Genomic DNA, 72,089 nt, shown 5'->3' on the forward strand with positions numbered 1-72,089 from the left:
CTCGGTCTGTGCAGGCTAGGGGGATGGTGGGTGAGATGCAAGAAAGAAGGCGAGAGAAGACAACTAACATGGAACGTTATGGTAGGTACATAACTTCTCAATGTTAAGTTGTCAATCTCGCCTTCATTTTTGCTGGATGGGACCGCGTCCCTAGCACCTTCATCCTGGGTGGCTTATTGGAACAGACTCTTAAGAATGGTGGAACCAAATGTTGCTCTGTCCCTGGAGGCATGTCCAATTTGTAATGCGAAACAAAGGTATGAGGAGACGCCCATGTGGCTGCCGCACAGATAGTGTCTATTGGTAGTCTAGCTTGAAAAGCTGTAGATGTAGCTAGTGCTCTAGTTGAATGGGCTTTTGGCTTAGAAGATAATTCCCTGCCTCTGAGTTGATAAATAGATGTAATCAGAGAAGACAGCCATCTAGATAGGGTTACCTTGGAAACAGGAAGGCCTTTCTTATTTTCTGCATACGATTAAAACAGTTGATCAGATTTCCTTATTTGTTTAGTTCTATCCAGATAGTACCGGAGCTGGCGGTGAACATCTAGATAATGTAGCTTTTGCTCCTCTCTATTAGTATAGTTTGGGAAAAAAACTGGGAGATCAATTGATTGATTCAAATTTGTCTGTGATGTCACCTTGGGTAAGAATGGACGGATTAGTCCTTAGAGAAACTCTGTCTTTGTGGAAGATTAAGTAGGGAGGACGAATACAGAGGGCATGAAGCTCTGATACTCTCCTAGCAGAAGTAATGGCGACTAGGAAAAGTGTCTTCCATGAAAGAAATTTCAATGAACAGGAGACCGCAGGTTCAAAGGGGGGGAGAATTAAGGATGTTAAAACTAAATTAAGATCCCACTGAGGTGGAGGATCTTTGATCGGAGGCCTAAGTAAATATACACCTTTAAAGAAGGCTTTGCAAAGCTTATTGGACATGATATAAGCCTGTATGAAAAATCGATATGGCTGCCAACTGAACCTTTACTGTAGAGGCAGAAGACCCTGAATGAAAAATTTTGGCTAGGAAGTCTAAGACCGAATGAATTGGGGAAGTAAAAGGATCTATATTCCTTGCCTTTGCCCAGAAGGAGAAACGTTTCCATTTACTAGTGTAAATCTTTCTGGTGGAAGATTTAAGGGAAGCTACTATGATATCCCGGACGGGATTAGAAATCATAGGAAGCCTGGCTAAGGACGGAAGTGGAGCAACCAAGCAGTGAGGTTGAGAGAATGTAGGGATTGGTGCAGCTGCCCCGACTGATGGGTCAACAGATCTGGGGCTGGGTCCAGATGCCAAGGCTGCACCAAAAGATAATGATGTAGGAACGGAAACCATATCTGTCGAGGCCAATAAGGGGCAATGAGAATCAACTTGGCTCTCAAGGCGATTGCTTTCTGAATTACTTGTGGAATTAGAGGAAAAGGTGGAAAGGCATAGAGAAGTCCCCGAGGCCAATCTTGGACTAGAGCGTCTCTGAGGGGATGGCCTGGAAGGGGGAAGAGGGTGAAGAAGTCAGGGCATTTGCTGTTTTGGGATGTAGCAAAAAGATCGCACCAAGGAAGACCCCACTTCTGAAAAATCTCTTCCGCTACCGATTGTTTGAGAGACCACTCGTGTGGCATGAGTATGGCTCTGCTCAACCTGTCCGCTATGAAGTTGGACTTCCCGGGGATATGCGTTGCTATCAGAAACCGCTGAGAGGAGATTGCCCATTGCCAAAGCCTGAGTGCCTCTCGACACAGGGGATAGGACTTGGTTCCGCCTTGCTTGTTGATGTACCACACTACGGACATATTGTCCGTTTGAATTGCAATAGTTCCTAGGGGAAGAGAGTCGTGGAGGGCTTGCAATGTTAAAAGCACTGCTCTCATCTCTAGGTCATTTATGTGCAGGTGGCGCTCGAAAGGTTGCCAAGTGCCATGGACCATCCTGCCCTGAAAATGCCCCCCCCCCCACCCGATCAGGGAGGCGTCCAATGTAACCGTGGCGACTGGGGGAGGAGGAACAAAAGGTCTGCCCTGATGGACTTGAGAGGACAATATCCACCAGGACAGATGACTTTTGCAAGTTTGAGTTATCATGATCTTGTGGTGCATGGGGAGTTGCTGAAAAGACCACTGGGCAAACAGCATCTACTGTAGAAGACGCATGTGAAAACGTGCAAGGGGAAGAAATGTTATGGAGGCCGCCATAAGATCCAGTAATTTCAGGACATACCTGGCCTGAATTTTGTCGCTCTGAAGAAGAACCTGGACATGGTTTTGAATATCTAAGACTCTTTGGTCTGTTAACTTTGCTGAAAGTTGTACGGTGTTCAAGTTGGCGCCTATAAAGGTAATAGACTGACAAGGCGACAAGGCAGACTTTTTGAAATTTATAGAGATTCCTAGCCCTCTGCAAATGTGAATGGTGTAAGCTGTGGCTTGGAGAAGTTGATGCCTGGTGGTGGCAGTGAGGAGCCAGTCGTCTAGATATGGAAACACCTGGAATCCTTGCCGTCTCAGGTGAGCCGTAACCACTGCCATACATTTGGTGAACACTCTGGGGGCTGTAGTGAGACCAAAGGGCAGGGCTCTGAATTGGTAGTGACTGGCCCCCAGCCGAAAGCGGAGAAACCTTCTGGAGCACCTGTGAATTTTGATGTGATAGTACGCATCCTGAAGGTCCACAGAGCACATCCAATTGTCCTTGCCCAGAAAGGCAAGAATGGACTGTAGCGTGACCATCCAGAATCTTGTTCTCTTTACAAACTTGTTCAGTTTGCTGAGATCTAATATTGGTCTCCAGTCCCCTGTCTTTTTTGGTACTAAAAAGAACCTTGAGTAGATTCCGGATCCTAGTTGGTCTGCTGGGACTGGCTGGATGGTTCTTTTTGCTAGCAGTTTTGATATTTCTGATACTGCTAGTTCCCTTAGACCGGGTGGAACATCTGGAAGGGTTCCCTTTTGTTGAATTGGGGTTTGGATAAAGGGAATTTTGTAACCCTTGGATATGATCGACTGTACCCATTTGTCTTGAGTAAGGGAAAGCCAGGCTATTGGGTACAGCGACAATCTTCCCCAGACTGCCTCCGAAGGTAGACAATCGGGCAACATCTCAGGGATGTTGGAAGGGTTTGTCAGAGAGAGGCTCCCTGCTACCCTGGTTTTGCGGACCCCCTCTGCCCCTAGGGCGGCATCTGTTGTTGTTACCCCCTCTGCCTCTGGGGGTAAACTGACCTCTTGCATCAGATGTGACTCCTTGAGATTTGTGGAACCACATTTTCCTACCCTTCTGACCCTTAGGGTATGGTCTTGAAGGGGTGGAGAAACGGACTCCTACGGCAGAAAGAGTCTTGCCATCTTGCTCGCATCTGGTCAAGGTGTCTTTCAATTGAGGTCCGAACAAAGCCGAACCATCAAAAGGGGAATTTGTGAAGGATGCCTTGAAAGGGTCCGCAAAATTACACAGCTGCATCCAGGCGTGATGCCTTAAGGCCACTCCTGTGCCTGCGGCCCTACTCGCTCCATCGGCTGCATATAAAATCAGACGCATGGAGGAGTTAACAATCGAGTTCAGGGTTCCAAGCTGTGAGTTTATTTTATCCTGGGACCCAGCAGCTGATGGATCCTGTAAGACTTCTCCCAACTCTTTGAGAATATCTCTCTGAAGGCGGGTGAAGTGACACAGGTAATTCAGCGACCGCATGGCAAAGGTCGCTGAAGAAAACATCCACTTACCGTACCTATCCATGGTCCTAGAATCCTTATTAGGAGGATGGACAGGTACTGAAGGATCAGCTAGTTCCTTCTTGGTGGCTGCAGCCACCACCATGGCATCCGCCGGTACACCTTTTGTCAGGAATTGCTTGTCGACTGGTGCTGTAATGAATTTAGATGGCCTCCGAGGTGTGGGTTCCACCGAATCCGGGGCCGACCATGCCTTCTGAGCCACTACTTCCATAAGGGGGTTGAAAGGCGGAGACACCCAGGAGGTGGAGGGTCGAGAACCGAACGCCTCCAGGTACACCGACTCATCCTCGGAAGGATTAAGGGAAGACCAGTTCCCCCTCTGCTTCAGGATTTCCAGGATGTCTGAGAAGGAAACATCCTCAGAGGAGGACTTTGGGGATCCCTCCGACTCATCCAAGTCGGTGTCAGATGTAATAGACTCAGGGGAGTCCACATGCTTCCTCTTACATGTCCTCTTTTGCGGAGGCTCCGCTGACAGGTCAGGAGAAGCCTCGGAAGAGGAAGAAATTCCCAGTAGGGAAACCTGAGGCATTGGATCTCTGGGTCCGGGAGCAAGAGAGTGAGAAGAGACATCAGCAGGCACTGTAGTGGGAGGAGCTGATGGAGCTGACCGTTGACTAAGCCCTGGGGCTAGTACGCTCCTCATAACCTCGAAGGCTCCCCTATCAGAAAGGCCAGAGGGCCCCCGCTCCGAAGAGGTAGGAACCCCAGGTCGCACTGACAGGGAAGGCTCCGAGGCCGATGTCGGGGCCGAGTTCACCAGCGCCGATGCTCCGAGAGGGAGAATGGGGTCGGACAATGGTCCGATGCCACTAGCCCCCTCAGAGCCGACGAGAGAGATCAGACGCCCGGATCCCTCCAATGAAGGTATCAAAGAGGAGATCGGAGCGGAAGACGAAGGAGCTGAAGGGGGAGGTATCGGCTCCGACGCCACAATGGTCATGGCTCCGAGGAGCTCTGGCTCCGAACTCTGAGGGAGAGTCGAAGGAGGAAAAATAGGTGTGGTTGAAATAGCCACCGTCTGATGAGATGGGCTAGAGATCATCTGGCATGTACCAAGTCCTATGCACGAGGGTTTGCACGGTCCAAACCATGTAACCAGCACCAAATTGACCAAATAGACCAGCAAAGCAGCACAGAGTTCAATAAATTTATTAAATACTTGTGTCTATAACAGACTAGTTTCGGCAAACAGCCTTCTTCAGTGTAACACAATGTAGTCAAGTTCCATTTTAATCATCTTTTAAATACTTATCCAGAGCCAATCACAATCATTTGCTCATGAATATTGATAAATTTGAAACATCTTCATTTTTTCATACAACAATACAAAGGGTACTGTATATACTGATAAAGTCATTCCTAAATGTCAGGCTAAACACTCCGAAGAGGTGCATACACAGAATTAAGAAGTTGTTATAATATTATGGTATATCCATCCTCATGCTCATATTAGTAGAGAACTGTGTTTAGATAGCCATTATCCCTGGCTACTAAGCCAATCTTCATGAAAAGCACCAAGTGTGTAATACATCAAGTGCTCAAATTAAATAGACTGACAAAATAGGGAAAAAAATAAAGCATATATATAGGAAATCGTAATAAATATGCATATATGAATATATATGGGTGTACAAAATAACTGAAATAAAAAATGAAAATTAAAGAATAAAAAATACAAATAAAAATAAATAAATAAATAAAAATCAGCAACATCCACAATATAAGGCTTATACCAAAGATTGAGCCCAAAATATGTGTCGTTAACCTCCAAGACTGATAATGTAATAGTAAATGCAACTATATAATAATATCTTATCTAAGATAATAGTGAAATCAGTCCTGAAAATTAGCGTGAGCATCCCAAAAAATGTGTACATAAGATAGGACCACTTATTTACATAATATGGCCTATCCATCCAGTCATGTACTCATATTGTATCAGTCTATATATGTATGGCCATAATCCTTGTCTTTTCAACAATTATTCATTTGAGGCACCAAAAATGTTGGATATCGAGTACTTGAGGTAAGAGGCCTAAACAACCTATATCAGAACAATGGGGAAATCAAAGGCGTATATATACAGAGAATGAAGTAAGTATACACCTATAATTGAATATGAGTATGCCATTATACATACTAAATGATCCATGCTGAGAATCTTCAATTAGGTATTGAAAAATAGAAATCAAAAGACACATTCTTGACCACCAGGATCTAAACAAGTATGTTAATAAGTGGAACTGATTGAGATACTGAATAAATGACTGTGTGAAGCTTGTATGACTACATTGGTTCAAATTGGTCATTATATTACACATGCACATAGTCCATATACTATGTATAATTAGAGTAGGGCCAATGATCAGTACCAGCCAAGATGCTAAGTGATCCTAATCCCTAGATGATGGGTAACCTAAAGAAATGTAGTCCACTTGTTGGAGTCAGATATATCAACATGAATGTTGTCAAATAGCCAACTTCTCCTATAACCAACTTCTCCTATAAATGGTCATTCAATCCAGGATGAAATAAACCCCTAATGTAGTAATCCAGTATTTCTCTTTTTGGTCCAGTAACCCATGCCAGCCCTGTTTGTTGGTTCTATCTCCAGAAATGCGGTCAATAACCATAAAGGTAAACCTAGCTTGAGGATGTTTTAATGTGTGTTGATATAAAGCACTAGTCTCCTACGGTTTTCATATCGCTACGGTGTTCATTCATCCTGAATCTCAGAGCCCTCGAGGTTTGTCCAACATAAAATCCCCCACAGTAACACGAGGCCAGGTACACCACCCAATCGCTACTGCAATTACCAAAACCTTAATGTCAAAAATTCTACTGGTATTGCGACTGGTAAACTCCTTGGATTTAAGCATATACTGGCAGGATCCACAATGGCCACAAGGGAATGAACCAATAAGTTCATCACCATGAAGTGTCAGTTGTTTATGGGTCATCCCCCCACTTGCCATATGTTTGAAATGTGAAAAGTAAGACCCCAAGGTTTTACCTCGTTTATATGAGAAAAGACAACGAGGTCCCAGGATACCGTAGCTTTTCATTAGCCAGTAGAATATTCCAATGTTTGTTAATAATGTTTCTGATCATATTAACGTTTCTACCATATGTGGTGATGAATCTGACACCTGTACTGCGAGATGATTGATTTTTGTTCTTATTGTGATATTGTAATAGGTCATCCCTTTCAAGACCATTTGCTCTACTCTGTGCAGACAGAATATCAAATCTGTCATATCCCCTTTCGGTAAATCTTCGACCGAGATCCCTACTGGCCACTTGGTATTCCTCAATATTTGAACTGAGCCGTTTGATACGTATGAACTGGGATATAGGAATACTCCTGATGGTGTGACGGGGATGTAAACTTGATGCGTGTAACAGGGTATTATATTGCGGGTATTTACGGAAAACCCTGGTAGACAAAGTATTGTCTGAGTTCCTATATACAGTGACATCCAAAAAGCTAATGCTGTTTCTATCATATGACACAGAAAATTCAAGTCCCCAGACATTGTCATTAAGATACTCAACAAATTCCCTTAGGTAACACACATCAGCCCGCCACACCAACCAGCAGTCGTCCAGGTAACGTCTCCAAATGTCCATTTCCACCTGAAAGATATTATGTGATGTATCATAAATCATATATTCTTCAACATAGGCCATGAATAGGTCAGTATATAGGGGCAAAGGATGCCCCCATAGCTGTTCCTTGTAGCTGCCAGTAACATTGGCCTTGGAAATACAGAACATTCTTGTTTAACACATGTTCAGACATACATATCAAAAGAGTGTTAAAGCCCGGTGAATATAGGTTAGCCCTTTCCAACCAATATTGTATAGATTGAAGACCACCAATGTGGTATGCTTGTATATAATGATTTCACATCCAAAGTACATAAATACCATTCGGTTCCAATTGAGTTTCCCTGATAATTTGTAGAAACTGAGTGGTGTCCTGCAACCTAGATCTTATGTGTTCCAATAGGGGTTTAAGATATTTGGTAAGAAAGGCCGACAGTGGTTCGGTCAAAGAACCTATTCCTGAGACTATTGGTCTGCCTGGTGGTTTAACTAAAGATTTATGAATTTTGGGTAAAAGATACAGTATCTGTTTGCATGGTTCAGAAACCATAAGTGAATCCAAACATTTCTTATTAATAATACCCTCCTCATAGGCTAGCCGCAAGAAGGAATCAATCTCATCCTTAAATACTGGTGTAGGGTCTATAGACATGTTCATATAGCACTTAGCATCTGACAATTGGGTTAGCCCTTCTTGGACATAATCCGCAGTATTCCAGACCACAACCGCACCTCCCTTATCAGCAGGGACAATAACTATGTCTTTATTGTCACACAAAGTATTCAGAGCTATCCTGTCTTCAGGAGTTAGATTACTAGCCAACATGATATGTCCCATATTCTCAAAATGAATATCCCTCAGAATACTGTCCATAAAGATGGAAACGTGTTTATTCATAGGAGGTTGGAATGAGGACTTACCAAAACGGAAGTCCCCAGATGGTTCTGACTGGTTATCCTCAAAGAACAGTCTAAGATTTAATCTCCTACAAAAAGCCTGTAAATCCTGAACTATGTGATATTCCTGGCTGAAAAATGAGGGAATGTAGTTCAAACCCTTGTTTAGTAATGCAACCTGTTCATCTGTCAATATGGTTTTGGATAAATTTAACACATTCTGAGTGGACCCTGATGTATCCCCTATTTCAAGAAATTGTCCAGAAGACCCTGAAGGGAGACCGGTTTGAACTACATTCCCTCATTTTTCAGCCAGGAATATCACATAGTTCAGGATTTACAGGCCTTTTGTAGGAGATTAAATCTTAGACTGTTCTTTGAGGATAACCAGTCAGAACCATCTGGGGACTTCCGTTTTGGTAAGTCCTCATTCCAACCTCCTATGAATAAACACGTTTCCATCTTTATGGACAGTATTCTGAGGGATATTCATTTTGAGAATATGGGACATATCATGTTGGCTAGTAATCTAACTCCTGAAGACAGGATAGCTCTGAATACTTTGTGTGACAATAAAGACATAGTTATTGTCCCTGCTGATAAGGGAGGTGCGGTTGTGGTCTGGAATACTGCGGATTATGTCCAAGAAGGGCTAACCCAATTGTCAGATGCTAAGTGCTATATGAACATGTCTATAGACCCTACACCAGTATTTAAGGATGAGATTGATTCCTTCTTGCGGCTAGCCTATGAGGAGGGTATTATTAATAAGAAATGTTTGGATTCACTTATGGTTTCTGAACCATGCAAACAGATACTGTATCTTTTACCCAAAATTCATAAATCTTTAGTTAAACCACCAGGCAGACCAATAGTCTCAGGAATAGGTTCTTTGACCGAACCACTGTCGGCCTTTCTTACCAAATATCTTAAACCCCTATTGGAACACATAAGATCTAGGTTGCAGGACACCACTCAGTTTCTACAAATTATCAGGGAAACTCAATTGGAACCCGAATGGTATTTATGTACTTTGGATGTGAAATCATTATATACAAGCATACCACATTGGGCGGGTCTTCAATCTATACAATATTGGTTGGAAAGGGCTAACCTATATTCACCGGGCTTTAACACTCTTTTGATATGTATGTCTGAACATGTGTTAAACAAGAATGTTCTGTATTTCCAAGGCCAATGTTACTGGCAGCTACAAGGAACAGCTATGGGGGCATCCTTTGCCCCTATATACGCTGACCTATTCATGGCCTATGTTGAAGAATATATGATTTATGATACATCACATAATATCTTTCAGGTGGAAATGGACATTTGGAGACGTTACCTGACGACTGCTGGTTGGTGTGGGCTGATGTGTGTTACCTAAGGGAATTTGTTGAGTATCTTAATGACAATGTCTGGGGACTTGAATTTTCTGTGTCATATGATAGAAACAGCATTAGCTTTTGGATGTCACTGTATATAGGAACTCAGACAATACTTTGTCTACCAGGGTTTTCCGTAAATACCCGCAATATAATACCCTGTTACACGATCAAGTTTACATCCCCACACACCATCAGGAGTATTCCTATATCCCAGTTCATACGTATCAAACGGCTCAGTTCAAATATTGAGGAATACCAAGTGGCCAGTAGGGATCTCGGTCAAGATTTACCGAAGGATATGACAGATTTGATATTCTGTCTGCACAGAGTAGAGCAAATGGTCTTGAAAGGGATGACCTATTACAATATCACAATAAGAACAAAAATCAATCATCTCGCAGTACAGGTGTCAGATTCATCACCACATATGGTAGAAACGTTAATATGATCAGAAACATTATTAACAAACATTGGAATATTCTACTGGCTAATGAAAAGCTACGAAGTATCCTGGGACCTCGTTGTCTTTTCTCATATAAACGAGGTAAAACCTTGGGGTCTTACTTTTCACATTTCAAACATATGGCAAGTGGGGACGACCCATAAACAACTGACACTTCATGGTGATGAACTTATTGGTTCATTCCCTTGTGGCCATTGTGGATCCTGCCAGTATATGCTTAAATCCAAGGAGTTTACCAGTCGCAATACCAGTAGAATTTTTGACATTAAGGTTTTTGGTAATTGCAGTAGCGATTGGGTGGTGTACCTGGCCTCGTGTTACTGTGGGGGATTTTATGTTGGACAAACCTCGAGGGCTCTGAGATTCAGGATGAATGAACACCGTAGCGATATGAAAAACCGTAAGGAGACTAGTGCTTTATATCAACACACATTAAAACATCCTCAAGCTAGGTTTACCTTTATGGTTATTGACCGCATTTCTGGAGATAGAACCAACAAACAGGGCTGGCATGGGTTACTGGACCAAAAAGAGAAATACTGGATTACTACATTGGGGGGTTTATTTCATCCTGGATTGAATGACCATTTATAGGAGAAGTTGGTTATAGGAGAAGTTGGCTATTTGACAACATTCATGTTGATATATCTGACTCCAACAAGTGGACTACATTTCTTTAGGTTACCCATCATCTAGGGATTAGGATCACTTAGCATCTTGGCTGGTACTGATCATTGGCCCTACTCTAATTATACATAGTATATGGACTATGTGCATGTGTAATATAATGACCAATTTGAACCAATGTAGTCATACAAGCTTCACACAGTCATTTATTCAGTATCTCAATCAGTTCCACTTATTAACATACTTGTTTAGATCCTGGTGGTCAAGAATGTGTCTTTTGATTTCTATTTTTCAATACCTAATTGAAGATTCTCAGCATGGATCATTTAGTATGTATAATGGCATACTCATATTCAATTATAGGTGTATACTTACTTCATTCTCTGTATATATAGCCTTTGATTTCCCATTGTTCTGATATAGGTTGTTTAGGCCTCTTACCTCAAGTACCGATATCCAACATTTTTGGTGCCTCAAATGAATAATTGTTGAAAAGACAAGGATTATGGCCATACATATATAGACTGATACAATATGAGTACATGACTGGATGGATAGGCCATATTATGTAAATAAGTGGTCCTATCTTATGTACACATTTTTTGGGATGCTCACGCTAATTTTCAGGACTGATTTCACTATTATCTTAGATAAGATATTATTATATAGTTGCATTTACTATTACATTATCAGTCTTGGAGGTTAACGACACATATTTTGGGCTCAATCTTTGGTATAAGCCTTATATTGTGGATGTTGCTGATTTTTATTTATTTATTTTTTATTTGTATTTTTTATTCTTTAATTTTCATTTTTTATTTCAGTTATTTTGTACACCCATATATATTCATATATGCATATTTATTACGATTTCCTATATATATGCTTTATTTTTTCCCCTATTTTGTCAGTCTATTTAATTTGAGCACTTGATGTATTACACACTTGGTGCTTTTGATGAAGATTGGCTTAGTAGCCAGGGATAATGGCTATCTAAACACAGTTCTCTACTAATATGAGCATGAGGATGGATATACCATAATATTATAACAACTTCTTAATTCTGTGTATGCACCTCTTCGGGGTGTTTAGCCTGACATTTAGGAATGACTTTATCAGTATATACAGTACCCTTTGTATTGTTGTATGAAAAAATGAAGATGTTTCAAATTTATCAATATTCATGAGCAAATGATTGTGATTGGCTCTGGATAAGTATTTAAAAGATGATTAAAATGGAACTTGACTACATTGTGTTACACTGAAGAAGGCTGTTTGCCGAAACTAGTCTGTTATAGACACAAGTATTTAATAAATTTATTGAACTCTGTGCTGCTTTGCTGGTCTAGAGATCATCTGGGCCAATGCCTGAGACTTTAACAGTCTACTTACCACTCTCTCAAGGTCGTGATCTGAAAGCCTGGACGACCGAGAAGATCGGCTCCGATGGCTCTGCTCCGAAAGCAGGGGAGACCTCGGAGCCGAATGGATGGACTCCAAAGAAGGGGATCTTGACCTTTTCTTAGAAGTAGCCAACGGAGCCGAAGACACGTCGGCTCCAGCCAGAGCCGACAGCGCAAGCATGGGCTCAGAGGTATCAGCACCGAGTGGTGCCGAGACCGGAACTTGTGACTCAAAGGGATCGGCTCCAGCCGGAGCCGATCTAGGCACAGACAAGGAGCCAGCAGCCGAAGGCTTAGTACTTGGAGCCGACAGTTTTGCAGGTTTCGAGGGCCTCCCCGACGCAGACTTAGTCGGGGAGCCCTCGGGCTTTAACAAGCCCCTAAGTATCAGTTTATTCCTGCGCTCCTGCAGGACTCTTGGACTGAATGCATGACATACTGAACAAGAGTCCTGCAGGTGCAGGGGTCCCAGGCAGTAAACACAAGAAGTGTGACCGTCTGTCAGAGACATTTTCTGACAGCACGAGTCACACTTCTTAAAGCCTGGGACCTTAGCTTCTTTAGGTTCCTTCGACATAACAGTGTCGAGGGTTACACAAAAGTAACAGAAAACACACGCACACACACACTCTCAAAAAATTTTAAATTAACAATAAAATGTTAATAGGGATACTGACACACCCAAACACTCCACAGGATCCCTAAGAAAAAACAAGAAAGGGGCAGGCTTAAGGCCGAACCTAAAAGTGGAGGGGGAGGGATATAAGGGATGAAAAAGGGAAGGTATAAAAAAGTAATAAAGTTAAGGGTAGTTACTTAGCTATTGAAAGAAATAACTAGGCAGAAAAAATTTACTCAAAAAGGGTGACTGAACACTCTATATTTAAGACTTACCAGGAGCCGGTAAAAAAACGCACCTCGCAAGCAAAAGCGGCAAACGAGATCTGGGGAGTTATTGCCTAGCATCATGGGATATAGGGTTGCCTCGAGCCGGTAAAATATGCTCTCGAGCTTTAGTAAGTGGCCGAGTCGGAGCCGAGGATCGGCTCCGAACCCATCCAGCAAGAATGAAGGCGAGATTGACAACTTAACATCATGCATTTAAATAAGATTTTTTGTGGTAGTATTCAGATTCTTTTTGATGATAAATAAAATCAATTTTATGATTTCTGTAAATATACTGTTTAGTTTGATTATTGGTGCCATTATTCTTAATTTGCATGTAAGAAGTGATTTCATAGTTTACTACTCCTGATTGTAATGATAATATGAATAGCAAAACTGATCTGCAATTGGGCTTAAAGGAGTAGCCAATTGCCATGTTGATGTTATGGAAATAATTTGGATTTTTTTGCATTGTCTCTAAATTTGACTACACTGAGTGCTGGATCATGATATATGTGCACAAACACACACACACTTATCAATACATCAACACCAAGACTGCAAACTCAGAGAAAAAGGAGAAAGTGTGAAAAATGCAACACACACCTTCTCACTCTTCTCCAAGGCTAATTACCTTGACAGGAATCCAGTGATCTTTTAGTCACAAGGTTATGAACAGCAATCAGCTGGCCTGTGACAGACATAGGGCTGCCCTTTCTACTGCCTTGTCACAAGAGCTACAGCTAAAAATAACCTACACCATTAGTCCAGTTACACAGCAAATAATTAAACAAATAAAAATAAACTTTTAGAAATAGTTTTAAGTGGGTGGTGTGTGAGCAATATTGTTTCAAATGAAAGGCTAGAGATGGTGATGGTGATTATGATCATCATCAGTTGTTGCTTGCTGATGCTGTTATTTATTATTGTCATTCTTAAGCATTCTAAGCATGTTTAGAAATTTTACATAATTTTGTGGAAACCCACTGACTGTAACAGGGTATGAAAATTAACTGGGCAAATGGTTTCAACAATTCAGACTACATGTAGAAGGCAGTTGGAAGCCTTTAAAGGAAGAAAAGGATGATATGAGATTAAAACATAAAATGGAGTTTAGAAAAATCTCATTCTCTTTTTGACCTTCAGACTTCTCACAACTCTCAAGCCCATCCCCATTAATTCATTTTTCACACATCCTGGCATCTGAAGACACTGGATATGAAAGGTGAGATTTTGGAGTGTGATGAGTTAGTAGATTTTACCAGGTTTCATGTTTCAAATGAGCTTCGTTCAGAGTTACATAGGTTCCTTGATCTCATCTGCAGCACCTCCCAAAGGTGAAGGGGAGTGTATAGTGTACTTAGCCATGCAAGATAGTTCGATAGTTTACTTATGTTTTAACATGATTTTGGACAAAATATAAACTAATAAAGATATTTTTTCATAGATTCATAGATTATTACTAGACTAACAACCTGGGGGGGGGGGACTTTTCTAAGCCTAGCCATGTGTTCCCGCAAGAATAATAACATTCTGTATCCAAATAGGACATTGTGAGCCAGGGATTTATAAGCTACCTCTGTTCATACGGGACATGGGTCCCAGGCCTGATGTAAATTTCCTATTCCTCATCCATTGGTCTAGGTTATGCTTAAAACTGGGTAATAGACAAACTCAGCTTTACATGGATGGGAAGCCTGTTCCATAGGAGGGGCAGTCTGTGGAACACATATCTCTCTCCACCATGGTCTAAGTTACTGACAAAATTCATGTCCTTAGACTTTGCATTTCTCGTACTGTTTGACTTACGAATATGCTGGAGGTTCGGGTTTGTGGATGCCTTGCAAGTCAGACATAGCAAACCTCAGCAATCTATAGCAGACTGAATAAAGGGAAAGGGTTTTAAGGCACTCTGTGTGATGAAAGTATTTTATGCCTTGTATTCTTTTTGCAAGGAACCTTTGAGGTCACTCTAGTTGCTGCATATGCCTGGTACATACTGAAGGCAGTACTGTACTCTATGATTGGTCTGATAAGGGCAGAGTACAGTGGAATAATAACCTGTTTAGACCTGGAGGCCATGACCTTACTTATAAGTTGCACAACATAAAAAGATTTCCTCACCATCGTGGTCACGTGGTAGTCGAAGGTCTGCAGGGGAGTCCAAAATAACCCCCAGTTTGCAATCATCTGCAAGCTTAGTCCACCATATACCTTAATTATTTTTTATACACAATAGTAGCATATGTACTCAATACCTAAACAGAAATAATCTTAATTTCAGGATGCCAGTAGATAAAAGGGGCTGGGGTTGAGATGGGGTTCTAGGTGAGGGAGATCGGCTGGGAGACCAACCAAAATGGGTCCCATAATTTCTAAGACCAGCCCTGTATATATGATTCTGTTCAGTACAATGAACTAAAGTGGAGCACCTGGCTGGAGAATGAAATGCAAAGGTTGAAAAATATGGCACTGTTAGAATGGCCAGATGAAAACAAAAAAAGTTCCCAATTCCCATCCAAATATATTAAACCAGTTATGAAACAAAATAAAGAGATTACATTAACCACCCATGAACATAGTTAAGCGCAAAGGAAGCTAAAAACAAAGTTTTAGCCTGATGCATATCATCAGATTGAAATGGAGAAAAACTCTCAGATCTGTAACATATTTCAAAGAAACAGTGCTACCACATAGAATTGCAGGCAGGCCAAGGGAAAAAATATCTACAGATTCATTTAATTTCAGAGACAGTCAGTATCTCATTTGTGTTCACCATGACTTGAAGTATCCTGATATCATAAAACTAGGTGATACATCATCAAATTCAATATAATGCTTTTCAACATGATTTTCACTTTATGGGATTCAAGATATTCTCATTTCTGACAACAGTTCACAATTACAAAGTCAAGAATTTCATTTATTTTTTTCACAAGACTGTGAATACAAACATATCACAAGTCCAAGATATCTATAATAAACTGGTCCAGGATACAGACTGTCAAAAATACTATGAAAAAGTGCTGCAATCTTGAACCAAGATTGTCACACTGCTTTGCTTGAATACAGGAGTAAATCCACCGCAACCTTTTTGGTTATCACATTCTCAATTGTTAAGGAGAAAAATAAAAATAAACATTAGAACTACATGAGTCTTGCTTCAACCAGAATATGCACCAAATGTTATATACAATTGGACAAGAGCTCAGCTAAAGCAGACATCTTACCATGACAAATTAACCAGAGTACTGCCTGCACTTCAGTCAGAAGTTGCCAAAATTAAAAGCTTATATGACAGACATTCAGAACAAGAAGTTATCTTTAAACAAGCCAATAACCCAAGAGCCTAAATACTAATCTGACTAAAGATGGTCAGCTGCTGAGATGCAAGAGACATCTAAATAGAACAGGACTGTTTTCAGCTCAGTGATGAGAGCAGCCAATGTGTTTACATGGCAGGAAAGTCAGCGCTAGAAACTGACACAGGAACCTATAAGAGAGAGAGAATACCCGATTTATAGAACTGTTCTGAGTATGACTCAGGTTAGTAACACTTCTGATCATTCTGACATTCCCACCTGTGGAATTGAGTTACCTGGTAGGCCTCAAAGTTTTGAGATTTGGAAGACCTATCACCATGTATAGACAATAGAAAGACTGTGTCTCATTATGATAGCAAAGACTGATAGCAATAGCTGTTATTCATAATTGTGTGTGTATATTCATTGTTCAAATGTTATTCACCGCCACATAATCAACTGAACAAGTTAAGATGTAAAATGTACATCACATGACAACCATAATATAGTCAATAGTATCTATATTTTGTACAAGTTCTTTTACAGCTTAAGGGAAGAATTTAATGTATAAAATACATTCCCACTTAAGGAGTCAGCAGTCATAAGGCTAACTTGGTGTCACATGCTTCATGCTGTCGCAGTTTCTGCTATAATAATAAATAGAATGTATACATCCAGCAATGGCTCTTGCATGCCTCGGTAATGCCATCTAGTAGATTTGTAGCAATCCAGAACTAAACTGACACTGCAATCCACCAATGAGCTGTTTAGGTGACACAGTGATAACATCTGCACTCAGACTTAGGGGAGAGAGAGAGATCATCACATGAGGCTTTAAGTTAAAGTTAAAACTTTTCTGATCTCCAATATGCTGACAGAATTAGTCACAAGGAAAGGAAGTGGTCTACAATCATTAATCAGAATGCAAATGAATGAAACTAATAGACTTCAAATGTGAAGTTGAATGACCAGGATAAAACAAAGTAGCTTTCATAAAATACCAGTTAAATTCCTGTGCCCATTGAACAGTAATAATATTAAAATAAATTTCTTTAGAAGCACTAGCTGCAGAAACTCATTTAAGATACCAAAACTCCTATTTTAGATTGGGAAAAATTACATTCCTACAAGAAAAAGTTATAATTATTCTGCCAAACAAAAGACCTACATACATTATCTATAGCAGACACATTCTGCAGGATATATTTAATTGTCCTGGTCCCCTTCAATGAACACACACAACACCAAATGACGTTTGACAACCATTATTAAAATTCCATAACATAGCTTTGATAACCAATATTTATTAATTACCACTGAACATAGTATAGCCGATTTTAATCACAGCATAAACATCTATGTAATGTTAATCTGGACAGTGTAACCCCACTCATCCTGACCCAGTAAGCAGCGTCCATACCTCAACTCACTTACTTTACTTAGGAAGCAGCATCCAGCTACTCAGTTCATATACCATTTATTAAATTACCCATCCAGCCAAATAAGTCAGGGCAGTGTGACCTTACTCATCTTGACCCAGTAAGCAGCACCATACCTCAACTCATTTACTTTATTTATGAAGCAGTGTCCAACAATTCATTTCATATCCCATTTATTGTATTACACCTCCAAGATAAGCAGTGTCCTTACCTCCGCTTGCTTATATTTACCACTTATTGGATTAGACATCCAAACTAATAATCAGCGTTCTTACCTCCACTTGCTTATTTATAACCCAGAGGGGGGACAGAAGAGGGCAAGCCTGTCCCTCTTCTCCACCCACCAGCCTGACCAGGCTGTTCTCCCTCTCTCCTACCAACTTCCAACCTAACCTTATTAAAGGCATCAAACCAAACATCAGTCGGTGTATGACATCCTCTCAAACCAAACTGGATTCATGTCATCATCTCCCAAAGCCCTCTCATAAATAGCCCAAGTAGTTTAAACAGCTGAAATTAAACCATGATCCCACTACAATGCTAAAGTGACAAGCCCTTACCTCATAACCTAGTATAACCTCTGTATATTGATTAAACTCTCACTTGCCAACGCTAGTAGGTTCACAATAATTCCCATGTCATTACTTGCGAAATGCACCACCAAAACACTAAATCCATGCCCGACGAACTCCACCAGCACAATGTATCACCAACTCTAAGAAGGTGAATTTCACTCAAAACAAAACAAGGTCATTGACATGCCATCATGCTTAACTGCAGCCCCTTTTCCTGCGCAATGGATATACTAATGACCAAATGTGATTACTTTTCTAATGGATCCATTGCCTAGTAATCCTTCCATGATACCCACTATCCATAAGGCAAGGAAGCATTTGGCTAGCAAAACCACCCTACTAATGATATCAATACATCCCCAAGAGAAAAAACATATATAAACGAATGACCTTCCATATGCCAATGCCGACCCTTGCAACCAACTTTCTTTGACAGTAGGAATTGCCTGCCAATCTTCACACTAACAAATCTACCCTTCTAGCATATGAGCCACCAACCAAAATTTTGTAAATTAATCTGTCACCCACAAAATTACAAAAATTGCTGCTAACTCCTCCTTGACCAACTGAAATGTCTCACCTTGTCCACAGCCTAAACCACATAACTCAACAATCCATCTCCCAATCTCCTACTCCCCTGGTGGCTGTAACACAATTTGACCAAGCTAGCAACACCACTACCATCTACTTCTTATCAAAGTTGCCTCAAAGTCCAGCAACAAGCATCTAATCCTGCTAGCCCAACCTGACAACCAGTAACCATACTACTGTCATATCACCCAAATGAAATGGACCTTATTACCCCCAACTCCTCTGCAGAAACCATGATGAGTGCTAAATTGAAATTAACTCCAAAGTCCCACATCCCTTCTGCAGTCATCCTACTCTTCTAAAAAACTAGCCACAAACTAATCCCCAAAAGTATGCCCCCCCCTCCACAAAACTCCTGCCACATTTGCAAACCAATGTAATTCCCCATGAACAATGCAATGCATCCCCAAAAGCTCAACATCCCATATCCACTGCTTGTCCTTGGGTCCACTGCTTGAACTTGAATATCCCCTGCCAAACTTTTCTTTAAATGTGTTACGTGCACATCCAGACAGAAATCAAAACCTTGGCCTACATCTGCTAAGAATCCCAAAATAAATCCTTGCTTAGGCCTGCTAACTTCAGCCTAGCCAACAGTACACCCAGTTCCTCACTTATCCCTAAACAACCACCTATCTGGAATGCTCCTTCAAACTCTGCATACTCCTAAAAAGTCATACATATAAGTGCACCACCTCTACTGGCCCACCTTTCCTACTCCAACCCTTCCCAATCTCTACGTTCTATGAGAGATGAAGATCCATACAAAATGCTCCCTTCCCCCATTGATGCAATCAGGAAACGGCACAATGAGATGATGAAATATCATACATTAAAGGGAAAATGCATCCCCCAATCTAACAACAAAATTAGCCTACTCAGATCAATCTGCTGTAAACTCAATTAACCAGCTTGCCTTCCTGTCTGTCACCTGTACAGTTGAATCCATACTCACACGGTTCAAACAAGTGCAAAAACCCTACATGCCACTCACAAACATACGCAAGTCTCACCCCCTTACTTACCAAGATTGGCAAAGCCAGGGCAGTATCCTTCTGCAAACAAACCACCATGGAAATAAGCAAAACTTAACATGTAAGGAAGCTTAACACCCAGTTGTCTGTGGCGTTTAGTCACAAAGCCACTAAAGCCTTCCAAGCCTTACTTTGCCATTTGTGATCTGTGATTAAAATATTGCCCCATCCCCATCAATTAATTCAAATTATTAACATATTACCCCCTTCCAAAACTTTCTTCCAACCAAAGCAATAAATGAAAGGGGGCCTGCCTAACAAATCACTCAGCCAGATCCTAAAGTCCAACCCAATCTCAATTGTTATGATTCCAACCCCCACCCACAGACCACTCCAAACTCCCCCTAATTAAACTTAAACACCTGCTTCAAACATGCCCCTGATATTTCATCCTTACCTGTCCCACACACTACTAAAAACTGCACAAAGCCCCAAAATCACATAAAATGCCAAACTACTTGTGACCTCATTACCCCAGCAACCAAAACACTCCTTGCAGTAACATCCATCAACTGACAAGACCACTTCCTTCGGACCACCAGCTTGTACCAACTCTGCATTTCCATCATCTGTGACCTGCTCAATGCTCCAGCAGCTGCATATCCACCACAACAGCATCCCTCAGGTCATCAGTCTGCAAGAGAAATAAATGAAATAAATATTGGCTTTGTATGCATAAAATATTGCTGTTCAGCAGTTGTATTCAGATCTCCACCACAGCAGACTACAGTGAATTTTGGGGATGATGTTGTTAATTAACTACACATATTTACAACTGTTAAATACATAAGCCCCATTTGACTTTAGTGGTTCTTTAAACCAGGCTACATACATAAAGTTCTTTTCACATTATATTGGCATCAATAGGTAATAAAAACAGTTTGTAATAGTAACCACTAAAAATTCCAGCCTCGGCTGTTGTTCTGTTAACCACTCTGAAACCAGTTAAGCACATCTGCCCCAACCCTCTGCTCTTGTGTTACCATGCAGTTTCTGAAGGACATGAAGTTCAGGACTAAAGTGGCTGTCCTCAGTGAATTCACTTGTCGTCGGTTAGCCACGAGAACACAGAAAGTCACAAACTTAATGAGGAACCGATTGTGTGCATGCTGCATCCGAGAATGTGCCACGTGAAGGCATTCTAATGCAAAATATCAGCAAGACCTTCTGAGCAGTAATTCTCAAATCTCCCAAGTTCATCACTCAAGAATTATAGACACAATTCACCCCCCCCCCAAACCATCATTTAGCTTCTGCAAATAATGAGCTGAAATCCATCCCAGCCACCACCTGTGAGTGGGAATAAACACTTACTGTAAAATTGCAGTAAATTACATGCCAGTCCTCCCTCTCAATTTCATCAAGAAAATGTATACTGCCAGATAACTGCCATTTTATAAAAGCAAATAAATTCTTAAGGCAACCAACATAATAACATGTACCTCCTAAAAGGATTTGTAGTTAAATCATAGAGGATTATGGCTTGTCAATAATGAGGAACATTAACAATGTCACCTCTCGTGATTTGAGTGAATCATAACAAGGTTGACAAGTAACAGCATACACAAAACTGACAGCCGGAAATAAGAAATTAACCCCGTCATACAATAAACCTTAAGGACATTTAACCAATTCTAGAGGAAACTACCTGGTCACAACTGCAATCTGTCATATAAGGCATCTTATACCGCTATACAATAACTCTTAAGGACATTTAACTAATTCTAGAGGAAACTACCTGTTCAAAATGTACTGTGCCATATAAACAATCTTATTACAGTACCCCCATGTTTAATTAAACATCTTCCCGTACTGTATCTCACACAGTATCAATATAAACCAACCATAATGCTCACTGAATTCCCATATACTGCAACCACAACGTCAAAGCTAACCACAAGCATGTTCCCGCTAATCCTACAAAGATCATACATGTAGTGCAGCCATAAAACAGACCTGAAAGTCTCTCCAGTTCGTGAACATGGTATACCCCATTGTATTTGCCTAGCTACTTAACATTGTCTAGCCAGTTAAGGTTTTTTTTTTTTATGTATATCTGCCTCCCACAATCAAAAGTTGTCTCTACAACACGTTAAACCGCCATTAGAAAGGGATCATCTTAAGGCATAGTGAGTCATGGAGAAGTACTTTAAATCCTAGCGTACCAACTCTGCTGTCCGAAACCCCAATGTTAAGAGGAACAGACCATATAAAGTAACTGACATTCTATCAAAATGTACCCTTTCTTTGTTTTGTTTTGTGAGGAGAAAAGTGCTGTTCTGATGTGAAGCCTGGCAGTGCTAATGACTAACAGTCAATCCTTCCACTGGCAGCAGCTGCGTATGCGCAGCAACGAATGCCTATTCCCAAGCCCACAAATGACACCCATACTGCTATACGATAAAATTTGTTCATTCCTAAAAAGTCCCCTTGAACAGAACCACTAACCGGTGACCCCAACAACCAGCCCATGACCATACTTAACTGCACTCCCACCCAAACTGCTTGATCTGCACCATAATTCCCAACTGCTCCACGTTTATGTTTTTTTTTTTTTTGTATATCGGATGACCCCAAAACAGATCCCTATTCTTTCTACATCGGATGGCTGAATGGATCACTCTATTCTGCTCTTATCAGAAAAATTCCTTTTCAAGAACAAGAATGAAAGCAAAGTAAACCTTATTGTCCCAACAAATATGCAGTACCGCTCCAACACATATACACGGTGAGCAGGTGTGAGTCATAGGTTCATAGGTTCATAGGTTAGTACTAAGCTAACTGCCCTTGCGAGCCATTTTAAGCTTAGCCAATTATCCCTTGTGAAACTCAAACCCTGCACCTTGTGTTTGTAAAGCAAACACCTTAACCATTAGGCCACCCTCCCAACCCTTCATTGCTGCCTGAAAACATTTTAATCACTCACCACTCATCAACACAGAAGCAGAAACTGTGCGGCCACCTACCATCACCACTAATGAACTGAGGAGAAAGCACCATAAAATGACCACCACTTTATATACTAACTGCAGGAGCTGTTACCACTGCTTACTACCACCAATGACTGCACAGTGATGGAAGCCCTCTCAACTCCTCATCTAATCCTGAATGAAACTGTCTAAAACATCCAGGGAGGGAAACGATGCCATTAAAACTTAAATAATGACCCCAACCTTACACAATAACTGCGGGAGCTGTTACTATGAGTCTCTACCGCCAATGGTCAAACCGTGAAGGGAGCCAGTTCCACCCCAGTGCTAATGTAGTACTAAATAAACTTAAACAGCAACCAGCCAACCAAGAACAATCATCACATGCAGCAAGCCAGAGCCTGCACCTCCTACCAATCTAACCTACACACAGCCTGAAACACCCTAACCCACCATTTACCAGGTAGAAAGAGAAAAAAAATATATATATATATATATATATATATATATATATATATATATATATATATATATATGCATGTATGTATGTATTATACAATCATTACCTACTTCCTCTGTATCTACTGCATTAACCAAAGGCCTGCCTGTCCATCAAAGTACCTACTGGTCGTCATGGACGTAAATCTGTCATGTAGCAAGTTCACACCAAAATGTGATCCCTTACCCAGCTACACTTGCCTAAACCCTTTAAGCCCTCCCTCTTTATCTCATTTCCTCCCAGTCATCTCACCTTACAATTTATCCCTTTCATCCCCCCATCTCCCTAACTCCCACTAGTTTATTTATCTGACCCCCTTCTGAAGATGTCCCTGGACAAATTGGTTTGTTACCAAACCTCATTTATCAGTCACTTTATATCAAAAAAGAAGTAAGATCTACTTTAGCCATTATAGGCTTAATGAATGAAGCAGTCAAGTAATCCACTTATAGCATGACTACAGCATGTTTGTTAGGCACAGTTCGTAAATGAGAACCTAGAAATAAGGCAGCGTTAAAAGAGTGTTTTCAAAGAAGGATAATCATTGTAAGTGTGGGCCAGACAAAAAATGAAGACAAATGCCTGTTGGGAAATAGTCATGGTGATGATGTAGCTTAACAAAAGCTCCAAATGCAAACAAGTATGGAAATGTTCACTGAATGTATAAGCCATGGCCTAAATCACCTTTATATGATTCACAGAATTAGTGACAATTCACTGAAGAGGACTGAGCCGTACAGGTTCACATTTTATCCTCACAGAAATCTAAATAGGCAAATACAGGGAATTACAGCAAGTACTACTGTTATTGTACTGAGCAAATTCATAGCGACTAGGAGTGTGCTTGGGCATGAACGTGAGGAGAACAGACTAGTATGTAGCGTCCTTCCTATGTCCAACTGTAGGAATGTATTTTGTAGGTTATTTACAAACAAAACATACTAAAATACATCTAAAGTACTTCTGAATACATTATTCGATTTCCTTAATTTTATAATACGTTTACCTCAGTTATACAGTATGAATCATATTTACAAAGATCCATCAGCCTTAAGATGGCAGCAGGATAGAATTTCTTATCTGAGGACCCCAGGGCAATTCATACCTCACAGGAGCACATTACTAACATTATCCAGGTAACTTCTTCAGGCATTCAAAGAAATAAAACAAGTGCTTAACGTAAACAACAAATGAAAGAGGTTCAACAAACATTACAACAGCAATGGGCTGACCCAGCAGAACAATAATCAGTGATCACTAGAAATGCTAATCACATTAATGAGTTATGCACTGCACTTAGAAACTAAGCAGATTGATATCAAACATAGGGCATATAAAAACATTCAAGAATCCGGAGCTTGCAAGAACGAATAGAGAAGATAGAGCTTCTGGTACTTATTAAAAATAGATTAGTATCCTTCTAGTTTCAGAAAAGACTCCTGTCATTGAAAGATCTTAGGGGATTATTTCAAAACATCAAAAGTCTATTTTTCCCTAAGGTGCTCCATCTTCTGATGCCCAGGATATAATGATAGAGAATGAACCTTTAAAAAAGCCAAGGAACTTGCCAAAAATTAAAATATTGCAGGTCATCTGATAATGATCATCCTGACAAAGATATATCTTCATATGGTCTAGTACCTCCCTAGACTATATGAAGAGTGACATTATAGATCTTTGTGTGTCTCAGTCTGGTTTGAGCCTAGCATTAAGCAGCATATTACCCTAACCAAGAATGATGCCACAATATGAAAATAAAAATGAGTGACTTTCACAATTGGCTGATTTTCTGGTGTCATTCTAAGGGGATCCGATATCTGTCAGCATTGGAAGACATGGTCAGCAAACTATGTTGCTTTGACAAGGATGGTCTGCACCTGTCTCCTCCATGCTTTCAAATACTGGCTAAAACTATCCTTCCCCAGACAGCCTTTTTTAGGCAATGTCAAAGTGACAAACCTACCGACATAGCAAAAATCAACTCAACTGAACCTCAGGGTGTTACTGCTCAATGCCACAAGCCTAAACTAAAAGCTAAACTCCTTCCAAGCCCTCTTCACCCTAAAGAATAGACATCTGTGCAGTTACCAAGGCATGGTTTAAAGCTGCAGAGAGTAGCCCAGCAATGCAAGGTTTCAGTGTCTTTCACACTTTTAGACCAGTAGCTGCATAGACACGGACTAAAGTTAGAGCTGCCTCAATATACATCAGTAACAAGTATACCTCTAGGTTCTTTAACCAGGATGATGAGCTGGAGTTTTTCCATGTGCAGGACACCATAGATTAAATTCCATACCATATCTTAGTAAGCTATAGCTCGCTCTTCATGTCCCATGGAACTCATAATGCCTACTTAAACCTATTGGAGACACTCATCATACAACCTAACACCATACTTATGGGGGACTTTAATTAGCCTTCTGTTGACTGGGAATCCTACACTGCCTCAAATCTGATGTCACAAAGATTCCTGGACTTCATAAATACAAACACCCTTAACCAGTTAGTGCATATGCCCACTAGGGGTTCCAGTAACATACTTAACCTTGTACTCACAAACATGGGAAGAATGCTGCACCACCCCCAATGTCAAATCCTCCCTGATAAGGTCTGACCATAATGCTGTCTACTTCAAATTCAAAATCAACTTGGTAACTCCAGTAAACCCAGTAACAGTTAGGAAATAGGCAAACCACCTTTTATTAAGAAACAGTTTTTCTTAATTCAATGCCCCTCCAAATTCAGAAATTGCAGCAGGCCATGCAGGGAAACTTTGTACAACCATGTCAATTGCTGCACAGAGGCTGCTATACCTACCAGAAGCAAGCTTAAAACTATTTCCAAAAACAAACCACCTTGGTGGCATCCCAGATTAAACAGGTTATACAACAAAAGGTAAAAAATTCATGGCTAAAATCAAAAGTGTTACTCCCACTAAAATAAGAACTTTTTCATCAAAATAAGCAAGCTAGGAGGGCTAACTAAGTCCAATAAATCCAACTTTAAGGTCAAGAAAGTCTTCCATACAAAAGACAACCACAATGTCTTTTTCAGCTATGTCAGAAACCTCAAAGAAAGCACACAGCAGTGTGCTGAACTGGTGGTTAATTGTGCTACATTCACTGAGCCGGGTGATATAGCAAATCTGCTGGCTGACAAATTATTTTCTAATTTTACCCCCACTCACCCCTACCCACCTCCCAATAAATGCATTCAAATATAACCCCTCCAGCTATAAATAGAGAGAATGTCCTGGCTATGCTTGCTAAAGCCAAGAACAGAGCCTCAATGGTGCTCGGTATTCCAGGTGTCTCCCAAATAGTCTAAAACATGACCTGTCAGGGCCACTGGAATTACTATTTAACTAAAGTCTTAAAACAGACTTTATGCCATGAGAATGGAGAGCTGCAACAGTCATCCCTCTTCATAAGGGTGGATTATCAACAGATCCAAGAAACTACAGACTCAGTAGTCTAACTAGTCTTATTTGCAAAGCCAAGGAAAGAATTATCATGGAAATGGTCAACAAAAACATAGGAGAACTTCAGGCACTGGATCCAACACAGTTTGGCTTTGCCAAAGGAAAGTCATGTCTACTGAACTTGTTGGACTTCTTTGAGAAGGTCACCAAGGCAATGGATCAGAGTAAAACAGTGCATACTGCCTACCTTGACCTGGCTAACATATTTGATACAATACTACACCCTGGCAGTGTTAAACTTACAGAATTAAATATGAACCCCTATATAATATGCTGGATAGCCTGCGGGTCTATATTGGAACATTGCAGTTTCAGAACTTCGAATATTCTAATATCGACCCCTATTTAGCGAAAGCTGAAAACATCAAACATACAGAACAGCGAATGTTTTCCTAGGGAAAAAAAATCGCTGTTCCAAAACACATACATACAATACAAGCACACCAAACAAACAGCAATCCACACACATACACCTAACATCTTACACCTAACCCTACACTAAACTATACACACACCACTAACTATCCACTTACCTTAACCCAAACTCTAACCCTAAGGTCCGTCACTATAGCACACCCACCTCACCCGCACCCTAACCCTAACTCACCTACTCCACCCTAACCCTCACGTCCACACAATCGCACACTTACCTGACCCGCGCCCTAACCCTAACTCACCTACCCCGCCCTAACCCTCACGTCCACACAATCGCACACATACCTAACCTGTGCCCTAACCCTAACTCACCTAACCCTCATGTCCACACATGTCCGCACAATCGCACACAAACCTAACCCACACCCTAACCCTAACTAACCTAACCCGCACTCAATTGCTCACTTACCTGAACCCGACCTGTAACTTTCCACCACAGAGCTGAAAATACCGAAGCAACAGAAATGGACAACCAAATTCTTCCCCTAGGAAAAAAATTGGTTTTCTGTTGCTATGATATTTTCAGCTTTCGCTGAATAGGGATCAATATACTGCGGTGGTGGTGGTGCTGCGGTAGCATTGTCGCCTCACATTAAGACATTGTTCTATTCGATTCTCAGCTAGAGCATCTTCTGTGTGGAGACATGCGTGAATGGGCGTACCTTCGTTGAAGGTTGTGCGTCAGAGCTGGCAACTCGGCACGTAAAAATCTACTGCCAATCATTAGCGGACCAGAGTTCCACTGTGGCGACCCCTAACCGGGAAAAGCCGAAAGACACAACATTAGAACATTCAAAGTTTTGAAACTTCGATGTTCTAATATACATCCTAGCCAGCTGGCTCACAGATAGGACCCAGGAAGTAAGGATTGGTGAGACCAGCTCCTCAAAGAGGCCAGTCACAAGTTGAGCCCCCAAGGCTCTGTACTGGGCCCACTCCTTTTTGGCATCTTCTTCTCAGAAATCAAGGCTAATGTCAAGGGCCTCTGGCTTACCAAGTCTGCAGATCATTGCAAACTGGGAGCAGTCACTGAATTCCCAAAATACTAACATCTTACAAGAGGGTTTAACGCAGACATATTACTGGTGCCAAAGGCACGGCTTAAAACTCAGTGCAAATAAATGCATTATAGTACCTTTTGGGAAGCTGGCCACCAAAGGAAACTATGTTATCAATAAAACAACCCTAAGAGTTGACCCACTAGTCATGGATCTGGGAACACATGTAAACAATAACCTGGCCTTTAACCAACATGTATCCAAGGTAGTAAGGAAATCCTTCTATGCTGCTGAACTTAAGTAAGTGCATGGCATCTTGGTCCAGGGAAGACACTGTATCACTATACTCGGCCCTCAAACCCTTCATTGAGTATAATGTCCCCTTCGGTATGTACCTTATCAGACAAATGCAGGAACTGGAACATACACAAAGGTTCCTTACAAAAATAATACAGGGCATAAACACAATGTCCTGTGTGGATCGACTCAAAGCCTTATCTCTATACTCAGTCTCCTACACACTACTGGGAGGTGATCTATGCCTGGCATACAAGGCATCCTTGGATCCCACTCTGATGAACCTTTTGTACATCCACTAAACAAACAGCATCTGAACTACTAGATCTAAAGACATAAATTTTTCTTGCAGCATAAATAGGACATGTTGGAGAGACTGATTCCCTTTCTCTGGAACAGACTCCTCATACATGTGAAACAAAGTTTCCTGACCCATCTAAGGTATAACCAACAATCACCCCAATATTAACATCTAAAATATATAACCTGTGAGACACATTTGGGTTGCCCAGCTAGGCTTATAAAGGCCCCAGTGATCATTAGCCTAGTATACAGCTATGAACCTATGAATACAGTGTGGCTCTTTTCACTAAACATAAAGCACTGGTGCCATACCTTAGATGGGTCAGGAAACTTGGAGCATATTTTAGCAATTATGCATGATTGGGTGTGGGTATCACAGGATTTACCCATGACTGGTGTGATTTGATCATGGGGACAAAGCCTAAGTGATGAAACAAAGCCAGCTGTGGGTAAATGCTGTAATACCCACATTCATAAGTGGGTATATTGCTATTACATAATGACATTATTTAAGAAAGAATTTGCTATTGTGTGATGGCACTTGTGTTCTTCTGCCTTCCTTCATTGCGTACTGATGTACTGCATGTCTTGTATATAATTCTCATTCTAGCTACTCATCCATTGTGATTCACACAGTAAAGGGAGCTAGTTAATGGGTCTCAATTTTAATGATGCTGGAGGATGCATGCTTATTGGAAACACTACAAGTGCAGCTCTATATTTGACAAGTGTCTTCTCAAACATTCTCATCTGCATGTCCACCTATTTATAGATTTTGGCATTTTGTTTCCTTTATTGTTGTCACTTGGTGCCCTGGCTCATGACGTCATTGTACCCGTGCTTGAATAGTGGCATGCAGACTGATATATTACCCCTTACCATTTGTTTTCTTCACACAATGTAGTGGCATTAGGTAGTGCATTTATACTGGGGCATTGTTAGAATTTGATCACCCTGACCATTTTCATTTTCATAAGTGTACATGTGTTTCTGGTTACTTCAGGAAGGGGAATAAAGCTGGTTTGTGATCAAGTTACTGTTATTTTGTTTTTCTACAAAACACAGTTTTAAATATTTTACTAACTGGTGACCTTATCCCAGATCCACTTTTACCTTATCAAGTTTCTCCACTTTGATAAGAATTGTACCCAGAACAAAATTAGTTAGGGCATTGACTTAATATAGATTAAGTATAGATTTACCCATTAAGCACAGGTAGACATAAAAACTGTGGTCAATTGATTCAGTAATGCATTAAAAAAGTGTTTGTGACTCTTTATATTGGTAAGCTAGAATATCAAAGGTGCTGGTAACAAACACAACTCTAAAATGACCTTAGTGTGAATGGCATTAAACTTACCCGTTTACAGGAAAATAAATTAAAATCTCATGCCGTAATCTAGTTCACCAAATGGAGGAAAGGGGATATTGTGCTAACTTATGTAACAGGGGATTTGCTATAATGATACCCAAATCCCTGAAATGGGAAATTCAAGTGTACAAGTGTACTAGGCAAGATACACGGGGAGATGGATTCTCCTGAAGGTAGTCACCAACTGGCACTTTTATTTTAGCAAATTTCTCTGGGCCGAATATTGATGAGGTTACATTCTGGATGGACTTTCACTAGCACTCAAGTCCTTCAAAGGTCTAGGACAATCCATTTGAATTGCTAAAGATTTCAGTGCAGTTGTTGAACCAATCCAGGACAGGAAGCTAGTGTTATATGGCATTATCACCACAGAAGGATAAATTTGAAACAGGGGCTAAAGACCTCTGTTAGCTTATTACACACAGCAGGAATTGTTTTTTTTTAATATACAAACATGGAACTATTACAGAAACAGGCTGTTTTAAAGAGCATCAATATAAAGAGGGACATTGTCAGGATAAAATTAAGCCACATAATCTGGTACACTTAAAACACAAATGATCAAAATTTAGTCATATTCAGGATAAATAGGAAGATACTGTACAGATTTTCACAGGATGTCTAGATTTTTGCCTCATATTTTTGATCTGTTTCTCATAAAATGGTCATTTTCTGGCAAATAATTGAAGGTTGAAGTCAGAAAATAATGACAGACATTTGAGTTTCAGGCTTAATTCCCTTCAGAAAATTCATCCTAAGGCAAAACCTGTTATTCTATCAACTTTCTAAGTTTGAAAGAGCAATATTTAAAAATTGTCCCTATTTCTGGGCATTTGTCCCCCCATTATTTGTCTGTGCCCAGATTTTTTTCTCTAAGAGGTTGAAAAGTGTGGGAAGATACAGTCTCTTTTACTGGACCAGAGGCATCAAGTCGTTTAAATTATTAGCTAAATGCTGTCAGGAGAGAACCTAGGATCTAGCAATCATAGGGTTGAGGGACTATAGGATACAAATAGTTACAGGTCTGTTAACTATCAACAAAATTATGAGAGCAGAATATCAGGATATTCTGCCATCTTCCAAGCAACACACTGAAGATAGCCATCAGTTTTAACATCCTTTTTTGCATTTCTCTTAAAGATGAAATTTCCATCTCCAAACCCATATATTTAAATGAATTTCTCTTGGCTATAGATAACTTGGCCACAGATAAAGCATTTGGATTAAACAAACTGACACAGTATTTCTATAATATAATTTAAGGAGGACTTAATGGAGCTGCTCTTAAATCTCCATACTTACTTGGAATCCATAGAATTCCTCTATTATATATCTAATTTAGTTAAATTATGCTTCAAAAACATAGGACACCTCTCTGTATAGACCCATTTCCTTGTACCATTTTGAGATCAAAATATTTGCTAAAATATTGGCCAACAGATTAGAAAGTGTAGTTGTTAATCTTATACATAACAATAACCAATAGTTTAAAATTTTAGAGCAGGGGTCACATATTCAGTTGGGTTTTTGTTAAGCAGACAAAGAAGGAAACAACTTATGAAATGGTCTTCTGCAGCCCTCTAGTTCAATTAATACAAAAAAGTGTTTTACTCCTCCTGAAGACTGCAATTACTTTTGTAGATTACTCAACTGATTTGCTATTTCCCTTAGCTTAATCAACAAATGTAAGATCTTCTATTGTTCCACAGCATGTCTTACTAAAAATGAAGTCATTTGATTTGCCTTCCCTCTGAATAGAGGCACCAAAGATGTGCTCTCTCTCTCTCATCCTTTTTGCCCTTGCAGTATTCTCACTAGATATACTATTGCAGGCTAAGTATGGATATCTGGGCATTTCTGTTGCAAAATCTCAAACAGTCTTGACAACCTGGTTCACAGATTATAGGATTGTTTGCTTATCCAGTCCCGTGAAAGACTTGGAGTATAATTTAGGAACTCTTGTTCCATTTTCTATTAGATCATTCCTTCACTTTAATTACAAAAGACTAATTTATTTCCCCTTAATCCAGCAGCATATTTAGAACTCAAAATCAATCAGGGGTGCAAATAGAGATAGATATATGAGTATCTACTCCTTTATAGATATGGCAAAAATCCCAGTACTAAATATTAAGCCAAATATATCTCAGGTCACCAAGAAAATAAACTTTTGGAGGACTTTATTCCTCACATTGTTTAGTAAATTCAGACCGATTAAGGTGTTTCTCCTTCAAAACATCTTGTTTCTTATGAGACAGGTACCATGACTGATTTTCTCTAACCTTAGAAAATTTCAGATGTTTGTAACTTATTTTCTTTGGCAAGACAAAAATAATAATAAAAAAAAAAAAACAGGAATCAGTAGATAAAAGTAATTTACTCCTACTTTCAAGGGTAATTTAGCTTTACCAAGCATTTTCTCCACTATGATATTGCATATGCAGCTTGGCAATATTCTACAACCTACCTACAGGACATGCCCATTTATTGTTTGGTAGAAATGGTGATGATTAGATCTCAAAACACAAAACTGTATAAACCACTTTAAAACAAGGCATGGGATCTTATCAGTTTAGAAATTTAGATAGAAAGGCTTTTTCAGACAGGAGAATATGTGTAAATGTATTTATTTATTATTTTATTTGATATTTGTTGACTGGGATTGTCCGACTGAGCTGAAGAGCCCTATTTCAGCAGAGACCCAGGGAGAAAAGCTCCAACATATTAAACAATTTTCATTATAAATTAGCATTAAACAGCAATGTTACAGGATTATTACAATGCATTAAGTAGCAATACAATGTTATACAGTGTCAATAATCAGGAGTATAGCAAAACTATTTCAAGATGTATAAAAAGAAATATGTTATTAAGATGAATATAGTTTTTGGGGTACATTTTTGCAAAAACCCAGTTTTATCATAATGTAGTTGCATGAAGGCAAGACAATTAACAATAGAATGTTTCTCTGAGGCAATTTGCTTAATAGATTTTAGAAGACAGTAGAAAGAGTAGTCAAGGAAGATTAGAGAGAGCTAGTAAAAAGACTGAGTTAAGGGCAGAAAGTAGATTAAGGTATGAGAAGTAGGGGATGTTTAAGGAGGAAGAGTGCTGTGGCAGAACCAGTGACTTTTAAAAGTGCTCTTTGGTGGCTGTCTAAAATTGTTTAGGATGTGTAAGGGTCCTGATTTCTAGTGGGAGCCTATTCCAAGCAATAGTGGCGTGATTGCTGTACATGTTGCATCCAACTTTAGACTTGGGTTTATAGATTTGTAGTAGGTCTTGGTTTGAGCTTCAGAGAGGTCTGGAGGGAGAATAATGGGAGATGAGAGGGGACAGTACCGAGCAGTAGGAAGGCTGGTACAGGATAGAATTGATGATCTGGAGCTGAGAGAGAAGAAGCTGGTGGGGTAATTCAAGCCAGTTTATGTGTTTTAGAGAGAGACGGTGGGATTTTTAGGTTTGTTGGGCAGCAACTCTAGCAACCTTGTTGTAGGTAGAATCAAGTTTGGGCAGGAGTGTAGACTTAAGGTTTGCGAGAATCTGAGAACTGTACATTAGACTACATAGAAGGTAGGTAAGAGAGAGTAATCTTGACTTCAGAGGTAAGGAATTTCTTGTTACGGTAAAGGAGCCCTAGTTCTGAATGAGTGGTTTTCATACAGTTATTAACATGCAAGTCAAATTTAAGCTAATCGTCGATGGTTACTCCTAAGAGGTTAGTGCCGGATTCTACCTGAATGGGTGTGTTATTAAGGGACTGTATGGAGAAGGCGGGTTTAATATTATTGAACTTTTTAGGGAGGAAGAGTAACAACTTTGTTTTTTTAGGGTTATGGATGAGCTGGTTGTTGGAGAGCCATGTTTCAACTAAGTTAAAAGATGCCCAAGTAGCTGAGAAGAGCTTAGAAAGAGAGTTGGCTGTGGTGATGACTGTAGAGTAATCTGTGTATTGCACTAAAGATGACTGAGGACAGGAGGTATAGAGCTGTTTAGTAAAGATATTAAAAAGTAAAAGCCCAGGGATAGACCCTTGAGGTACACCCATTTTTACAGGGAGAGGAGGGGAGAGTGCAGAGTGCCATCTATGCAACAGTATCAGAGGAGAAGTTGAGGTTATGCAGTTTGTGCAGCAGAAGAGAGTGTGAGACAGAGCCCTAGCGTAGCAAGGGCAAACAGAGCGGGATGGGCCAGAAAACGGCAGTCACCACAAGAAACAATCAGCAGGCCAGGAGGGAAACAGTAAGGAGCACAAAAAGAGAGTCAGCAGGTAAGTGGAAGAGGCGGGGAAGTGTAGACAGAGAAGGAAGAGATGATATAGCAAGGTATATACAGGTATTTGCAATAAGATAAAAACAGTTAAAAGGAAACCACAAACAGAAAAACGAAAAGCATATAGCTAGCTAAGAGAGAATTGACACTAGGGTAGTGGCTAACTTACAGATTGCAAAGGGAGACAGAGGCAAGGTTTCTAAATAGGTGAGTATTGGGGCGTGGTCTCAGTGGTATGCAGGTATCCTGTACAGTAGACAAAGACAGAGTAATTTGTGGCATGAGCTTAGAACATACTTTTAGTGTAAACTGGCTATACAACAGAGCACAGGCATTAATTCCAGGAGTTGGAGCAGTATCAGTAAAGGTAGATGCAGTCTAGAGGGAATACACTTTGCTTTAAAACCTAGGGAAAACAGGAGGGGAGAGAGTGTGTTGAATATAAAAGTTAGGGGAAAAAAAAACAGAAAGAGGAGGTACTATACACGCAATTAATGATATCAGCTAGAGAGGAGTTAGTGGAGATAAAATATGAAAAATACAGAAATAAATAAAATAAAGTACATATGATATTAACTTTATAGATTAGAGCAGTAACAATGTGAGACAAAAGTTTAGTAACTTACTTCTGCTATAACACTTTCACATAACAATGGTAAAACTATTAACCATGATGTCTAAGTGTAAAACAACTGACAATAAAAACATCTGCTGTATTTCATGTAGTAAACATGTGCCATTTTGTACTTGAAATAATCAAACTGAGATATGAGACTATAGCCAAAACAGAAGTTCTATACTTTAACTCTTGAATTCTACAAGCCAGGTTAAGGAGTTAAAATAATTGGCAGTCTCATGGCAACAGAACTTAGAACTAAACAAAGTGAGCTATACTTCACATCCATAAGACTGCTACTAAAACTATTTGACACAGAGGTCATACTATAAAGCAGTCACTGTACAAGTTAACTAAATGCCCAATAATGCAATACCTAAATTCTACAAACCAACTGTCACCAGTTAACACTGCTAAAGAAATTCAAACTGCAATCTACAGATATATGATAAATGTGTACAATAGAGCAAATGGTACTTAAGTAGAAATATATCCAAAAGCAGATAAAAAATAACATATCAATTTATATACAGCCTTTCACTTGTGTGGCATGAGACAATAACTCAGCCAAGCTGTGACTTTTCGAATATTTGTAAAGGTGCTTACCAAAGTCCCACAAATAAGTTGTAACAGCATACAAAGCTCTTCCAGGTGAAGTGAATGCAGTTTAAATGCTGAGTACAAGTGAAAAGCTGTTTACATCAGTAATATTAGGGACCTGCACAGCACTGACATGAAACCAAAGACTAGTAGGAAGAGGAAAGCAAAATGGCGCAGAAACACTAACAGTTTAAAAATGCCCCAGAGGATTAAGGGTGAGAGAGAAAGAGTGGGATGCAGGGAAACGTAGTATATTCAGAGTGTGATAGACAGGAAGGTAGCCCGGATGCAGGGAAATGTAGTATATGCAGAGTGAGATAGACATGAGAGTAAAGGGGTATTCGAGGCCAGGAAAAGTCAGTCACCACAAGAAACAATCAGCAGGCCAGGAGGGAAACAGTAAGGAGCACAAAGTGAGAGTCTGCAGGTAAGTAGAAGAGGTGGGGAGGTGTAGACAGAGTAGGAAGAGATGTTATAGCGAGGTATATACAGGTATTTGCAGTAAAATAAAAACAGTTAAAAGGAAACTACAAAAAGAAAAAGAAAAAGTGTATATGTAACTAAGAGAGAGTTGACACTAGGGTAGTGGCTAACTTCTAGATGGCAAAGAGAGACAGAGGCAAGGTTTCTAAATAGGTGAGTATTGTGGGGGGTCTCAGTGGTATGCAGGTATCCTGTACAGTAGACAAAGACAGACTAATTTGTGGTATGAGCTTAGAACATACATTTAGTGTAAACTGGCTATACAATAGAGTATAGGCGTAATTCCAGGAGTTGGTGCAGTATCAATAAAGGTAGACGCAGTCTTGAGGGAAGACACTTTGCTTTTAAAACCAAACTCCAACAAATAAGTTGCAACAGCATACAAAGCTCTTCCAGGTGAAGTAAATGCAGTTTAAATGCTGAGTACAAGTGAAAAGCTGTTTACATCAGTAATATTAGGGAACTGCACAGCACTGACATGAAGCCACAGACTAGTAGGAAGTGGAAAACAAAATGGCGCAGAAACTCTAACAGTTAAATACAATTGATGTTTTACTGATGTCTAAATTATGGTCCAACTCACAGATTTGTGTGGATAATAAAAGTCTTTTGTTGCCTAGCTAGTTTAATAAAGGTTTGTACTTCTGAAAGATATATGCTATGAATGTGTTTCTACTGTGCACCCTTGTCTGAATCTTTACACTGCTTCTAAAACCTCCATGGTGACTAGTTGGTGGCGTGGCAATACCTATAACTCTGGTCCTGCCTTATGCAAAGAAAATGATAAGGTGTGTCCTATGGGAATGGGCTTATGAGAATAAGTGGGATTGAATCAAGGGCTCGTTATGGCTTAGATATCATAAGATATTCTTGTATTTGTTGGCACAGATCCATACATTCAAATTAAAAAAAGTCTTGGGAGGATGATATTGGAGGGTGCCATGAATAACCAGAAAAGGGCTGTGGATCCTACCTTATTTATCTTGCTTATTTGAACCTCATGCATATGTGGCTTTTATCACCTGTCAAACCACAATTAAGGGAGTTCATTTTAAAGGGTCTTAAGTGCATAATATGGTGCAAGCATTCTCCAAATGATATAGGGCCGGATTCACGAAGGCTTGCACGGAGTCTAAGAGTAGTGTAAGACTCCATGCAGCCTTTGCGATCCAGGAACAGCCCAAAGTCCGTGTAAGAGACAAGCTAAAACGGCTCTTACATGGAGTGGGCGTGGATAAGCTAATCACCTCACTTGCAGTCGAATAGCATGCAAATGAGGATGATTAGCGATCCAGGAAGCCTAGAACAGCCCGTGTAAGAGCCGTTTTAGCTGCAGAAATGTACTCAGTTGACAACTGAGTACGTTTCTGCAAAAACTGCAATGGAGCCATGTCAGCTCCAAATAAAGGGTGCATATGTGTCAGGCAGCATGCCAATGGCCAAATATGTGGCCATTGGCAAAGTAACCTGATGCAAATATATTAAAAATATAATTTTTTTTTCGGCGATTGCCGATGTTTAAACCCAGCGCAGCCCCGCGCAAACGGGCTGCACTGTATAAAACATAAAAACAAAGGTTATAAACCCACAAATGTGGGTTTTATGCAATACATGGAATGTCAATGCAGGGACCAGCAGACCAGAACCAACATGGCCACCATGTAGAGGTTGCTAAGGGGGGAAGCCGAGTCTAAGAGATGTAACTAAGCATTAGTAGGCAATCTGATGTAATGAGTGTTAGGATACTGAATTCCACTGTCACATAGCAAATGAGCACAGTCTGTGTAGTGTAAGAGTTACAGAAGGGAAGGAACAGAGTAGGAAATAGGTGACATCACAGGTGGGAATGGTAGAAAGAAATGCAGTTCATTGGAGGTCAGAGTTACATGACAGATGTCAGACAGATATCATGGAAAGAGGTGTGCCACTAAATAAGCATGAGAAAGTCAAGAAATGGAAGGTGTACACTGTTGCCTACACCAAAGTTTCTTGCTGGGTGTGTATGCGCACGTGTGCACGCCATGAAGCACGAGTAAGGCAGTGTGTGCACGTGTAAGGCAGACTGAGCATGTGGGAGCATGTTGGGAGATGTTTAACACTGTTTGCGTGGGCGTGCACGCGTTTTAATCCGAATAAGCAGATTCTGAACCGTGTAAGCATGTGTGCACACGTGTAAGCCACTGTGAGCATGTTTCTGCTGGTTTGCACACGGCTCCTCCCTGAGGAAACAGAAAGGAAAAAGGAAGCAACAGATTTAGTAGGAAGCTAGCAGGGAATACTGCTGGAGTTAGCAGGTGAAAACAATTAGACGCAGGCAATTACACAGGCAGAATAGTAGCCCAGCCCAGCACTTAATACTCTGCAAACAGCAGTGCAGGATGTTTCTCTCAAGAGACACTGCAAGACAGGAGTTAAGTTATCAGAAGTGAAAACTGAAAAAGATGAACTCAGAGCAGAAATGTTAGGGGCTGCCATAGCTGTCATAATGAGACATAGGCAACTTGCTGAGGGTGGTGACAATGCAGATGGTGCCAGACAACCCACAGTGAGGAGACGGAGAAGAGTGTACAGGCCCAGGGTCACCTACCACGGGTTACATGAGCTGGAGATAGTAGAGCGCTATAGAGTGGACAGAGACCTCCTGCAGCAAATAGTGGAGCTGTGCAGGCCACGCCTCACACACAGAACCAACAGAGGGGAACCCATCCCAGTGGAAACCAAGGTATGTGTTGGCCTAGGAATACTAGAAACAGGTACCTTCCAGAGACCAACTGGTGATATGATGGGGATATCACAGGCATCAGCCTCCAGGGTACTGCACCAGTTCCTGGATGCCATGTCAGCACATGTCAGTGATCATGTATATTTCCCCAATGCCCGTGAGGTATTGGCCAGCAATATGCGTCTCTTCCAGCAAATAGTGGAATACCCTGAGGTAGTGGGTGCAATAGACTGCACGCACATACGCATCAAAGTACCAGCCGGTGAGCGGGGTAGGGCATACATCAACCGCAAGGGCTTCCCCTCCATCAACTGCCAGGTCGTGTGTGATGCCCAGGGCATAATAATGAATGCGTGTGCTGGCTGTCCTGGGAGCTACCATGATTCCCACATCTGGCATTTGATGCAGCTGTACCAGACATTTGCCAATGGGGACATCCCGCACGGACACCTAGTGGGGGATGCAGGTTATGCACTGGAGCCGTGGCTGATGACACCCATCAGAAACGCACACACACCTGAACAGGAACGCCATAATGAGGCACACGCACAAACACGTAATGTAATAGAGCGTGTGTTTGGGCTGCTCAAGTCATGGTTCTGGACACATCTGGTGGAGCCTTGCAGTACACACCAACTACATGTACCCAAATTGTCATGGTATGTGCTATGCTACATAATATGATCTTGCGAAAACAGCTGCAGCAGGACCAGCATAGGGCCGGGCCAAACAGCCCCCCACCATTGCCAAGGCCATCACAGGCAGAGTGTGACTCGGAGGAGGAACAACCTGAGCCTGCCCCAGTAGGCAGAAGGAGGCGTGCCCAGTATGCCCTGGCCTTGGCAAAGAGGCAACGCATAGCACATACACTGGCTCAGTAGGAACCCTGGGAATGATACCCCTCTCTGACTCACTCATATAGTAACAGGGATGCCTAACATGACACAACCTGCTCTCAAACATGTACAGGGAAGTGTAATATGCGCATCCGACAGACACAGCCCTGCAGCACCACCTGAGGCATGAATGCTATGTGTTAAGTAATGTAACACCATGTACTATATGCACACCTGAGGACCTGACTAACATCCTACCCTCACCAAGCATCATGCCACAACATGACAATGAGATGATCAAGTGCAATAATTGACTGAAGTATCGCAGTTAGTCAAAGGGGATCCAATGTGTGCCAGTCTGGGATGACATGCTGAGCATGACATGATGCTCCACCTGTTAGGAATGGCGTGCACTTATCAGTGCAGGCCGTATGGATACTGGCAAAGGCTGTTGTTACCCACAGTGTGCCCTGAATAGGTAAGGCTCAAAACACAAACCTATCTCCATAGGTATCAGAAGGGATAAGAATAAGATAAGGGATAAGTCAAAATAGCAAGATGCATGCAGTCTAAACTCACCCAGTATGGAGAATGTTGATATCTGCGCTGTAACAGAAAACTGAGTCAAGGCTCACAACAGCACCCTAACACTACCAGGTTACACCTCATACTGTGCTGTACAGCCTCAAAACATGGAACAAGCTACAAAAGGAGGGTGACTAGCAAGAATTGTCAAGGATAACCACACCCCATGTTGGTACCACAACAAAAAGCAGCATGGACTAGCCATGGTCAAGTAACAGTGGCTAAAACTGCCCCCCAGTTTATAGCCTGCTACAGACTACTGTCCCAACACCAGGAACTACACCTGGCCTATGCTGGAATACATGAATATATCAAGCCCTCCAAACCACATTATATTGGGTGACTGAAAATACCCAGACATAGACTGGGAGCATTATACTAGCTCCAACAGTGTAGGACAAAAGTTCATAGAATCCATAAACCAAAAGGTCAAGGAACAACGTACCACTCCCACAAGAGGGGTAAGCATACTGGATGTGATAACCAGCAACATGGGTACGGGATGGCAAGATGAGAAGTGTATTGCTCACTGGTAAAACCAGACCATAGAGTAATCACACTGGATATACAAATCCTGACCACAGTCCCTGGCCAGAAAACCACAGTGGAAAACATGTGTAAAGCAATATTTGCACTCCTCCAAACTGATGTGGAATCCATTAAAGGTCCTGTGCAGGTGCAAAATATGGACCACACCTCAGAACCTGTAATACAGCCATTCCATGAACACTGCCAGGAATGCTTGGATTATGCAATCCTAAATTAAAACAAGACACAATGCCATACACGCAGGCATCTGGCATGGTGGACACCAGCCATAACCAAACCATGCAAGAGAATGAGGAAGCTACTACATGATAGAGCAAACATAAACAATGAAGTAATCACTGATCAGTAGTATGGCAATAAAATCTGTCCACACATACAATCCACTAAGGCCAGCCACAACAAGTTGAATCTGTGAATCCTGAGGCAATGTTACACCTGCCCCAAGTACACAGACAACCCCAACTCCACCCAAGAAATACAAATATATGTGAGAGATGCAACCATCTATCCAAACTGGAGGCTGAGCTCCCTCAACTCAGTACTCCCAAAACTAGTCAGGAGGAGAAGGTAACCACACACACCACAAACACAGTCCCACATAGACCTATCACAACTGCAAACCAAACACATAAACACAGAAAAACATTCCCAGAGGCACAAATCACAAACACAGCACACCAACAGAGGCCTCTAAAGCAGACACCCAATCAAACAACCTCCAAACATAGCACATGCAACACATAGTACACAAAGCTGGTGTGCCAAACAGTCGCAGGCCAGAAGGAGAAACAACATGCCTGATATAGTTGTAATAGGTGACTCCATAGTCAGACACACTGCTGTCCTGCACACCAGACTGAACAAGGGAAATGGTACAGTAAGCTGCCTGTAGGCTGCCACAATACGCCACATAACAGAAGTATGCAGGTCACTCCAAAGCAAGTAGAAATATGATGCAGTCATAGTCCATGCTGGTGTGAATGACCTGAGATGTACCTCCCTAGACTACATGAAAAGAGACATGGATGAGCTCTATGATTATGTAGTCCAGGCCGGTATGACACTCACCGTTTGCAGCATCCTACCCTTGCCAAGAATAATGCCACAGTACAAACACGGAATGATCAGTCATAGCAAGTGGCACACTTACTGGTGTCATTCCAAGGGGATCCAATGTCTGTCTGCTTGGGATGTCATGCTTGACAAGCCACGCAGCTGTTCTTGGGATGGCTTGCACCTGTTACCCCTGGGTGTCTGGATATTGGATAAGGCCTTTGCCACCTCCATACAGCCTTTTGTAGGCAAGGCCGAAAAGACTGACCCACCACCCTAGAAAACATAAGTGGAAAGAAACATAAGGGTAATGCTGACCAATGCCAGATGTATAAATCCCAATATGCATGCTCCCAAGGCCATCCCCAGTATGGAGAACATCGATGTCTGTGCAGTGACAGAAACCTGCTGCAAGCCTCCTGACAGCACACCAGCACTACCAGGTTATACCACATATCATGTGTCATGGCCCCAAAACCTGGAACAAAACATAAAAGGAGGGTGAGTATCCATATTCAGCACAGACACCCATACGTCCAGGTAACTGACAATGCACAAGGCATTGGAGTCCACCCATGTGCAACTAACTGTAGGCAAGACTGCTGTACAGTCTGTAGCATGCTACAGACCACACTCTCACACACAGGAACCCCACCCAGCCGTCCTGAAGACACTGGACAGTATGAATGTCCCACCAAATACCAAACAAGGTGCCACAAATTACCACATAGGTGGTAAACCATTATGTATGGAAGGAGTAACCAGGGACCTAGGGACACAAGTGGACAGTAACCTGTTATGTGACACCCACATTGCCAATGTGGCTAGAAAGACTGCCTACATTTGACACCGTATCAGGAAAGGATTCACATCTACGTCAACAGAGGTCATTGTGCCCCTATACTGTTCTCTTATCACACCCATAATCTAGTACAATGCCTCATATGGGATATACCTTACCTGATACCTGCAGCAGTTAGAAAGACCTCAAAGGTACCTCACCAAGAGGATAAAGGGTCTCAAATATATGTCATATGCTGCCTGGCTGTAGACACCCCAGCTGAATGCAGTCACATACTGCCTACACAGAGGCATTGCATGCCTGTTGTAGAAGGCCATGCCCAACACAGGAGTAATGGACATGCTCCACCCCAGAAAACTCAAAGCCATCGGAGCTGTGAGAGTGAGAGATGTCAACCTCAACAAATAATGAAATAGGATGTGCTGGTGGGACAGATACATAATCCAGAGGCTCCCCACACCCTGGACCAGAATCCCACTCCATGTTAGGCAGAGCCCCTCACTGACACTCTTCAACAGGAATCTTGCCAAGTGGATGGATGATTGTAGAGTTACACTGGGGGTCTTCACTGTGTCATGTCCAGACAGAGGCACAGCAAAGCAAATCATAAATGGCCATAATATTCACATAGCAAGGGGTGGCAAAAGCCACACACTCTGGCTAGGCTAACAAATGCCCTAGGGTGGATAGCCTAGTATGAACCTATGAAGATACAAATTGTACAGGACACTAAGGATAATCCCAAGGCTTTCACAACTGATAGTAAGAACCATGTTGGGAATTCACAGATATGCTCTGAATCACACAAATATCACAAACACACACATATTGCCAACATACATCCTGACAGGTGCAGTGCAACCCCCCCCCCCCCCACCGAATGCAGAATATCTATCTCAGCAGACTGCTGGCCCCCTGACATTGCAGATGCTGAGGTAACAGCCAGCATCTACAAAGCAAAACACACAGCAGCAATGGTATGAGATGGTGTCCTGGGCTTAGTGCAACATGGACTCCAAGATGAATGGAATGCCAAATCACACTACTGCTCAATGTCAGCCTTACCACAGAATATGTACCCAAAGAGCAGTGTACAACAACAGTGGTCCTTCTCAACAAAGGTGTTGCCTAAATGGATACTGAAAACTACTACCCCAGAATCCTGAGAAGCTCAGTCTGTACAGCTATGGAAAGGATCAGCATGTACCACAGACATAAAGATATTGGGGACCTACTGACACTGGACCCTACCCAGTGTGGCTTTCTTAAGTGCAGATCCTGCCCCTAAACATGTTTGACTCAATTGAAACAGTCATTAAGGTCATTGATGAGGGCAATGTGGTCCACACAGTGCAGCTGGACCTTGCAAAGGCTTCTATTCAGTACCCTACGTGTTCATTATAGATAAGCTCACCAGCTTAAATATAAACCCCTATGTTAGTAGAGGGGTTGCAAACCAGACCAAGGACAGAACAGACATGGTCAGACATGATGCAGCCATGTCAGACTACAAACCAGATATAACTTGCATCCCACAAGGCTTGGTCCTGGGATCTCCGTCGTCTGGTATATATGTCCCATAGGTACAGGTAAACATGGAAGGACTGTGTCCGAACATGTTTGCAGAGGACTACAAACTGCTCACCACATATGATCCACCAGCTGACACAAGCATCCCACAAAAGGGCCACATAGAAACAGACAACTGGTGCCATAGCCATGTCAGCAAGCTAATTGCAGAAAAGTGTATAGTCAACCCCCGTGGATATACAGTAAGTGCCCACCAATTACCACATAGGTGTTAACACATTATGTAGTTAACATGTAATGAGAGACCTGGGGACACAAGGTGATAGATATCCTGCATTGGACAAACATGTGCTGTAGTGTTTACAGAAACATACCATATACCCACCTAATCATGAAGGTTGTCAGATCTAGATAACGGGAGGTCATTGTGGCTCTGCAGTCATCCTTCATCAGTGGCACAATTGACTACAATAGCCCCTGTGGGATGTACCTCAGCAGACACCTCCATCAACCGTAAAGTCCCCAACAGTACCTCACCAGGAGTATCAAAGAGCTTGCACAGATGCCATGTGTTGCCTGTGTTGCTGGTATCAATAAACATGCTGCACCTTGTACAATCTGAATGGCAGTGAGCTATGCACATGAGAGACCTGAACCCCAGCACTGACTTACAAAGGACAAGCTGTACTGCATGATCCATAACACAGAAGCCACCCCCACACATGAGTGAACTCCCAGTACAGGCTACCCATAATGTCACTTATCAATCTTCCTCAATAGGAATCTTGATGAGTTGATGGGAGATGGCAGCTTTATCCTGGGTATCACTGTCATGTCACAGGTAGACAGAGGCACAGTATACTAACCATGACATATGTCATGGCAAACTCCACTTACAATGTGTGTTGAAGGACAAACACACTCTCCAACTAGCATTAGACATGGACTAGGGCACATCGCTAGTGTTTGCAAATGTACACCTATGTTGTGGAACACACTACCAATGTTGGACAAGCCTGGTTTAAGTAGTTCATATCTGAACAGAATGCAACATGGTCAGATGTACACAACTGGCCCCTAACCAGGCTGTTGTGCTCACTATCGAAATGTAAAGCAGTGATAGCACTAAAGCCCAGGATACTGTCCACCACAGTCAAAGTACTACCAGTACACTATACAGTACTACAGTGTTAGGTCAGTGTGAAAGGATGTTGACAACTGTATGCAAAGTATCCCATGCAAACACTGCAGGCACAGTATAATCCTGTTGTGTTCACACACAAAGCAGTTGTACAGTAACTACACAACATGACACACAACACACAACCATAAACGGGTGATATTTGTTGAAGTTCACACTCATCCACAAATGTGGTGGGCTGCAGAGTCCAACATATGGAATGCTCACACTGGGCATGCTCACACACTTTGATAAATGAGACATATGTCAGACAACATGCCATGGGAAGGCTGAACTGGGCATGCTCACACACTTGGGCCAAATCTCAGTTTAGCAGTTGGACACACATAGCTGGTATTTTTACGTGTTATTCCATGAGCCAACCACATTACAGCAGTCTGCCCAGTGCACACAGTTAAATGACTATAGAGACATACGTGATATAGTGGATCCCTCCCATATTCAAACATCTTCCACAGATGCACAAGTTGTTCATACAAACAGGGAATGCTATGGCAAAAAAGATGTGCAAACAGTCTATCAGCAACAAATAATGTGCATTTGACAATTAAACATATGGGTGTAGAGGTCAACACTAGGCTGTTTGCCCTAGGGAATGACAGCTTAGCCAGAGTGTGCTTGGTGTCTGCCTCCCCACAGGATGCACATTCCCCTTTCTAAACACCGATGATGTCAGCACCCTATAAGTACAGCAGGAGAAAAGAAACATCCCAGTAATGTGAATAGTGCGCTCTGCTAATGCGTCCGTCACAAGTGTCATAACATAGTTAAGTAGGGGTTTGAATCCTGCAAATGCTCAGAGTGAGTGGGGTTGGTGTGTGTGTAAGTCTGTGGAAGAGAAATGTCCCTTTTGGCAACTAGGAAAACACACTACAGGATGCACATTCCCCTTTCTAAACACCGATGATGTCAGCACTCTATAAGTATAGCAGGAGAAGGGAAACCTCCCAGTATTGCGAATAACACGCTCCGCTAATGCGTCTGTCACAAGTGTCATAGCATAGTTCGGTAGAGATTTGACTCCTGCAGATGCTCAGTGTGTGTGTGAGTGGGGTTGGTGTGTGTTTAAGTCTGTGGGAAAGAAATGTCCCTTTTGGCAACTGGGAAAACACACTACAGGATGCACATTCACCTTTCTAAACACCGATGATGTCAGCACTCTATAAGTACAGCAGGAGAAGAGAAACCTCCCAATAAAGCGAATAGCGTGCTCCGCTAATGCGTCTGTCTCAAGTGTCATAACATGGTTAGGTAGGGGTTTGAATCTTGCAAGTGTGTGTGTTTGTCTGAGGGGGGTTAGTGTCTGTGAGGACAATGTCCCTTTTGGCAACTAGGTGAACAGACTACAGGATGCACATTTCCCTTTCTAAACACTGATGATGTCAGCACCCTATACATACAGGAAGAGAAGGAAAACCTCCCAGTAATGCGAATAGCACACTCTGCTAATGTGTACGTCTTGAGTGTCATAACATAGTCAGAGAAGGGTTGGAATCCTGCAAATGGCAAGTGTGTGTTTTTGGCTGAGGGGGGTTAGTGTGTGTGAGGACAATGTCCCTTTTGGCAACTAGGTGAACAGACTACAGGATGCACATTTCCCTTTCTAAACACTGATGATGTCAGCACCCTATAAGTATAGCAAGAGAAGGGAAACCTCCTAGTAATGCGAATAGCACACTCTGCTAATGTGTCCATTTCAAGTGTCATAACATAGTTAGATAGGGGTTGGAATCCTGCAAGTGTGTGTTTTTGGCTGAGGGGGGTCAGTGTGTGTGAGGACAATGTCTCTTTTGGCAACTAGGTGAACAGATTACAGGATGCACATTTCCCTTTCTAAACACTGATTATGTCAGCACCCTATAAGTACAGCAAGAGAAGGGAAACCTCCTAGTAATGCGAATAGCACGCTCTGCTAATGTGTCCATCTCGAGTGTCAAAACATAGTCAGATAGGGGTTGGAATCCTGCAAATGGCAAGTGTGTGTTTTTGGCTGAGGGGGGTTAGTGTGTGTGAGGACAATGTCCCTTTTGGCAACTAGGTGAACAGACTACAGGATGCACATTTCCCTTTCTAAACACTGATGATGTCAGCACCCTATAAGTACAGCAGGAGAAGGGAAACCTCCCAGTAATGCAAATAGCATGCTCTGCTAATGCATCCGTCTCAAGTGTCATAACATAGTTAGGTAGGGGTTTGAATCCTTCAAATGGCAAGTGTTTGCCTGAGGGGGGTTAGCGTGTGTGAGGGAAATGTCCCTCCTGGCAACTAGGAGAACAGACTACAGGATGCACATTTCCCTTTCTAAACACGGATGATGTCAGCACCCTATAAATACAGCAAGAGAAGGAGAACCTCCCAGTAATGCGAATAGCACGCTCTGCTAATGTGTCCGTCTCGAGTGTCATAACATAGTCAGATAGGGGTTTGCATCCTGCAATTGGCAAGCGTGTGTTTTTGGCTGAGGGGGGTTAGTGTGTGTGAGGAGAATGTCCCTTTTGGCAACTTGGTGAAAAGACTACAGGATGCACATTCCCCTTTCTAAACACTGTTCAGCTGAAGGCCATGGCTCTGGCACAAGTTGTCTGTTTCTATGATGCCCCTTTGGAAGATGCTTGTGTCGGCTGGAGAGTCGATTATGGTGGCCAGTTCGCAGTCATCTGGCCTGTACCTCCAATAAATATATACCAAACAAGAGAGGTCCCAGGACTGAGCCTTGTGGGACACAACTCGTAACTGGTTTGGAGTCTGGCATGGCTCCAGCAATTCTAACCATGTGGGTTCTGTCCTTGAGCCACTGTGCAATCCATCTAGTGACATAGGGGCTTATATTTAAGCTGGTGAGCTTCTCTAGAATGCCCAAGTGGGGTATTGTTGTGAAGGCTTTTGCGAGGTCCAGGTAGGCTGTGTGAACCACCTTCCCTGCCAATGGCCTTGGTGACTGTTTCAAAGAAATCAACCAGGTTAAACCTGGTAGTGCTGGTGTGCTTTCAGTAGCCCTGAACCAGGCATCTGTTACTGCACAGATATTGATGTTCTCCATGCCAAGGAGTGTTTTGGGTGCATGCATCTGGAGGTTTAGACTTCTGGCATTGGGTAGCATTACTCTTAGTTTCTTATCCCTTGTAATACCTATGAAGGTGGGTTTGTCATTTGAGCCTTGCCTAACATAGGCACTATGAGGGTAGCAAGAGCCTTTGCCAATATCTAAAACCCCAGGGGTGACAGGTGCAGGCCGTCCCTAGCGAAGCAGGTAGTTCAACAGAAGATTAATATGTGAAGGTGTAGTGCCTGTGATTAATTAGCAGTAGCATGTATGACTGCTCACATGGACACATGCCAGGTAAGTCATATGCACTGTGTCACAGGCAATGTACATGTGAACAGGACAAACAGTGACATCCTGTCAAGTGGGACATGGACATACATATAGTAAGCTATGCAGATGGCACTAGGAGTCCACAGAAGCTCTATAACCATGCATTGCAGGTGTGATCAGTATTCCAGGGTAATTGCAAGCAAACATGCATGCAAACAAAGCTACAGTAAACAGGGCTGCATGTAGTCCATTGTACAACAAACAAGCTGTACCAGTTCCAGTAGGTAACACTGCAAATATGCAGGCACTATGCACATGTACATGGAAATACACGGGTCAGATGGCTAGGGTCCAGTCTCAGTGCACACAAGTGTAGAGACCATGTACTGTCAGGATGTACAATAACTGGATGGAAACCCATGTGCTCATACCTGCAGTAATACACATGTCAAATAACAGACACTGAGCCTTCACTCAGTGGTTCCATACTTAGTAATATGTATGCTACGTGGCCTGCCACCACAGTATCCCTGACATATATGGGGACTCTCCCTCCTGTGACAGTTAGTTTTGTGTGTTGGGGCTGTCTAGCATGGTATGAGATGTGAGCATGCAGTGCTAGGGTGCTCCTGTGTGTCCTGTACCAGTCGTGTAGTACTGCACACATATCAACATCCTCAAACATCTGCATTGCAGAGTCCAGTGTGGGCAACATGCCACTTGCAATTTACATGTCCATCATTGCGTATTACTACATTCATTACCTTATCCCCTGTGCTACCTATGTATGTAGCCTTCTGTTGACATCATTACCACCAGTATGCCAACATGTGCAGATGATACACTATGGTACTTACCATGGGTGTAGACAACAGGACATGACAATCACACACTTACTGCATCAGGCATGCTGTGATATACCCACAATTAATTCAGCACACAGTACTGTTAACAACATGATACTATTACTACACATCTATGTGGTCACCCTGTGCATCAGCAACATGTTAACCTGTACCTGCACAGTTGTTACAGATTGCAGGAGGTGGCACAGTTTCATCATATGCACAGGGTGTGAATTTGGTATGCCTGAGTCAGCCACCGATACCACCAATTGACATGTATGTGTATGTGTGTTGGTGAGGGACAGCAGTAGAAGGTGTGGCAATGTTGATGCAGTGTGTGCGTGTATGCGGTAGCCCTAGGTGTTGTCAATTCACATGTGTGTGTATGGATGCACACAGTTCCACCTCATGGCTGCCATATACTGGTGTTTGTGGACAGCCACAGACTGTACCTGCCAGGTCATACAGATCAGTGTCTCTGGCCACGGACACGGTACCTGTGCCTTGCAGGGGTGCTACGGACCATATCCAGTACCAACCCAGACTGGGTACTGTCATCAGAAGCAGGTGTTCGTTGACTGGACACAGATTCCTGTCGGGCCCGGCCAGAGCCACGTGCATGTGGTCTCCTGGGGTGGTCTGATGACAGCACAGACCCAGCATTGCTGGGGCTGCTGCTGGCACTACGGGGGCGGCCGCGGCCCTGTTGTCGTCCGCGATGACTGCCAGCTGCTGCTGTTGCTGGCATACGGCCACATCGACGCCTTAACCGCCCACCATCGCCCTGGCTCATGGACATGTAGTTGTGGAACCGGTCTAATATATCCCCACAACGTCTGTCTATGACATCGGTGAAATCACGGATGGCAGCCGCAATGTCACACATACTGTCAGTCATGGCTGTGCGACATGCTGTCAGCTCCCTCAGACCCTGTCTGGTGTACCGTTCCATACGTGACTGTGTCTGCATGACAGCCCGAAACATAGCTGAGGTTGTAAGACCTCTGTGGGCACGTCTGACATGGGCAGTACGCCCACAGATGCTCCCACGAGAACCCCTGGACATCTGTCTATGTGGTACCATCTCTGGGCCATGCCCATGGCTGCTGTGTGGGGAGGCATGTGCCACAGATACCACATTACCCTGGTCAATACCCACTGTATGCTGTCCATCACCTAGGGACATTGGTGACAAAGGGTGTATTGGCAGGATAACTGTGCGCATTGATGGGGTCGACAGCTGTGTACTGTCAATCGGCTGACCAGTGGTAGACCCTGGCATACTTTCCTGTGCCATTACACAGATGTCATCATTATCAGTACCCTCGGCACCTGATTCAGGTTCCCTGCTACATGACACCAGAGCAGCAACAGAACCTGTGGGAGGGAAACAGGACACACAGTTTACAATGTCTACACATTACCAGTGATGCACACATGCACACATGCACAGGTGCACACATGCACACATGCAGACATGCACACATTCACACATGCACACGTGCACAGATGCACACGTGCACACATGCACACATACACACATGCACACATGCACAGGTGCACAGGTGCACACATGCACACATGCACACATGCACAGGTGCACACATGCGCACAGTTTCACACAATTGTACAGTACTCAGTATGCGTGATATCAACACACAGACACAGACACACCTACATGCATACAAAGAGCACTACTAAGTGAGCCAAATAGTACTATTACTATCAACACTATTACAGGAATTGTTAATACACACTCACCAGCATGGATAGGCTGCATTTCTGTTATACCAGAGGGTCCTGCAGATGTGAAGAAACTAATGTCAGTGGGCACAACTGTGCCATTGTTACTTAGTATGATACAGGTCAGTAGTAGAACAGTCGCCTTTCACAGGTCAGCTGCTAATATTGAGGATATCACACTTGCACATTAAATACTATGGTGACAGCTACAAACCAAGGACACACCTCACATATGCATTAACTACCAGTGTACACAACAGTCAACTATACATATGGAATATTACCTGCACGTTCACTGTCTTGCTACTGCATGGCTCCAGCCTCCATCATAATGCATGTCTGCTGCTGTTGTTGTTGCTGGCAGACTGGAGCCACTACACTCATGAGTAGTCCCTCCAGTCTGGTGAGTGGGGGATGTGTAGCCACCCCACCACCTGTGGCGACCTGTTGCCTGTGGATATCGGACGCACGCTGACGGACATGTCTGATTAAATCACTGCAGTGATGTCGTACCTGCTCATATGTCCTATTATGCGTGCCTATGTCATTTACCCGACAGACAAGGTCTTGCCACAGTGCAGCCCTCTCCTGCTGATTCTGGCTGGTGCGGGAAAAGAGTATTGCATAATCCCGCACCAGGCTCTGGTGTATCTCCTCATCCTCAGCTGTGGAGTAGGTGGGATTCCGCAGGTGGGCCATGTACCTGAGAAAGAAAATAACCTGATATCAGCAATATATGTCAGCAGAATTTGGCACACATACTACACATGCTACTCGACTGTTATGATACAACATATCTCACATATATAGCATCTGTCTGTCTATTGGTGGATACACATGTAAATGGCCAGGTATCAGTGCTCAGCCAGCAACTGTGCAACAGTACCTGGCACACTCCATACGACATACTACCAAACCCCAGCAGTCAGAACACTGATTCAGGTCAAGAGCACCTCCTCACTCTGGGGTTTGTATCTAGGTACTGTATGGCCTACATCATCAACTACTGTGAGCTGACCACACACTGATTGCCCTGGATATACATATCCCACCTCCACCACCAGCACAAACGACTATAGTGCATAACATTACAGATGCAAACTTTACACTTTGTAACAGTGACATGGTATCCTTTCAGCCCACTGGGCCAGTGGCAGATACAACCCACAATGCTGACCCCTACACAATTGCTTTCTACAGACATCTCCGAGAATGCATGGATCATGCAATCCCATATATGACCAAGACACTCTCCACAAAGGGACAGCATCCTGTCTGGTGGACCCCAGCCATAGACAGCTTGTATTACAGAAGATGGAAGCTACTGCAAGACAGAGCATAATTCCATAAAGGGAGGGCATGTCTGAGCAGCACTGGTAAGGATCTATTTTCCATCATACAAACATCCATGGGCAACTTTGAGAGGGAAATCAAGAGGGACACTACAGATAACCAGAAGGCCTTCTTCAGTTATGTTAGCAACCTGGTCAGGATCCATCCTCTATGCCCATAGTTAGTACACAACAACACATATTTCACTGACACCACAGATATTGACAACATTGTGACAGACAGGTTCAGTGCAGGTGTCACCCCACCCTCTCCCTCAAAATAAGACATAGTTATCCCAGCTGACTGTAACCTCCCTGTCATCACATATGTCCAGGTGAAAGCCACCCTCAGGACAGCAGAATACACAACATGAATGGGACCTGATGGTATCCCCAGTTGCATCCTACATAAACTCTGACAGGAGCTAAACACACATATAGAAGTGCTATGTAACACTAGCCTGACTACAGGATATGTACCTGTACACTGGCGCACAGCAGCAGTGGTTCCACTCCACGAAGGAGGCACGTCAACATACCAATACAATACAACACAATACACTACATTACAATACAATACTATACAATATGCTATTGCCCCGGGACTACAGCAGCGTACTGTTCTGCTACCCTGACCATTGTGACACACGTGGTGTGATGGTACCTGCTGCTGTCACACAGTTACACAGGGTGACTCATATGGCATATTACCTATCTGACTAACATTCAGCAGGGGTATGTGTGACATGTACTCATGGGGAGTCTTGCTTCTTAACACTGTGTGGTTTATTGCAGGGTATGTCTTATCTGTGGGTAGGAACTTTTACCTCCACATGTGCACTCTATTGCAGTGGCACGGATGACACACAGCAGACATTTAGGTTGTGGATGGTGTGAGGTGTTACTATGGTTGTTGGACATCTGTCATGGGTGTGACTTACATATGTAAATCCGGGAGTGGTAACCTCTATGTGGGTAGTATATGTGTACTCTGTGGTGTTGTCAGTCACTGTGCATTGGTAATGTGTTTGAGTGCATTGTCACAGTGTTGTTCATGTCACTGTGTCCTTCTCCATATCTGTAGCTGTCATGTGAGGTCCATACCATGGCATCCATTATGTGGTGTGGAGGGGTACACCGACCTACATGTCCATAGCTGACAAACCATGTCCGCTGACACATACCATGTGCAGGTATTCCAGGGATAGTGTGCCACTGTGAATATCATTGCGGCCACTATTGTACACATTTATGACCCTGTTCACCCCTGACACATGCAGTGGTGGGCAGCCAATCACATATCTGGTGGTTACTGGTGTAGGTGATTTGGAATGTGGTATGATACTCCGGTTTTGACACTGGTGTTCACTCCATGCCTTTGTCACCAGGCACCTGTTGCAATACATCTGTACACATGTGCCTCACACAGAATTTATATACATCTCTCTCTCTCTATATATATATATATATATATAGATATAGATATATAGATATATCTATAGATATATCTATATGTATATATATATATATATATATATATATATATATATATATATATATATATGTCTGTATACATATACACATATATATTGATGTACATATATTGCTATAGATGTGGAGAGGGGGGCACAGAGGGGGTGTGAGTGACAGAGGGGGTGGGACAGGCTGTGTTGAAGGTCGTCATATACAGTCATACCTGCAGATAGTCAGATCAGTCTGTCTATGTATATGTATCTACATATATCTATATCTGTATGTGTGCATTACATAGATATGTTTGTACAATATTCTATCTACATCTGTCTATGTATTCCTACATCTCTCTCTCTATGTATGTATACATATATGCATATCATATATATATATATATATATATATATATATATATACACATACATATGTTAGACAGGTATATCAACATGTTTGTCTACCATACTGTATACACACACTAACATACTGCTAATCATACATAACTGTGAAACCTACATTGTACATGGCACTACAACCTACAATCAACCAACATTGATATGTGCACATAGATGCTCTCACATACAAATGTATGTACAGCCTTCACTGATAGTTGCTGTATGTCCCCTGCCCTTTACACATCTACATATACATATGGATACAGACCAATGACACATATGGAGGGTTCACAGTATGTAGACCTTTATAGTATTACTTTACATAACCTGTGTTTGTCACAGCTGCTTGTGTTGCTGTCTGGTTCTCTGTCCTGCTGCTCCACTTCCCAGTTGTCAGCTTTCAGGTGGCTGTTGCTGAACAATTTGTTTGTGTCTGCTTAATTGCAATTTTCTCTGTCTTTGTCTCTCTCTCTCTCTCTGTCTGTCTGTCTCTCATGTCCTTCTCAGGGTGTAATGAAAGTATTGCATGTGTGGACTGGGAGTACAGCATAGTTTTGTAGGTATCTGCATATGCCCATGTGATGGCCTCTGCACGAATTGTTAGCCAGCATTTGCTAATTGCATGCAGCCAGTTGTGTACTGATTGCAGTTCTCACTGTGATTTCAGAACAGTGCTATAAAAAGATATGTGAGATAGGCATAGCCCTTTCAGATTTTAAGGGCAGGGACTATGCTGTTATGCTGTGGACAATGTTCTGTGAGTGTAAAGGTTGGTATCTCTCTCATATTTCCAGGTGTGTTGTAGATTAACATTCCTCCATTCATTTCTCCAGTTTCCTGTACTAACTGTGTATGTACACTGACACCTACAACTACTACTACTGTTAATGTGTGTGTGTGTGTGCTTTCCTTTCACTTTTGCTTGCACTTTGTTGCTAAGGCTTCAATAGTTGCCCTTTACAGTCACTACTTGTATGCCTGCTAGGTGTCCTGACTGTAGTGTGCTGCTGTAGCTTTCCTATTTTCCATGTACATTCACACCTTGGAATGCTTACTATATCTGCTAGGGTGTTACAGCATGCAGTGTGGTCTGGCCATGGTGTGGGCCTTGACATCTATTAGGGTATTTGAGTATGCTGCTGAGCAGACCCCAGAGACTTTCAGGTTCATCTGTTATGTGCTTCATGGAATGGTACATATCAGTGGGGTACACCCATTAAAATGTCTGGTATGCTGCAGTTGTGACTGTGGGTTAGCATGAGCATATGTATTACTACACTTTTTCTGCCATGCAAGTGATGAATACTTTCAGGACTCCATAGTTACCATTGCATGTGTTACACCTTTCTGCCTACTGTTTGTACATTTCACATGGGGTCTGTGGGGCATCCCTGTAATTCATTCACTGTTGCTATGTCTAGGCTCTTAACTATTCAAATATGGTGGTGTCAGACCCGTCATGTGTACAGATATTTGCAGGTTGTCTACATTTCTGCCTCATATTTTGGTCAATATCTCATGCACACCTTTTTCTGGCAAATCACTCTGGGCTCAAGTCAGAATATGGTGACAAACATTCAAGTTTCAGACTGCATACCCTTCCAAACATCCCACAAAGTGCAGACCCTGTTACTCTCGGAACTGTCTGTGTTTGTTGTAACATTATTTGTAATGTGTCCCTGGTTTTGGGCCTTTGCTCCACATATTTTATTACTTGGTCCAGATGTGTTCCTGTAAGAGGTTGTGGGGTATGGGCAGTGCTTATCCTCCTGTGAGTATGTGTGTGGCTTGCAAGGTGCTATAGTGACATTATTACCTACTAGCTTCCAACTAGCATGGCTGTTTCTGTTCACACACTACTATTATGGAAATCCACTAGTTTTGATAGTAATTCTAAATAGCATGCTTTGTGTACTACACATCTATATTCCCTTTACATTCATTCCTACTATTACATGATATATTTATTTTAGCACAATGTTCTTGTATAAGAGTCATAGCTTAGTGGTAAGTCATGCAGACTACTGTTTCCAAGGTCTGGGGTTTGGGACTCACAGTGGGATTTTATTTTGCTTTTGAACTGAGTACAGGACCTGTCAATCAAAGTGACTAAGGCACTTTTAAGCAGTTGTAATCGGGTTGGCGCTGGTTTGTGCAGAGCTCACGCATGCTTGATGATGAATGTCGACCACAATATAAAGGCAACTGGCAATGAGACACCAAACCCGAAAATAGTTGCAGATCAGGGCAAGAACAAAGCACGTTGCAAGTAAAGTAAAAATAAAAATAAAATTTATTCCAACAAGTGAACAGCAGGAAGCACATCGACTAAGCGCTTTCACCAGATACACTGGCTTCATCAGAGTCTTAATTAACCCACCCAGCTTACTACAACTAAATACTGTTCAATGTAACAACAATAATTAATCAATCATTCAATTAATCACACTTCTTACAACATTAAAAACCTTCAGTTTCCAAGTAACCAGAAAACATTACAATTTAACATCATTCAATAAACATTTTATAACATTCAATTTTTAAATTGTGAATAAAAACTGTATGTATAATGTGTATATTGTAACATTATATTTATATGATCTGAAAATAAATATAAAAAATATATAAATATACTGAATATATTGAATATATTTTCCAAATTAGTCTATTAAAAATATATATATATGTGTTGTGAGGTATTCCCCCAACATAATTCATATTGCTAATTCATATTAAGCTTGCCCTAAATTTTAACAGGGGTTTTAAAGAAATGTTCTCATTGATACCAGGTGATCTAGTGGCATTTAATCTGATTTGCCACTCCATTTCACGGAGTGCCACATAATTGTTTATGTCACCTTGATAGTCAGAAAAAACCTTATCTACTATAAAAAACAAAAACTTTTTAAACCCAGGACATCCTTTAGAATGTAAAAAAAGTGCATTGTGTTCATCCCCTCTTTTGATGGAACCACAATGCTCCCGGATTCTTTCTTTCAAGCTTCTTGTTGTCATGCCGACGTAAAATGCGTCGCATGACATACAAGTGGCCACATAAATACAATTCTTGGTTTGACAATTACACATACCAGGGCAAGCAATAGTTCGTTCAAAACAAGTAATGGTGAGGTAAGATCCTACAGCTATATACCTACACCATTTGCAGCAACCACACTTGTTCATAAAGGAACGCCTAGTGTCCCTCCAGTTCCTCTCCAAAATATCTTTTAAATTAGAACCCCTACTATAAACAATAATAGGAGAATCACCCAATATGTTCCTCGTCTCCCTACTCAAGAAATGTTCCCATAGACCCTTCAAACTTGAACAAATATCTAAGGAAATGTCGTTGTATTTCAAAATAAATTTAGGATTACACCTAATATTGTTCTCCTCCAACAAAGTCTCATTTTTATTTGTATGACCGGTCTCAAAAGCTTTTACCTTCAGAATCGGGACATACCTACTCATCCTCTTTTTGTATACTTCACGTTTAACTTTCATTAACAAATTTAAAGGGTACCCCTTTCCAGAAATAAACCAATGAGGGTATAAACTTCTTTTTTAAACTCAGTGTCGTCACTAATTAATCTTGACAAACGAACCATTTGACCCTTCACTAGTCCCCTTCTTTGGTGTAAAGGGTGACAACTTGTGAAGTGTAACAATGAGTTTGCATAACTGGGTTTTCTATAAATATTACTTTTAAATCCCATGTCATTTTTAGAAATCCGAATGTCCAAATAATTTGTGTACTCGCAACTCCAATTGTGTGTGAATTTCAAAAACTCCGAGCTTGTATTTAAATATGCCATGAACTCCATGGCACTGTTTTCATCCCCCCGCCAAAGGATGAGTAAGTCATCCAGAAACCTGTTGTAAAGGAGAATATTTTCAGTGTAACTAGAATTGAATATATTTTCTTTCTCCCATGCTAAAAGCACCAGATTTGCAAAAACCGGGGCACAGCGCGCCCCCATTGCTACCCCAGTTTGTTGCCTAAACAATTCACCTTCAAACATCAAAAAATTGTTCTCCAGGACCAATTCCATTAATTCATGACAGATTTCCAATTTATTCAAGTCAAAACTAGGACTAGAAAGTAAACTGTCATAAAAAAGATTGAGACCAGCCTGGTGGGGGATGACTGAAAACAAATTAATAACGTCTATGGTCAGAAACCCGAAACTGCCCGTGTTCGCTATATCCACTAAACCTAGTCTCTCAAGACAATGCCACGAGTCCTTCAATATGTGGCTTGCATCTACTAAGGCCCGTTTACAATGTAGGTCAACGTAAGAAGCCAATGGTTCAGTCTTTGAACCTTTCGCAGAAACAATTGGGCGAAACTGGAGATGGTCAGTACCCTTATGTACCTTGGGTATGCCAAAAAATTTTGGCATTCTAGGAAATCTTACTGAAAGGTAGTTGTATTCTACCTCCGTGATAGCACCTTGATGTAAACTATCCAAAAGGTACAAATCAATCCTTCTATAAGCTACGTTGACCTCATGTTTAGAGACTCTACAGTATGTGTCAACATCACTCAACAGTTCCATCATTTGACCAATGTAATCAATATTGTACATTATCACCATCCCCCCACCCTTGTCCGGTCTCATGCATCTATATTGCCCCGTGCTTACAAAATCATGAAGTATATTCCTTTCCTCCTGTGATAAATTGTCATTATGTCTAGTCCTTTGTGCACAAATCTTCCTTAACTCATATTCAACGACATTCTCAAAAACAATAAGTTCCTTGTTGTTAGGTGGTGTAAACACACTTCTCCTTTTCAACTGAGTGTTATTCCACCCTTCCCCCCGGTCTAAAACATCCGAGTGGCTCACAGAAAAATACATTTTTAGGTTTAACTCTCTCACATAAAGTTTTAAATTTTTTAACAATTGTGTTAAGTCTAACCTGTAACTGGGTACAAACTTGTCATCCCTACAAAACAATTCAAAGTGTGATTCATTTAATACAAGCTCTGTGTAGTTGTAAATAATAAATCCCCTTTCTTTAACAATAATGTTTCGCATTCCCTCCTGAGGTGTAGATGTACCATCCCCTGTATTCCCTACATGAGTGTAATGCTCCCCATCATTGATCCTAGACACATCCTGACAACCATCTACAGGAACACTGTTGCCTAATAGTCCTGTAATGCCCTTATTATTCACCATTTCCTGGGTAATGACACAACCATCATTAAATTCTTTGTCATGTTCACCAAACACATAAACATGTTCTGTCTGAAAAGTGGAATCAACTGTACGATTTACAATGTTGTCGTTGACCCCCCCAAAAACACAGTCATCACTGGAAACATGTTCCAAGGTGTCATTGCAAACAAAAAGAGCGTCAATGTCATCACAAATATCAAAGTTAACACAGTTGTCGCAGTTGAAAACTTCAACTAACGGTTTCTTCTGAACCCCCTCGGGCTCCTCTGTTGAGGTTGATTGTAATTCTGGCCCTTGTTTAGAAGCCTCTCCGATCTCCGAGGCATAATCGGTTCCACTAAAAAAATATCATTACCTTCATCTTCCTCAACCTCACTATGTAGACGGTTGGAATCCACCCTTGCATGTGTTCTAAACCTTGTGTTACGTCCTGGTGGGTAGGCAACCCCATTTGTTGTAAAATTTACCTGTGAGATCCCTCTGTAATAACTCTTTTAAATTCCTACTTCTTTTAAAAACAAATTTAGGAGAGTATCCAAATTTCTTGATTAAATTAGGATTACCTAAAATAAAGTCCCAGTTCTTCTGAATAATTGTAACTATTTCACTGGAGTCAAAGCTAAATGTGGTCACATAACTGAGGCTTGGATCAAAAGAAATTCTTTTGTCAATACTTAAATGATCAGTGACTAAGGAATCTTCATTAATAACTGTTAATGAAACATTAGTGTGTAAGTCATTATCTAAATTTACATTAGACAAAATTGACTTGAAAAAGCCATTAAGTCTTTTTACTTTTACCTCATTAAAAATTTCCTTAATGAATTTTGATGGATATTTTCTCTTCAAAAACATGTCTGTTAATAGATCACATTCTTCATAGAAAAATTCCAACGTACTGCACATTCTTGCCGCTCTAACGAATTGCCCCTTATGTTTCATTAACAGTTATTAATGAAGATTCCTTAGTCACTGATCATTTAAGTATTGACAAAAGAATTTCTTTTGATCCAAGCCTCAGTTATGTGACCACATTTAGCTTTGATTCCAGTGAAATAGTTACAATTATTCAGAAGAACTGGGACTTTATTTTAGGTAATCCTAATTTAATCAAGAAATTTGGATACTCTCCTAAATTTGTTTTTAAAAGAAGTAGGAATTTAAAAGAGTTATTACAGAGGGATCTCACAGGTAAATTTTACAACAAAAAACTGGGTATGTACCCATGTGGTTTTTGTAATAGATGTCACAAAACCAAGTCTGGTCAGACATTCACAGTGAGGGGCAAGAAGTACAACATAAGGAAGCCCCTTAACTGTGAAAGTAAATCTGTAGTGTACGTCGCTCTTTGCGATTGCTGTCCGTCTTTCTATATTGGAAAGACGGACCGTAGATTACGCGATCGCATGTACGAACACATTTATGCCATTAACAATCGAAATGAAAATAACGCCCTAGCTAAACATACAATTGACCACCAAGGGCATAGCTTTTCATTCATGGCAATTGACCAAACTAAACCATCTATTAGAGGGGGACCCATTACATTATTATTAGAAATCTTGGAGTTAGAGTGGCAATTTAGGACGGATGCATTCCATTTTCCTGGACTAAATGATAATTGTAATATTTTGCCAGTCTTGAAATTGAGAAGTTATTTACGTTGATCTCTTAGATTAACTTAGAAATTTGACTTCTTGGCCCCCTTTTTATACCCCTACTTAGAACATCAATTAACTCTTAATTCATAATATTTAACAACAAGTTTGAATGACTGCTTTTCTTTTAATTATACTGTTTATGTTAATTGTAAGTTCCTTCTTGTATGCCTTTATATTTTTATAAGTGCCGAATATATTTACATACACTATGTCCATTTATGCATGGATTACAGATTTAATTAGCTTATTTTTAGGCAGGTTTCGTATTTTGTATATTTTATACCTGATAGATTAGATTGATTCATACCAATAACCTCATTTTTTGTACATTTTATTGAGATGTAATTGAAAGTTTTTGATACATTTGAATACAATATTTCATTTGTATGTATCCGTTTATAAAGTTGTAATTGGGGACAGTCCATATTTATTACATTTGCTTGTTATGTTTTACATCTGCTTTTAAATGATATATTGTTATTTTAATTTAATTTTTTAAGTAAAATATACCATCTGTCATGACAGGATGAAGAAATAGTTTTTAATGGTATCTCACTGACATCACTTCCTTTAAAGAAGTATAAAATTTGTGCTTTGTGTTATTTTAAACGTTCTCTGAAGAAGCCAAGCTAGTAAGCAAGGCGAAAACGTTAATTAATAAATTTGCGTTAAGAAAATTCACTTCTTGGTCTTTTGTAGCAGCTTTACTACTGCTCTTTTTCATTTGCTGGAGCAAGGTTTCCGTGGTACTTTTGTTTTAGTGACATATAATACCATTCACAATTAGTTGTAACAGCATGCATTAGTATTCCCATTAACCAAACACCCAGATATTCACACCATTGAACAGCGTGCATAACACATGCATAATTTGAACAGAAATACACAGTCCAACAACATGCAGGGTTAATTGATGGCAACAGGCCATCAGGTGTGGATGTATGAACAGGGCAGATGCACCAACGGACATGCAAATATATATGACCCAGCAGGACAAATGTCCAGGGGTGTTAATTGTGATTGCACATACCATTTTCACGTGGAATGGGTTATATGTGGTTATAGGGTGGGGTAAAGAAAGTAATATTAACACCTTCGAATAACAACACATATGCTGTACATTTCTAATAGCTACAGTTATATACACACTACTGTTCTAACTACAGTTTCCTATATGATAACTATTTCAACTTGGTGATAGGACTGTTACTGCAACATCAATATACATTTTATGGTTCTTCATACACATTCATATCTAGCTTTGTTCAGCTACATCATCCTGCTACATTTGCTTTATATAGCTGTAGACAAGTGTGGATGTTTGGTATATCAGACAATCATCCTATCTGCATATTGCAGACTGAGAGCAACATATCCAGATTTTGGGATACACATTCCAGATGCAGCAACACTTTGAACAGATTTTGCTGTTTGGTTTTGAATCTCACATGCATTTCATTCTGTCTTGACTGCAGTATAATTTATTCAGGGGTTATTACTACTGTATTGCTGGGTTCATGACACTTTCTCACACTCTCTCACTTGCTTTCATTTTACTATTCAGGATGGTACTTCTAGGCTTTATTGACATGTTTTACCAGTAGTTATTACTATACTTTCTAGCAGTCTCACTTCTGTCATGTTTCAGTATTTCCACAGGGATATATTTCACACATGTGATTTCATCATCTTCTGCAGCTATACTTTTCAGCCTGCTGCAGGTTGTGTACTATTTTCTTACAGGTAGGGCATTTTTATTTCAGAATATATGTCAGACAGTTTCATTTTTTGGTTAAACTTACAGGCTGAAAACACTTTTGTAATCAAGCAATACTTGCGTACACTTTCACACTGTTACTTGCAGATTTTATTCCTTACTGACTACACTGTACTCCTTTGCTGACTGTCATACTTTTATATTTCTTTACAGTTACTGGTAGTGGATTACTGACCTGCCTGGTGGTGCAACCGCACCAGCCTATCGCCATAGGCTCTGCGGTTCGCAGAACAGACACCTGCAGCTGTAATATAAATGAAGTAATATTGGAATACACATCTCCATAATATCAGCTAGTTTAATTTCTTACATACATAATTAAATGTTACTTACTCAGTAGTGGGGCATTGGGTGTTTGCCGGGCCTCCTGGATCCAAAGGTTCAGTTGGTCCTGCTTGCGTCTCTTCAGGTCTGCATGGTGTTGACGGACCTGCTCACCAGTCCTTGGAATCCCTGTGGCACTGGTGAGATCATGAGCCAACCGGTCCCACGCCTCGGCCCTGTATGCTCCCCAGAGGACCTGGCCCTGCATGAGTTGGGCCTCATGATTATGGACTAGGAGCCAGACCATGTACCTGGACTCCTCAACACCCCACCTCTGTGCTCGAAAGTGACTACCCTCTTCTACTCCTGTGATTCTGCCTGCGGGTCAGTTCTACAATCGTTTATGCTGTGTATTCCCGCCTATGGGGCTTATATAGTCCGTTTTTCCCGCACATATCTGTGATTGCCCATTTTGGAATTGTATCAACTTCAGTAAACGTTTGTATTCATTCCTATATATTAGCTATTATTGCATTTCTAGGTACTGCTGTCATGGCTTAGTGGTATGGTACCTTGACTATGGTGTATAGTATCATGGGTTCGAACCTGGCCACTGCTTTTTATTTTTCATGACTGTCTAGACATGCTGAGGGGTGTGTCTGTGTAAAGGCAGTTTTGATACGGCTTGCTCAACGTTGCCCGTCGGTTAGCTTGTTTGCGCGGTGCGCAGCTCCGCGCAAACGGGGTACGCTGCTTTAAGCCTCATTTGGCTATCGGCATGCATATTACGCTCAGCTCAGTTAGGGGCACATAGATTTAGCATGGTAGACCACTGCTCAGCTATGGGCACTCATTTTGCGCCAGTTAAACCACTGCTCATCTACGGGCACATGCACTCACTCTGTTAAACTGTAGCTCAGCTATGAGCACATCTGGCATTTTTTCTTCTTTTGTTACCTCACATGTCTTCAATATAAATGGGCTATTTCATTACATTTTACATAAATTGTGGTTTTATGTGTACATATTTGTCAGGGACTTGTTTCCTGCTTATTTTGAAAAAAAAAAATTGGTGTTGTGGGGGCTCGAACCATGAATGCCTGCTCTTCAGCCAACATCTCTACTGCTACGCTATTGCTTCCTGGCTTATTTTGCATATTTAGTTCTTATATGCTTTCCCACTGACTGCTAACTGTAGCTGCGCTATGGGCACGCCGAGCAAACGAGCGCACTCACGGTTAAACATCTTTACAATTTAAAAAAAATATATAACATGTTCATTTATATATATTTTATGTTCATAGTCTGTGGGGGCATGTGTTGTGTTTATTCACATTTCCGTGGACTCTGTTGTGGGTGTTTACTTTGGGCACTTTTACACTTCTGGGGGCGTGTCCGCTTGCAGGGCTAAGCCTACGGACACGCCCCCTACTGTCTTACACAGACCGTGTTAGACTTAGGTGTGATTCAGCATGCTTTCATGAATATGCAAAGCATGCTGACATCACTCCGTTTAACTGCAGCCTCCGTGTAAGAGTTATAACTCTTACACAGAGGCTTTGTGAATCCTGGGGATAGTCTTGTCACCTCAGTTAGAAATATGTGGACTACGCTGCAGTGATTAATTATATCAAATGGGCTACCAGAATTCCTCTCCTGAATGATTTAGATGTTTTGTTTTGGTTATTGGCACCCACCCCCAATAACTGTGACAGGGATTTGATCATTTGGTGTTGGAGTAGGGTCATTATAGCCCTGCTTATGGCCACATGTTTTAGGATTAGAAAAACATTTTGTCTAGTCAGTTTACTTGTTTTCTCAGTTTGTTTGAAAAGTTTAAGACTTGAAAAGATGAGCTGTCAGCTGTAATTTCAGTGAAGGTGAGATCATTGAGGTAAATTCACCAAAGCTATTTTGACAATACTGGAACATTCACATTTCTTACTGTTGTGTGACTTCAGAGTTAGTATATTTAAGTTTTGGGCATGGGGACTTCCCCTGCAAAAAGACCGTTTCCAAGATTTGCTCGCTCAAGTAGTTTCTGTGAATTTATTTTTCTGATTTTACCATCAAAGAAATTTGTGTTGGTGAGCTGGCATAAATCTAATAAAGATCTAGCTATCCATGCTTGGCAAGACAGTTCTGGTATTTCCATATACATGTTTCACTCAACCAAACCATCAACAAGATAATAACCTGCACAAATTCTAAACAGATGTTTAGTGATGTTTTTTCTTCATTGTATTCTTAACATTTTTGAACATCTATTTATTGTCTTTGGGGCAATTATTTTATTTGTTTGCTCTGTGCATTCTAAGTTTTGAGTACAATAAATGTTCAATTGTATTATTATAGGAATTTTCAGATAAGGAGATAAGCATTAAAACTGATTCATGCCAGTTAATATTAAACTCTTCACTGAGCAGGATTTCTAAAGAGATATTGGGATTTTTTACAAATAAGTAGAACAGAGAGAAGCTTGTCAACAAGCTCCACTTTATGAAAGATACAGCCTCTTATAAAACTCTTTGATCTGCAATTTGTGAAACAAAACAAGGCTCTTCCCATCTATTGAAGTGGGCTTCACATCAAGTACTCTGCAATGATATGCTCACTAATGCAGCACATACCCCCCTCAAATGTAAAAGCTATCACTGGCATGCTCATTAACATAACATGTATACCCCACATGTATCTTCAGTTTAAAGGCTATCATTGACATGTTCACTACCATAACACTTCTCACCACCCCAATCTTAAACGTAAAGACTATCATTGATATGTTCACTACCATAACACATGTCCCCCCCACCCCAGCCTTAAATGTCATGACTATCATTGATATGCTCACTAACATAACACATATTTCCCACACCCCGATATTAAATGTAAAGGCTATCATTGCTATGCTCACTAATATGTTCATCCCCCCAACCTTATACATAAAGCCTATCATTAACACATGTTAACACATGTTCCCCCCACCCTCACCTTAAAATTAAAGTCTATCATTGATATGCTCAGTAACATAACACGTTCCCACACACCCCAACCTTAAACGTAAAGATTATCATTGATATGCTCACTAACTTAACACGTTCTCCCCGCCTAACCTTAAACGTAAAGGCTATCATTGATATGCTCACTAATTTAACACATATTCCCCCCACCCCAACCTTAAACATAAAAGCTAGCATTGATATGCTCACTAATGTAACACGTTCCCACCCTATCCATAAACATAAAGGCTTTCATTGATATGCCCACTAAAATCATACATGTTCTAACTCCTCCACACCTCTTTAAATGTAAAAACTGTCACCAATAGCTCATTTACCTTACACCTACTCCTTCACCCTTACCTTATATGTAGAAAATGCTGTTTCTCTACCTGATTAAATTAGTCACAGCCATCAAGGACAAAAAAAAAATCACTCTTGAGCCAAGATTCATATATAACTAAATTAAATACTTAATACTTAAAACACTCGACCAATCACTTATTTGTTAACAAGGTTAACCAACTATGCATAAATACATACTTTTCAAAATGGCTAGGAGTTCTGTCTACTTAACTTCCTCAAAGTCACATAAAAGGTAAATGGAGAATGTAAGCAGGATTAAGGTTCTAACCTTTTAATAAGCTTGTTCTGGAGTCCAGGGTTTGATTCCCTTTTCCAACATTGGTTTACTATGTGACTCTGAGCAAATTAGTTAAAGAAGGCAGTCTTGTGTGGCAATTGGGAAAGTGAGCTAATCACCACAAAGTCTCCATGACTGCATGCCTGGTAACTACCTATAAATTTAACAAACCTCAAGGGTAAAGCTTGTGAGCAGCTCATAACCTTAATCCTATACACTCATGTGCCAGACATTCTCCATTCTAAACTGATAATCTTAACACTGTTGCATTTTATTTATTTAACATTTGTTTACTGGGAAAGTCCGACTTGAAACAAGACAATTTTCAGGGGAGGCCCGGGGAGAAATGCTCCAGACACATGTCTTTGTAACATTGGAGGAAATTATAGCACCAGGAGAAAAGCCACACAAATGCAGGGAAGACATGCAGACTCCACACAGAAGACACTCCAGCCAAGAATTGACCCAGAGAACCTTTTGCTGTGAGGCGACAATGCAAACTGCTACATCACTGCGCTTAAATCTTTAGCATCAGACAAAAATGGATCAAACAGCAATACTGCTAATACATTAATTATGGTATGTGGGTCAGGATTACAGTAACTACTAGATAAAATATATTGACATTGGAACAAAGGGGATTTAGGACTGTCTAACCCCATCCCTCTACTTTGTTTGGATTTTTTTTATTTATATCTGTTTACTATACTACTATCTGATTATTTCTTGTTAGGAGTGGTGCAGTGTACACATACTAAGTATACATTTGTTTTTATTATTTGGCTGTCTATCTCTCTCCCACTACCCCAACCTCAAATCAAAGGAATTTTATTTTTTTTTTTTTTTGTGACTGCTACCTGCATCAGTACACTTTGAAGTCAGTTAAAATCTTTCCCTCAATTAGTAAACCACTAGAAACAGTGGGCATCATTTCAGTTGAATAGCCATGCAAAATAAAGAAGTAAAGAACGCAACAGTAAAGAGCATAAATTTGGAAGGGGCCCCTAACTCAGAAGTGAACCATAAAAGAAACCTGAACATCTCATGCTTGTTTCAAACAGAATTTTAATCTTTTTTTTTTTCCTTCTGAATTCACATGTTTTAGTCAAATTGTTCCTTATGGGAGACAATCAGTGTGTTTCCTGGAAGATAAGGTGAATGGAGCTGGTATTGTTTGATTAGTGTGTCAGATCACAAGGTGCATTTCTTTTTACCTCACAGAGTTTGCAGCATTTTATGCCAAGTCCTAGCTATCAGTGTGTGAAGGCTGTAAGAAGCCTGTGAGCAATGCTTGCACAGATAAATTAAAATCACACTGCATAATTAACAAAGGCATAAATCTCTTGTCTGGCAACAATGTGACAGAGTCCCAAATACTTTGATATTTCCACATTTAGAACAATGACTAAGCGGTAGACGTGTCAAACTGGAGTGATGCCCTGGGCTAGTGTGACACTGAATAATGCTTGCCATTGCTTTCACTGCAACTGAGCTGATGACAGTGATGGAAACAAATACGAGAACTGATACGGCAAACACTATTCCTAAGCAGGGCAAATGCAAAACGTATTGCTGCTCTGTGTGAAGATGGAAGTAACAGACAATCATCACCACTTCTGAATAAATGCTGGATGGTTAACTGAGTAGCTTAGACATGGGATGCCCCAATGCTAACCAGTATTTTGCATATGCATTGCAGTCTGTATTAAACTACTCAAACTGGTTCTTGCCTTTTTTTTAATTAGGATATAACACGGATATTGAAGTGATTAAATCTGTTACCTTAAAAATATGCAATGTTATCATGCTAACTTTGATCCTTATTTGGCTGCAGTGACTAGGGTTTATGTGAATTTATCTGCAAGTTTGCCTTGTATCCTAATATGTGATTATTTATTTTTTTATCCACCCTAGAAAAACCCATATACAAAGAAAACTCAGAAAAAAAGTTCCAGGGTCACTACTACATAACCATTTCTGTACAAAGGTATGATGAATTAAAATAAATGAAGTGGGATAATGTAATTTAATAATAGCAATAAGCTAGCAAAATTATTTAGTACATGGCACACAAACCCAAAACAAAGAAAAATAGAATATTTAGTAAGAAAAAAACTATTAGTCTTTCATTTAGCCTGGAACTTTACATTTAGCAGGATATTTTATTTTCAAGATTTTATCAGATAATACCTGTAGTTACTTTTGTGTCTTAACTCAGCCAGGACCTTTGGAGACGTAGTTGAGGTATCTTAGTACAACAAAGACCTGCTGCTGGTGTTTCATCCCTTTTGTTCTTCCTAGATTTTTTTACCTGTGTCATAATATCAGAACTTGTTCAGCAATAAAGGCAGGCTTCTCAGACGGTGATTCACTGGTATTCCTGAGCAGGAGCCAGGGCTTCCATACTGGTTCCCATGCTCACAAGGGGGCATAATTTTGCATGGATTATTGTCCATCTGTCCATCACAACATGTCAGTGAATGTGCTGACCATTGCAGACAGGCTCAGAGGATCTGATCCACACTGGTCCAGTATAAGGAGCTGAAGAGTAATGTAAGATTTACATGCAACAAGCTAGAAATCATCTTCACTTTGTAACACAGAGCTTAGCTTGCACTTATAATGGAGATCTGGCTTTTTGATCATTTTGGGCCCTACATAGCCACATATTTATCAGTGTTTTTTCTGGGGGGGGGTTCGGTGTCCTAAATGTGGCAAGAAAAGCAGGTAGCCTTTTGTTTTAAATCCATGCTATAGGTACTTTGGGTTTCTGATACATATAGTAAGTTCTCTGAATATCTAATGTGCCTAGCAATAAACTATAAGTTCATTCTCATCTACCTTCCTACAAGAGTTCATTGACTTCCTCCTCACTGGCTTTGTGTTTAATTATGCTAACTGTTTTGGGGTAACTTTAACACTCAGGTTAATAAGGAGTAAATGTCTCATAACACCGAATCCATATGTGTTATGGTGGGTTCTGGATTTCTTTAAACTCTTCGTACCATAATGAACATACTTTGACTTGAAATTATTTATATTTATATATGTGTGTATATGTGTATATATATATATATATATATATATATATATATATATATATATATATATATATATATATATAATTTTTTTTTTTTGGAGGTCAGAAATTTCAACATGCTTACATCTGATAGTTTAGTTTCCATGTTCCAAAAGCTTGTACAGAGCTCCAGTGCAAGCGATCCACACCAGTTAGCCACTGACTGCAACAAGGCTTTGACTTTGACTCATGATCAGTTTGTCCCAGTTCTCTATGCCTAGCCATCTAAAAAATAAATGGGTATTGCTTGATCTTAAGCTGTGTTCCTTTAGAATGGTAGGATGAAGCCTAGAGTACTAATAGAGGCACTCCAGCTTGTAGGAGGATTAACTTTTACTGGATGGAAATTATGCTCTTTGCTAGTGTAAGAGCTCATCAGTAAAAAGGCAATATATTTTCCTAAGCAAATCTTAGCTGTGGCAAAGTGACAAAGTGACCAGCCATTGCCTTTTCAAGTTACTACACAGAAGGGAATAGTTTACCTCCAATATTTTTGAGATGTAAAATGATGTATTAAGACAACCTAATACTGGAAATCCATACATCACTACAACCTTGTCAAATGTTTCAAAATGAATTTGCATGTCAGAATTATCACTGCCATCTTATATTCAGCTAAAAAAGTCACATGTGACCTTAATTCTTAAAACATAGGCATAGTATAGCTACCCCCTTCTTACCATCTTATACTTCATTATTTGCCCAAAACAAACTCCATAAGCATCCAAAACTGATAAATGTAGCAATGAAGCTCTCACCCATCAGGCATCTTCCAACAAATTAAAACACTTAAGCGCATCACACAATAAATCAACCAATTCCATCATTGGTCATAACCAGCCAATGTATAATCACACTTCTCCAAAAAATATCCCTGGTCCACCCATCTGAATATCAGAATAACCAACAGGAGGCTGAGCTGCCAAAACTTTTTTAAAAACATTAATATCCTTTCCATCTTAAAAACACTAGGGATAGCCACCGTTCTTCATATAGGAAGATGTACCTTTTTAACCTATCCTACTGCAACAATAATTCACATATTCTCTATACTCCTTAATTTAATTTCTCATTTATCTGCACTGAGGTTTAGAATTTATACTTTTAGTATCTTGTTATTTTTCTGCACTGGGGTTTAACATTTATAGTTTTAATATTTTGTTATTTTAGCAATTGTATTGCATTTATGTTTACCGTCTTTATTGTTTTTGGCAGTTCATATATTGTACTCTGTTTTAATATTATAAGCCCATTAACAAAGCTGAAATTGAAGTTGGGCCAGGCAATTCATAAGCACAAAACACAGTTGCATTTGGCGTCCTATGTTCACTGGTACTCCAGAAGTGGGGGAGGGGAATTAATGCGCAGCATGATAGCACCACAAAGAACAACATGTACAGCTGCTCAGCAAGGATATTGAGTATCCAGAGTTGTCACAAAGAGACCACTCACCAGTGGAGTCCCTCAGGGTTCTGTGCTGGGACCTCTTCTGTTCGACATCTATTTCTCTGAAGTAAAAGCCAGTACTAAAGGGCTCTAGCTGAACAAGTTTACAGATGACTGCAAGCTAGGAGCAGTCACTGAAGCTCAAAATGACTTAGACATCCCGCAGGAAGGTTTGTCCCAAATAAATAACTGGAACCAGAATCCTGCACTGAAACTAAATGCAAAAACTGTATTATTGTATCATGGGAAACTACCACATTAGCAATACACTACTAAGAGTTGACCCAGTTGTTCAGGATTTGGGAACTTAAATGGACAGTGACCTAGCTTTCAACCAAAATGGTCATTGTTGTAAGAAAGTCCTTCTATTTATGCTGCTTATAAACAAAGGGATTGTGTCTAGATGTATGGATGTCAATG

Source organism: Protopterus annectens, chromosome 2.part0 (genome assembly GCF_019279795.1).
Source record: "Protopterus annectens isolate FY-2018-M chromosome 2.part0, PAN1.0, whole genome shotgun sequence".
NCBI lineage: Eukaryota > Metazoa > Chordata > Ceratodontiformes > Protopteridae > Protopterus > Protopterus annectens.